This window comes from Nuphar pumila, chromosome 11, assembly GCF_984573655.1.
Source record: "Nuphar pumila chromosome 11, dmNupPumi1.hap1.1, whole genome shotgun sequence".
Taxonomy (NCBI): domain Eukaryota; kingdom Viridiplantae; phylum Streptophyta; class Magnoliopsida; order Nymphaeales; family Nymphaeaceae; genus Nuphar; species Nuphar pumila.
Genome location: NC_143259.1, coordinates 14,116,399 through 14,188,487, shown reverse-complemented (window position 1 = coordinate 14,188,487; position 72,089 = coordinate 14,116,399). Strand labels below are relative to the sequence as shown.

Sequence of the window (72,089 nt, the reverse complement as noted above, 5' to 3'; positions counted from 1 at the left end):
CTACTCTAGAATGTTTAATACCTATGATTTTTCATCAATTATTAAATCATTATTTATATATTATATTGATGAAATTAAGAATTTATTTGATTTTCAATTTGAGATTGAAGTTATAAATTGAATTGAGTCAGTAATTGAAATGAGAATTTAATTATACATAGGAATTTAATATGGATTTAGACCTTAAATTAGGTAGTGGATTTTACTAATGGTATTTGAATGTAACCCAATTAGGTTGGATATAATCCATAATATTTGGATCTAATTATGGATGGATTAGATTAGATATAACTCAAGATTTTTTTATCAAATCTCATTGGATTGAACCCATAGGGTCAGACGCTCTGAACAACATCATTATTGTTTCAACATAAATTTTGGCCGATCATTGGCTCAACTATTAGATCAGAGTTGACCTTGGCGTTCCTCATTTCAAGGGCATCAAAATCGACTATCTGCATACCCAAATTAGTGTTGATTTAAGTTTTTTATCATCGACCGAAGTTCATGCCTAATTATAAGTCGACAATTAACATTTTTGGGTATCGACTAAATTTTCTTGTCGATCTATATGCATACGATTAAATCTAAGACCACTACGATGATTTATGTTTTGAGGGCTATCAAATTAACTATTTAAACGTTGAATTTTATTGAGTCTTTGGGTCTATAGGCCTCCCAAAATGTTACCATGTTACTAGAGCCCAAGCTAGGATAAGATGACCTTACCTTTCTTATCTAGCTTAATCAATTTTGAAATTTAATAAGTTATGACCCATAAATTATTTACTTATTTTATTAATAAAAAAATTAATAGATATTAACTTCTTATATTATAGATGAGACTCTTGCCTAAGCTCATCTATAAATAGATGCCCTCATGATAGGGATGTGCACTTCTTCTTCCTCACATCTCCTTCTTCCTTCAAGTAATTAGGAAAGTCCAAACCTTCATTAAAAATATGCAACCACCTTAGTGAAGGTCTAATCCAGCCCAGAACGAGGAGCAAGTAGAGGAGAAAACAATGGTGTTGTTGCGAGAAATGCATTTTCGGTAGATAGGAAATCTCTACTTTTATGATGTTCAGTTTCGAGATGCATTAGCAAATCTTCTTCTTGATCAAGAGCTTGGATCTTCATGTAATCTATGCCTAGAACATCTATGGCTATTAGATTTATATGAATTTTTTTTTTGAAAACCCAAAACGGTATTTTGAAAAATCAGTTTTGAGAAAACAATTTGAAAAATGCTAGTTTCGAAATCCTAAAAAGCAAAAATCGTGTGAATAGATAGATCTATATTTTATTTGATTATTCAGCATGAATAATGAATATAGAAGCATGTTTTTGAGTATTCTTCTATGGATTTTGATGCTATGAATATGTCTCTTACATAGATCTTGGTTAAAAAATATGCAAAAATTGTTTTGAAGAAGGTTTTGCCAAAAATATTTTATGGTTTTGATGTTTTATGATCAAAATCATAAAATATTAATATGATCATATATGTTAGATTAGGACATGTATAGCATGATTAAAATTATGTTATTGCATAAATAATACATGATTCTATGTTATTTTTATGTCTCTTGTGATTCTTGCATAGATGAAATCGTATTTGAGATATTTCATGAAGGTTTTGTGTTTTTTGGATTATCTCGTTGGATGGTTTTACAACTGTCCATTCAATCTATGCAAAAATGAAAGACATTGAGGGCCGATAAGAGCGTAGGCAGTGCAACACCTGCAGACTTGCAATATTAGCAGCATTGGTATCAGCCTTAAAGGTTTCGGATGACAGCTCGTCATTCGATTTGAGCTTGTAACTTGTATTTTCATACTGTAATCATTGAGATCACATAAATAATCAAACTGAATTTTTGCCTTTCTTTTCAAAACAAAATTTCTTGGCTCGTCTAAGTTTACGGTTTAAAGCAAAGATTGCTCGAGTCTGTGCAGCAACCATGAGTAAATAACCTGGTTGGCCTTCAGCACCTTGTGTTACTTATGGATTGCAAAGTTCCCATAAGTTCCTTATCAAATTCTGTTAATATACTTTGCCTCGTGGAAGCGACTTTAAAACTGTGTTTTGGGTAAAGATCTTCGGTTGCAAAACCAAGATATGGATGTGCACAAATGTTATGATAAAATTGGAATTCTCACAACTTAAAGTTGATAAAGAGCTGACATGCTTGATTGAATTACTCTCTCTCTCTCTCTCTCTCTCTCTCTCTCTCTCTCTCTCTCTCTCGTCACATGAAGATTTTTGAAGACAGTCTTGTGAATTTTGGTAACACCTAAAGATAGTTGAAGAGCTGCAATTTAAAGTATATCGGTCAAGTTTCATAATAAATGGTGGTTGTGGTCCAGACTCTAAAGAAAAGTTGAATTGAGTGCATTCTGTGAAAAACCTACGCTTTTCCTCTTTCTTGGCATTGAACAGGGAAAAACTAACTGTTCTTGACAGTAACAAGAGAAAACAATTGATACAAGAAATCACTATGGAGGTTAAGAGTTTGAGACGGGGCGGGAATCGCCCCCGCCCCGATCCACTGCCATCCCTAGCTGAGCTCGGTGTGCCAAAAATTGCCTTGAAAACAAAGAAATTGAGAGGCAAGTAACAAGTGCCGCATAAAATCTTCTTCAAAGAAAGAAGCAGACTCATAAATATCCAGCCTTCAATTGTGGGGGGTCTTGTATCATACGTTGTTTGTTTTGTAGTTCTCCTTCCCCAAAGAAGATCACGAGATTGTTGGACAGGAAAAATTTTCATTGTGTTCATTCTTTTCTACAAAAGAAAGAAAGTTGGTATTTTGATTTTAGATGCCTGCTTAGCTAGGAGTGTCAACGGGTCGGGTTTGGTTTGGACCCAAGTGAAACCAGACATGGATTAGATTTTTTGGTATAGTGTCGGGTCTGAATCAGGGTTTAATCGGGTCCACTATAAGAAAAACCATACCCGGACCCGATGAAAACTACATGAACCAATCCTGGACCATACCCTGTAAAACTATATTTTTTTATGCATTGAAAATTTGTGGGTCTTAATTGGAACTCGGGTCAGGTCTGAGTATGGTATAAAATTTCACAAACTATACTCGGATCTTAATCAGGTCTTCTTATTTATCACTATACCCGGAGGATATAGGGTTTGGTTGGACTGGGTAAACCAGGCCCGTTGACACCCTTATGCTTATCACAAACCTAAGTGAATTATCCTATGTCACAAAGATACGGGTACCACTAGGCTTCTTGATTTTTTTTTGAATAATAAAGACATCATGATATGGATTTTTTTGTTTTTTAATCGAATAAAATTATTTTTGATATTTTAATATGTTTATTGAAAGTTTTTTTTTTTTTTTTGCAAAATTATTAAAAGTACTAAAATAACACTTTCAGGTTGTGCCAATGTCTCTTGAGCGCGTCCAATTCGTGTCCCCATAGACACGGGCATTAAGTAGTGTGTCACCGTGACATAACTAGTGTCCATTTTCCGATTGACAACTACCAAATCTGGATCCAATTAGCTTAAAGCTCTTAACCTAACCCGGTTCTAATTATTAATCAGATGCCATATTCTTTGCTGAATCCAATTGAACGGATTTGAATCCATTAGATATCTGACCCAAATTCGAATCGTTGACATCCATGATATTCCAAAGGTAGTAAGGAACTCCTCTGTGCAACTTTGTATCTAAACCTGTATCCATTCATGTAGAATTAAGGGTGTAAATGGGTCAGGTTTGACCCGGACCCGACCCGTACCAACCCTATAGGTCAGGGTTTGATTATAAATAAGAAGGCCTAATTAGAATCCGGGTTGAACCCAAAAGATCCGATTAATATATGAAGTTTGTGAAATTTCATACCAGACCCGGGCCCTACTGAGTTTCGATTAAGATCTATAATTTTTTATTGAAAAATGATAAAAATTATTATTTTATCGAGTATAGTCCAGGTCTGGTTCATGTAATTTTTATAGGATCCGGATACGGTTTATCTTATGACGGATCCGATTAGCCTCGGTTCCTGACCTGATACCATCATTTCAAATCAGGTTTGGGTCTAGTTTTAGACCAGTTCAAACCAAACCCGACCCGTTGACACCCCTATGTAAAATGGGTAACATAAATCCGAAACCGAATCCGAACGGTTTATAGCAGCAAAAAAACTTGGCTATACTAGAAGAAAATCCTGTAGAATCGAGAAGGTTCCAACCACGTTTCCCAAAAGACCCCTCAGATACCGAAAATCTTGGCAGACAGTATTGGTCATTTCATTAAAATAAAAGGGGTATAAGAGACTAGTGAAGGTACTCTCCTTGTGATATATAAATCTTCCCTCTGAGGCATCATAGCCTCCGTTCCCGTTTGGCTCGCGCACCATTTTCCCGATTTTCGTGACAAAAAATGGCGGTGCTTTCTTCCACGGCTTCTCTGTTCCTACGAAGCCCTAGAAATCCCCGGCAGTTCTCGCCTTCTCCCTTTCTCTCTTTCCCCCGAACCTCCTCCCGATCGCCGCTGCTCCGCCTCGTTTCGGCCCTCGACGGCGGCGAGACGCCGGCCGTGGGGCCACTTTCCGGCGGAGCCTCCCGTCACCCGGAGGAATCCATCGCATCGGCCGGAAGGGCCGTCGACGAGTGGGGGGAGAGTGCGGCGGTGGGCGAGGATGCGGCCGATAGCGTTAGGGTTCCCGGGGCCGACCCTTCGAAGAACGAGGATGAGTGGGGAGGAGGCGATGGAGATGGCGATTACGCGTCCGGAAATGGGAGCGTGGCGGCGCCGGATGCGCTCCGGGAGTTGAAGCAGAGCCTCGTGGACACGGTGGAGGGGACGGAGTTCGGGTTGCGGGCGTCGGCGGAAGTCCGGGCGGAGCTCGTGGAGCTGGTTAACCAGTTGGAGGCAGCGAACCCGACCCCAGATCCGGTGGAGGCTCCTGAACTCAACGGGAATTGGATTCTTGTGTAAGTTGTTCTGTTTCGTGTTTAGTGATAGTTTGATCCCCGGTTGATTTTTTTCTTTGTTTTCGATGATTAATTGGAAGGAAGCGTGAACTTCGATTTTGTGTGCGATTTTTTAATTGTTTTAGCGTTGGTTATTCATCAGATAGTTGGAATATTTTATTTATATTCTTTTTCTCCTATTTTTGCTTGAATGTTTGATATATAAGATAATTGTGGTGAAAGGAATTACAGTTTACTTTGGAAATTTTGAGCGGTTGTTTCACATATGATGGGGAGATTTCATCGCAGGAAGAGGGATTGAATGCAGTTTCAGATATCTATTTTAATTATTGATATTTTGGTTTTGAGAGATACATAGGGATGCTTGTTCAGGAATCAGGAGATAATAATTCGACTGAAAAGGGACGCTTAATGTTTGTGGACTGTTACTTTCTTTAGTTGAGAAATTGTAGACTAGGTTGCACATGGTATTTGTTGTGGCCTCAGATTTGGAGACCATTGCAACTAGGGACTGAAGATGCATGCTTTTGTGGTGAGCTAATACACACGGTTGTTGGACCAAGGCATTTGGTGCCAGCTTGTCTTTCATTACGGTTTTCTTCCCAATTGTATTTTCCTTCTATTTTTTGCGAAAATTTGTATATTTTAAATTTTTTATTTTGTTTGACAGCCAAGGGTTAAGAGAATGATGTGAGAATTTAGAAAATCCTTTCCTTTTTATGTGTTTAAATCAATCTATAGGCGCTGAATTTTAATGCTAACTGATAAGTAATTGTGGGGCTCAAAGAGACAAATGTTGATCATCGCTTAAAAGAACTTTGGAAGCTCACTATGGTGGTTTACGACAATGCGATCATTTGGAAATGACTTTTTTCATGTTAAACAACCATGGCAACTTTATGAAAGGTTTGACATAATGGACCTTGGGAACCCTCTTCTGTATCAGCGTGGCATAATTCAAATGCGTGTTTCTATCCTAGACATAATTGCATTGTTGCTATCCTACCTTTCTCTTGCTACTCGTTTAACAACAGAGAGAATTATAGAACGAGATGTGTATAGAAAGTCTTAGATAAGTATGCTCTCTGCATCTCTCGTTCATCATCTTTCTTCCGTTTCAATCCTCTATTTCCTTGTTCTTTGCCACATTGCCAAATCAACTACTAGATTAACTGCAGGTTTGGGTTGCCATAGGAGCACCTGATTAACATAGTACTTGCGTGGGGACATTTTGAGCTGGAAGGGGAAGAGGCGGCGAGCGATCTGCACCATTGAGGTGAAACATAACAAAGCAAAAACTGTGTTAGAAACATGATGTCTTTGCTAAAGGTCACATTAATATGGCTTTGGATATGGGGGTTACAGCCATTTTCATGGAGTTTGTCCATTGCAAATACTATAGAAGGGGGTGTGGTAAGGGAGAGAAAAGGAGTATCCATGTGATGTAAATGTCAATGACCCTACTGTTGGGTGTTGGTGCATGTGATGTTGGCTTTTTATTACTGAATACAACTAATGTGCCCTACATCCCTAAAACGAGGGTCACTACCCCACAGAGAGAGAGACCATAATGAAAAAGGATTTTTATTTCAATTTTGAAAGTTTTATATAGAAAATCAAATCTGCATCAAACTAACCCCACCTCAAGTGTTAGATATGGATATCATATATTCAATGTTATATTGCATGCATCAGTTGAAGTCTAGCTCATCCCGAGAATTCACCGATCAATGAGGATGATGTAACCAATCTGCAGGCCCCAAAAGAGAAAAGGGAAATTACCAATGTCTTTTTCTTTTTTAATTTCAATCAATTCAAAGTTAAGCCCATGTATTATTCTAATAGTAGGAACAAAATTACCAACAGGGTCTCGGCTTGTATGGCAGGAGCAGTTAGTGCACGTCACCTTGTGTTGTGACGTTGCAATTTTGAATCCCAATGGTACATGGTTGTATAACTGGTAGGGTCTGCCTAATCCCTGCTCTCTGTCGAAAAAAACCAGTAGGATCAAAATTCCAATGAAAGAAACCCAAAGATCATACTCTTCTTCTGATCTTCTCCAGTTTGAGACTCTCTCTCTCTCTCTCTCTCTCTCTCTCTCTCTCTCTCTCTCTCTCTCTCTCTCTCTCTCCACACAATTTCTGGAGCATGCATGCATGCCTGTCTCCATGTCATATGGCCTCCATGTTTGATGGAATATCCTAAGCTAATGCACATAGTTCTTAGGAAGACCATAGATATTATGTGGCTGGGAATCAGCAGGTCTTTTAAGAACCTTCCTTTTATGTAGAAATGCAAAGATGAATGAATTTGTCCACCATTTTGGTGAAATCTTAGATTTTGGAATTTCTCTTCTGGATTACAAGGCATAGAACATACAAGAGCTGCTATGCAGTTGCCTTTTTTTTTTTTTTTGATAAACTCCTTGGTTGAATTATTAAAAACCTTTTTATTTGTTCATCTGTGAATGCCATTATCCTGATTAGTCTTGTTGGAATTCTCTCATTTTGAGATTTGGAGAGAGGATCAGGTCAGGGGGCCCTCGTATGCCGTCTTAAAAATAAACACCACCCATCAAACCGTGAATAAACTACATCAGGAAAAAAAATGAGGCTCATCCAAGTGATGAGCATCGTATTCTACATATTTGGATGTAGTTCATCTTGAGATCACGGCACCCAAAGGTGCTCTGCCGCTATTTGTGATATTTCTGTTTTAGTAGTTCCTAACTTGATTATTTATGTTGTCTTTTCAAAAGGTACACTGCCTTCTCAGAGCTGCTACCCCTTATAGCAGTTGGTTCCACTTCTTTATTGAAACTCAAAAGGATATCCCAGACAATCGATACCAGCAGTCTTAACATCCTAAATACTGCAACGTACTCAAGCCCTCTTGCCACATTTTCCTTCAGCGCCTCTGCATCTTTTGAGGTTCGAAGCCCGTCAAGAATACAGGTTCTCTCTCTCTCTCTCTCTCTCTCTCTCTCTCTCTCTCTCTCTCTGCATTTTGGTTGTAAATGTTATTTGAGGGGTTTATTGCTGGGGAATAGCCTGTCAACTTGATTATTCATTTACTGTAATGAGCTTGTTATACTTATCTTTTTTTCGTGAATAAACAGATGTTGATCAATTTATTTCTCCTGTTAGATATCATCAAAATCTGATTCTTTAACAATAGCAGGTAAAATTCGTGGAAGGAATATTCCAGCCACCTGAGCTAACATCAACTCTTGATCTACCGCCAAGTTTGGATGCCTTCGGCCAGAAAGTGGACTTGTCACCTTTGCAGCAGTCACTCAATCCCGTTCAGGAAGCGGTGGCAAACATTTCACGTGTAATCTCTGGCCAGCCACCACTTAAAGTTCCAATTCCTGGTGAGAGATCACAGTCGTGGCTGGTGACAACATACCTTGACAAAGATTTGCGAATTTCTAGGGGTGATGGAGGGCTATTCGTCCTTGTCAAGGAAGGCAGCCCTATTTTGAATCAGCGGTAATGGGGGGTATGCAGGTTTGTCAAGGGTGCCCTGCCTTGTATTTATGTAATTTTTTATGTATCGAGAGTATGTGGAGATACATATTATATTCTTGATAATCTGCCTCATTGTATAAATTATAATGTGCGTTTGTTTGGCAATTTCTAGAACATAAGTTGCAGCTTACATTGTGAATTTTGACTCAAAATAACTCGTAGAAACAAATTTCTTTTACTTTATTATATTGAGGCCAGCAAAATTTTAGTCAGTAGTTCTCCTTTGCTTGCAGCAATGTGGTAAAAATCTTGCTGATGGTACACATGTACAGGTTGTTTATTCCAAAAAAAAATAGAGACTATTTTCGAAAAAAAAATCAATTATACCAAGTTATATTATAGAAAAGGTTGATGAAAGTCGTTCCGAGCCCCACTTTGTGGCCCAAGAATGGTTCATGCCATCATATGTTTTTTGTTTTCTTGAAGGAAAGAAAACTTATATTAAAAAAAGCAAAATCTAAATTAATACAAGCTCTAATGATTCTCACTCATCCCATTGGGAAAGAGCTAACAAGGGAGATTACAATTTTAGATTAAGTATGTCGTGAGGGCCTTCTCATTCGACACTAGTCATATTACTTGGAGTTCACATTTAGCATTTTAATTTGTCCTTTCAGCCTACGCACTTTTTTAGCGCTCTTGAGAATTAACTTGATAAGGGGCATGCAAGAAGCGGTTGTGCAACTAGCATCCCAAAGTGTCTGTGCAAAGGTTTGGAGAGTCCCCTTAATCGATGATCTGAAGATCATGTTTGTAGGTAATGAAGCAAGATCAGGGCCAAAATGGAATTGAAGTATTGGGAAGAGATGGATGAGAGGCCAATAAAGAAGTGGGGGGGGGGGGGGGGGGGGCAGACACAGTGATTGTGGGCATGTAAGTGATTTGATGGATAGGGACGCTTGAGAAGGGTGTGCCATTAGCAGAAGCATGCAGGGTTTGGTTGGTTGGTGTCTGATTGGGATTAATAGACGCCTTGATAACCACCAGTGCCAACCAAGGGGATCGATGCACCCACCAAAACAAGACTCTGAAGTGAAATCTTTCCACCTCGTGGAGGTTCCACAACAATACTCATACGGGATGCAATCTCTAAATGCATATGCTGAAATCCCAACCAACGCCTCATTTATGGCATCATATGTTAGCTGTGCTTATGCTATTTTCATGAATCAAATGACAGCTACCATCCAAGAACTATCTTCCTCCCCCATCCAGCTTGCCGTCATCTTCATCTCACTTCTTACTGTTCTCAGACAGAACACTCAACCTTTTGATATTGATCGTAGGATGATGTGTCCAACTGCAGGCAATTGTTCATATTCTAATTTAATGCACGCACGATGCAACGATCTGCCTCAAATATTAAGGCTGGTAAATGAGCTGAACGTAACGATATAAAATAATTCTAGAACGTTTTATTACTGCTTCACAAGCTTGTACTAGCCCAGCCGAGAACCTACAGTTCATTATGAGCTTATAAGCTCAATCACCCAATATGCAATGGCCCTTTATACATCTATATGCATCCTGGTTGCTCGTGAATTAAATTTTGGGAATGGTGCATGCCAATCATGGTAACACCAAGCACAGCAACATGGAGATATGAATCGTTGAGCTGGCATCCTATGCTCAAAGAGTTTTGTGCACAAAGAAGGAACCTCCCGGCCCCACCACCTAATGATTTTACTTGCGTGGTTAGGTGATCGGGCTCTAGTATTTTACAAAGTACTCGGGCAATACAAAACGCAGAAAAAATGCTACCTCATGAAGTGATTTTCTGTGTAAAATACAAAATCATAGAAAATCCCTTTCCCATAACGATTTTTTGTGTCAACCACAAAACACACACACAAAAAAAAAAAAACTCTATATGCACTGCGATTTTGTGTCTTTGTGTGGTTCATGTATTTTGTTAAGTACTCGGGCCCTGGATCTGCTCCGGTCGATGAGAACATGCTACAACCATAAGCATTCGAAGAACTCATGTTGAAAATCAGATAGAAACGAAACACCCATGGGTTAATATTTGGTGTTAAAGACACAGAAATTTTGTTTTGAAAGGCAAGCTGGGGTTAGGCAGACCCCCTACCAGATAACTCTTAAGTCCCAATGCGGCAGAGGGATTCTAACCTGGGCCTTCAGACTGGCACAGGACCCTGCTTACCACATCGGTGAATTATATGAAACTATTGAGCTGAAAATGGTTCAAGCTTTATCCATTCTGACCACATGGATATGTCCAGGATGGTTTGTTTGCTAAGGATCAAGCCTTAAATCATGTTAAAAATTTTGTGCATAAAAAATTAGATTACGTGTTGCAATCATACTATTTAAAACTTATTTTTCACTAAATAATACTCACCTCCATAGGATTTAATCTATAAAAGAAATCTAAGACCTATGATTTTCAACTCAATTGTTGCATATAATTCGGTGCCTTCCATACCACTAAATATATTAACTTACAAGGTCAAAGCAAGCAATATTTTCTCAGCCGTTCATTTTGTAAACCTTAGATGCCGTTCATCTAAGGCATCAACGGCTCTGATAAAAAATGTAAGACCCATTTAGTAGGCGGAGAATCCATTCATGGTATTTGGGATGCCGTTCATTTCATGGATGAACGGCATCACTCAGTGCTTGCTCTGACCTGATACGCACTCATTAACCCACGACTATCACCCTTTTTTATAAAACAAAAACTAAGAACGCCCCTCGAAAAGAGAGGGGAATCTGTTGAACTTCAATCGGCAGAGAAGAGCTGGTCATGAAAATAAAGAAAAGACAAAAAAATGTAAAAGAAAAGAAGAACCTGGTTTCTACTTCTTCGTGGGTATACAGGCAGCGGGCGAGAGAGAAGAGAAGTAGCAAAAAAAAGAACAAATCACGATCACGTCCACGAGTTATCGAAGGCGGCGGAGGTGATGGCCCTGGCGAACTCCGGGAAGCTGATCCGGCCGTCTCCGTCGGTGTCGGCCTCCTTGATCATGCCGGTGAGCTCCTCCACGGTGAGGGCGTGGCCGAGGTGGGCCATGGAGTGGGCGAGCTCGGCGGCGGTGATGAAGCCGTTGCCGTCGCGGTCGAAGAGGCGGAAGAGGGAGCGGAGTTGCTCCTCTGTGTAGGGAGACTTGGTGGCGAGGAGCTCCGGGGAGACGAGGGCGACGAACTCTGAGAACTCCACGAGGCCGTTGCTGTTGGTGTCCGCCCTCTGGATGAGGGCGTCGAGCTGCTCCTCGCTCGGCTTGAGCCCGAGCGACCGCAGCAGCGAACCGAGCTCGAGCTGCGTCAGGCTGCCGTCTTTGTTCCGGTCGAACGACCGGAATATCTCCCGGAGCTCCGCCAGTTGCTCGTCGTCCAGCTTCAGCGGCTCCTCCTTGGTCATCGATCCCCGATCTCCACCCTTGTCTAACGGACGAGCCCCCAGTTTCTTGGATTAGGGTTTCTTCTCGTCGGAATCCCCTCAATCTCGCTCTTTCCCGGACGGTCCTTCGCCGGATTTCTAAGGTTTCTTGCACTGGGCGCCCGATCCTTTTACTTCAAGCCTTGTTTGGAGAATTTCCTAAGATTTGCTCTATGGATCGTTCTCTACCTATTGATCTCGAGCTTGCGATGATCCCTCTCTCGATCTCTGATCACTCCTTAACCGAAAAAGGGTGGGAGGAATTAGTCTTTTCCTTTTCGCTCGTTCTGATTGAGCGACGCTTCTCTTATTTTCCGATCGAATTCCCTTCTGAGCAACCGATACTTCTTCCCGATTGCGCCTCTCACTTTTCGTACTTCCTCTCTATACTTCGCATCAATTTCTCCCTTTTTTCTGACGTATCTTCTTCCTTGAACTAACAATCCTCTCTCGCTTTCACGATCTGGACGGTTGAATCCTTTCGCCTCCGGTCTTGAGAAGATAGCTTCCTCCCGTGATCTGAAAAAAACGGCGGTCAGGTTGCCTCCAACTGCCGCCTCACTCCCCCAATCAATCTCTTCTTTCTCACTACTCACTTTTCTCCGTCATCTCTGCTCCTCCTTGTTTTCGTCTCCTTCCCGTGGGGATTTCGGTGGATAAGACTCTCCCCCCGTAACTCCGTCGTTCCACGGAGATCCTTCGGACTCGGATCTCTCTCTCTCTCTGAGACGCGTCTTTGGGTTTGTGATTAGGTTTTTCTCTGGATGGTGGTGGCATTTCCAGAGAGAGAGAGAGAGAGGGCGGGCGATCCGGGAGGAACTGGGACGCGGACGGATGAACACGTCACTTCCTTCCACAACGACTCCGTCAACTTCCAATTGTTTTGGGGCCCTTAATTTATTATTCGGGGGATCCACATCACTTGGAAAGTAGAACACCTCGGTGTGTCTGATTTCGGGTCTGGCCTTTGGCTGACTTTGGGTTAGGGGTGTCAATGGGTCGGGTTGACCCGAACCCAACCCGTACCAAACCCTGTAGGATCAGGGTAGGACTGTCAATGGGTCGGATCAAGGTTGACCAGGACCCACACATATAACTAATAATCAGGTTCGGGTTTTGTCAGGTCACATAAATAGAAACCCAAACTCGAACCCATGTCATTTTAGAAATTTATTTTTATTAAAAATACATATTAAATACTTAGGTTAGGTCGGGTACGCGGTAAAAATCATGACCCAAATCTGGCCGGCATATTGCTTGGTTTGGGTTTGGGTCGGCCCGAATACTATTCAGGTTAGCACTTTTTATGCTCATACCAGGAAGTCAGTTTGGGTTGGGTCCTGCCAGATACAAACTAGACCTGTTGATAAAACTAGGTCAAGGTTTGATGATAAACACGGAGGTCAGATTAAAATCCGGGTCAGACTCAAAAGAGTTCGATTAATATATGGAGTCGAGTATCATTTGTGAATTTCATACTAAACTCGAGTTTGATTCGAATTTCAACTAAGATTCATAATTTTTCAATAAAAAAGGATAAAATATATTATTTTGACAAGTATGATTTGGGTCTGATTCATGTAATCCTTACAAGATTCAGGTATGGTTTTTCTTATAGTGGGTCTGATTGAACTCGAGTCTAACCTGATACCAACATCTCAAATCAGATATGGGTTTGGTCTCATTTGGGGTTTGAGTCAAACCCAACTCGCCTTACTGTTGGAGAAAGAGATATTATGGTTCACACCATAGTTTAAAATGCGCCGGGTCAGTCCAGTGAGTCAGTTGACTCAGCGTGAATCACTCGATCAATGGGTCAAAAAATTGGTTCAACTCGGTTTTTATAAAACTCGGGGCCGAGTCATGGGCAAGTCCGAAGAGTCATGCATATATATTAATATACATATATAATATACTTTATATATATATATATAATCTAATATAAATATTATATATATAAATATAATTATATATATATATTAATAAAATTATACATTAAATTTATTATAAAAAGATCATATAATATATATTATATATAATATATTGATAAAATATTATAAAATATAAAGTTAACATGACCCGAACGAGTTACGAGTTGACTCAGCCCAGACACTAATCACTCAAGGATGAGCCATGAGTCACTGGGTTTTAAACCCAGTGTTCACACGTCACATATCCACTTTTTGTGACGTTACAATCATATGATTTTTTTATATATATAATATTAGAAACCATGTGATTTTAAATTGGCTTTTCCACTAGATAAACTACTCAAGTGTTCTGGGCTTTAGATAGTAAGTAACATTTTACCCTCTTTAACTCAATGTTGTCAGTATTAGTATCGGCCCTGAATCGTTTGGCCACCGATTCAGCTGTATGGTCGATACCGATACTCAAGTGAATCGTTTTGTATTAGCCAATAATAATAAAAAATTATTATATGCCAACCATAACATGACATGTGTTATAATCATTAAAATAATATTAAATTTTAATTTCTAGTATTTTTACATTCATTAAAAAATAGCCAATTCAACAACAACCTAAACATTTTGTGCTTTACAATACTCAGATTGAAGCAAGTTATATGTCCCCCCTGGAACACGCAGGTGCGTGTTCTCGGGTCTGAATGAGTGCCACATATGTAATCACGTGGGGCTCATTTCTTCGTGTGTGTCGGCATCACTTAGCATCGGAGTCTGGTGCGTTTGCAAAGACTTAAGTACCCTTCCTGCTATTACCGTCATAAAACGATATTTTGAGGAAATGACAAAAACGTCCTTCTGCCAAAAAGGGTTAAAATCATCATCGTTTTCACCCTAAGGAGTAAACTACTCTGCTTTAACAGGAGCTCCTCGCAATATGTCACCTTAAACGTTTTGGATCACCCTTTGATGATGCACCATCTGTTGTAACAGGAGCTTCGATTGACGATGCACCATTTGTTGTCGTCTGCTGTCGCTGGAGCACCCTTTGTCGTTTTATGTTGCCATCGGAGCACTCTTTGTCGTCGTCTGCTACCGTCGGAGCACCCTTTGTCGTCATCACCATTCATTATCGTCGGAGCACCCTTTGTCGTTGTCTGTTCGTGAAAAATTGTTGAACTACCAGAAAAAACAACATTATGTCTATTGTTCATCATGATACCAGGGTGCAAGCGAAGAACTGAGTAGACAAAGAATAATGATTTACAACAAAGATAATGGTGGCAACGTCAAACTGAGTAAAGTAACAATTTATAATAGAAATCAGATAAGAGAATAGCGATTTACAATAGAAATCAGATAAGCGAGTAGCGATTTACAATATAAATCAAATAAGAGAGTAGCGATTTACAGTAGAAATCAATTCAGAGAGTAACGATTTTCAATAAAAATCAGATAAGAGAGTAGCGTTTTACAGTAGAAATTAGATAAAAAAGTAGCGATTTACAATAGAAATCAAATCAGAGAGTAGCGATTCACAGTAAAAATCAGATAAGAGAGTAGCAATTTACAATAAAAATCAAATCAGAGAGTAGCGATTTACAGTAGAAATCATATCAGAGAGTAACGATTTACAATAAAAATCAAATTAGAAAGTAGCGATTTACAGTACAAATCAGATTTCTACTGTAAATCGCTGCTCTTTAATCTGATTTCTATTGTAAATCGCTACTCTCTGATTTGATTTCTACTTTAAATCGTTACTCTTTTATCTTATTTCTACTATAAATCGCTACTCCCTTATTTGATTTTCACTGTAAATCGCTACTCTCTTATCTGATTTTTATTGTAAATCGTTACTCTCTTATTTGATTTCCATTGTAAATTGCTACTCTTTTATCTGATTTTTACTGTAAATCGCTACTTTCTGATCTAATTTCTACTGTAAATCGTTACTCTCTTATCTAATTTCTACTGTAAATCGTCACTCTTTAATTTGATTTCTACTGTAAATCGCTACTCTCTGATTTGATTTCTACTGTAAATTGCTCTTTTCAACAGAGAGAATACACTCATAGATAAATCTTATTGCTCTTTTCAACAGTTACAAGAGAGAAAGAAAAGAAAGAATTTATACAAGGCAAGGGCGATAACCCTAAACCTAAACAAGTTGGGTCTGATCAATAAGAAACCAAGTCTCAAACATAAGCCAAAAAAAATTCTTCCGGGGGGCGCTGCCCTCCCACAACCCCGCGTAGGAGGAACCCCCGGACCCCCCTTTCTGTAAGAGAAAAAACTATGAATTAGGCTCCACAACTCATCAGGCAGGAACGAGAAGGCGGCCATGTGTTGTAACACAAGCTAAAAACAGAGGCGAAACATGCAAATCTATTTACGGGGTGTGGGAGGACATTTTCATCCAATGCATATCTATCTTACGGGAGGATATTTCTGTCAAAAGCATATCTACCTTTTTTATATGTTATTTTATTATAAAGTCATCGTGGACAACATTGGCATATGAATTATTATGGGTTCCAAGATATTCCTCCGTACACACAAAAACACGCGAATTTGTGTTGCGGGGAAAACACACATGACCCTCTCTACTAAGATGGATTAAGCAATCCAGGAAATCGGCTAAGCCAAAGATATGATAAGAAATAAAGAGAATAGCAGTAGCACCTAGGGCTCCCATCAATGAAATACTTCCTAATCCACGACTGTGATGCACATGCTAGCACGCCAATCTAATCAGTGTTAGCGGCACAGTTATGTCGAGCACGTTGCTATGTTCAACCAAGATTTGGACCATCGTGAGACAGTGCCAACTTTCCCCTCCATGTAAACACAAACATATGCACAATCGATCATGCAATAAATATTACACTTATACACTTATGATAAGGTTGAATTTTAACAAACTCCTAATCCTTAATTTGCAACTCGTGATTCCACAAATTACTCTTCCTAATCTCTTCTTTTGTAGAACAACTACTACATTCACACCCCGGACATCAAGATGAAGGACAGTCACATGGCGATCAATCTCTATTTTGTATCGTTTTGATCTTAATTTCATAACTCCTCAGTCGTTCACACGAAACTTTAGGCTAGTACAACAACAACAAACGCCACAATCACACTAGGTACAGAACAATACACCAAGATCCAACCTTTACGCCATAATCTAATTCGATTCCCCATAATTTGCAACAAAACTTACAAGCCATGATCAAATCATCCCCCAAATTCCACAAAGAAGTCTAGCCCTCATCTCAACGCTAATATTCCAAGATTTAAGATCATCCACACATATATCCAACAAATTCAATATTGAAACTTTCAATTTCAACAACAATATGTTGGATCGAGATAGAAGGAGTCAACAGACTGATTGAGATAGCTTTGATGTTTATGGCCTTCTTTAAGAGAGTTTTTTCTCACTTCGATGTGTATTTGGTGAATAAGCACTCTCATCTATTTATAATAAAAGAGAGAGTTATCTGCTGGAAGGTTTACCTTCCCTTGGGTTGTTGTTTACCCCAGCAAGGTTGTTACGCAGTTTCACTTAGAGCTTATCCAGAACGAAGAGCTTCATTCTGGATAAGGCTCTCAACCTGGATGGTTTCACTTGTTAGAGTGAGAGTGGGTCCACATCTCTCTTTAACGGGTGAGTTCCTCCGTGAAACATGGCTACGACAATCTCTAATGGATCAACATTTTCTACTTGGTCATATGAAACAAAAACCGGATGCAGGATTTATCCTCCCATTATTGGAGTATTTTTCTTGCATCAACATTCCTAGAATGAGTTATATTTTCAATTTCTTATCCAGACATATGTCTTTGTTAGACATATCTTAATCTCATACAGGATACATGTTTTGAGAACAGTTCCTCTGATATGCTCTTTATTAAAGGATTAGCAATCATATCAATTGTAGGTAAATAGTTGACTTTGATTTCATTCATTTCAATTATATCATGAATATAATGATACTTTACCATTATATGTTTACTTTTTGAATTATTAGCTACACTCTTCATAAGAGAGATGGCAGTCTGGTTATCACAATCAATCTGGACTGGCACGTTGATTATTTCTTCCTTCAAATCATTAATGAAGCAGCTTATCTAAACAATAAACGTTGCAGCTGCATTACATGCAATATATTCAACTTCCTGATTATACTGAGCTACGCAACCTTATTTTTTGCAAGACCAGGAAATTGCTCCTCCTCCCAAGAGGAAAACATATCCAAAGGTGGATTTACTATAATCTCTACAGCCTGCAAAGTTAGCATAAGAATATCCAGTTAATTCTAAAGAATCAGCTTGAAAACATACTTTCAAGTTTATTGTCTCTTTTAAATATCAAAATATTATTTTTACTCCTTGTCAGTATAGCCAACCAGGATTACTCTGGTAGGGACTAACGAGGCCAATAGCGAAGCTGATATTAAGGCTTGTACATAGCATAACATATATCATGCTTTCAACAGCTTGAGTACAAGGGACATTTAATCTTTCTTGTCCATCACTTGGACTATCATTCTTACTCAACTTGACACCTTTTATCATAGGTTTTCTAACAAGCTTACAATCACTCATTTTAAATTTCTTGAATATATGATTCAGATGCCTTTCTTTACTCAGGCTTAATAGTCTAAAATTTTTATTTCGAGTGATTTTAATTCCAAGAACATAGGATGTTTCTCACATGTCTTTCATTTCGAACTGAAAATTTAACCATGACTTGGTTTTGATAATCATATCATTATCGTTTTTAGTCAGAAGAATGCCATCCACGTATAGTGAGAGAATGACAAATTTACTCTCACTTTTTCATACGTAAACACCACAGCCAAATTTATGTGCCACAAAGCCTAATAATGTGATAGCCTTAAAAAATTATAAGTATCACTGACATGGTAATTGTTTGAGTCCGTATAGGGATTTTTTAACCTATATACTTTATCTTTTTTGTCTTTAATTACGTACCCTTTAGGTTGTACCATAAATATTATTTTAATTAGCTTACCATTAAGAAAAGTAGTTTTAACATCCATTTGATGTAGATCTAAGCCGTAGTGAGCTACAATAGCAAGAATTATCCTTATCGAGCTAAATTTTGTAATAGGTGAATATGTGTCAACATAATCTAATCCTTCTTTTTAAGAAAAACCCTTAGCCACTAGTTTTGCTTTAAATTTGTTAATGCAACCATCAAACTTGAATTTTTTCTTTAATATTCATTTACATACAATGGCTTTCTTTTTCTTAGGTAACTCAGTCAATTTCTAGACCTGTTTTTTCTCAATGGACTCAATTTCTTTGTCCATAGTTTTTACTTAGTCTGTTGACTAACGTGAGCTTATTGCATCATCATATAACAGGTTATCTATCATGTCATCTATGTCTAAAGTATAACAAAGTTCCTCCAATAGGTAGATGTAATAGTCATCTAAGTAAGACAGAGGAGCTCTAAACCTTTTATGTCTAACCAGAGACTGTTAAAAATGAGAGGATGAAGAGATTTTAGAAGGTTCGTCGTTACTTATAGGTTCTTGCATGTCATCAGAATCATACTGCAGATCAAGATGATCATCTCCATTTATTTCTGGAATGACTTCTTCCATGTTTTGATTTTTGGTGTTCCCTTCTTTTGAAATTAAAAATAAGAAGGGCTGACCTCTTTTGTCGTTGTGTCCCTTTGATGCTGAGTTCAATTGTCGACTGTTGATGGCGCTGCGGAGGAGCCTTTGTTTGCAACAATCAGGCTCTGATATCATTGTTGGATCGAGATAGGAGTCGACTGACTTATCAATATAGCTTTGATGTTTACGGCCTTTTTCAAAGGGGTTTTTTCTCACTTCGATGTGTATTTGATGAGTAAGCCCTATCTTCTATTTATAGTAGAAGAGAAAATTATTTATTGGAAGGTTTACCTTCCCTTGGGTAGCCATTTACCTGAGCAAGGTTGTTACGCAGTTTCACTTAGAGCTTATCAAGAATGAAGAGCTTCATTCTGAATAAAGCCCTCAACCTGAGCAGTTTTACCCGTTAAAAAGAGTGGGCCCACATTTCTTTTTAACGGGTGCGATCCTCCGTAAAACATGCTCACGACAATCTCTAATAGATCAATAGAATAACTATTAAAATTACTTAAAGAAAAGCAAAAAAACAACATAAAATTATCACAGATTCGAAGAGAAACCACTCACCGACATTGAGCCTGAGCTTTCCTACTCCCTTGATATCAAAGAGAGAGAGAGAGAGAGAGAGAGAGAGAGTTAACAAAGGGTTGGAAATTGAAACCCTAAAATAGGAAATGGAAGAGATGAGAAGGGTCTTCTGTGGGGCCCGTTTGAAGGGTAGAGATTAAGAGGATTTTCCCATTTGTTTAATCTTTTTTTAACTCTATTAACCTAATTAATTAAACAATACCGATGATGGTTGGTTTAACCGGACCAATAAAAAAAATAACCAAAATACCCTTGAACACGATGCTTATGCAAGAAGCAAATGCAATTGCAGTCCTCACGCTGAGTTACTGTTTCTCGAGGCTTAATGACAGAAAACAACTCTAGTCTTTTTATAAAATTCCAATGCACTTTTCTGACGACTACGAGTGCGTATGGAGTAGGCAATGCAGTCGACACGTTTCATGCTTTTCATCTTACGATGATAACAAAAACAACCCTTGCCTTTTATCTAAATTACGTTTTTCTTTTTTGGTTTTGGTATTATTTATGTACATACGCCATACATTAGTCTACTTAATTAAGGGACAAGCATTTGGTACCGTCGTGGGTAAGGAACCCCTTAGTTAGAACTTATAAGAAAATGTTGTTACGACCAAATTTGATCTCATGGATGTGTTCAACATCAAAATATTAGAAGTGAACCCTTGGATCATAGCTTTTTCAGGTAAGGATATGTTTTTTTTGAAGTTTGAAAATTTGGTGCATTATAATGTACGTCTAAAATCTAAGTGAGAAAAACATGATTCAAAGGTCAGTTTTTACAATGTAGATCACATCTAAAACAACAACAAAAATTAAAAACATTTCACTGTTTCTCTAGGAAGTTTCTTACCCACAAGTAGGGGTGCCAATGCGCCTGCTTTTACCCGGACCCGACCTGAACCAAACCCTAGAGGGGCTGGGTATGGTGATAAATAATAGGACTCGATTTAGACCTGGGTCCGGACCCGAAGGTCCGATTAATACATGGACCCAGGTATAGTTTATGAAATTTTATACCAGACCCGAGTTTTGATTATGACCCATAATTTTTTAATGTAAAAATGATAAAAATTATTATTTTACGGGGTCTGATTCTTGTAGTTCTGATTGAATCTGGGTATGGTTTCGCTTATAGTAGACCCGATTAGACATGGGTCCAAACCCGATACCATACCCAAAAAACTAATCCAAGTCTGGTTCCACCTGGGTCCGAACCAAACCTGAGCCATTGACACCCCTACCTGACCCTAACAGATCCAGTACAGGTCGAAACAGGGTAGGATGCAAACTGATCAAATGTGGATCGTGGTAGGATTCAGTATGACTCACTTTTTTAAGAAACAAGTGTTAATCCAAATCCATATTCAAGCTAGACCTGATTGAGAGGGTGAATTGAGATGAATGAGGCCATAATTAAGTTTTCTTTTCAACGTGACTATATTTTGAAAGCATTATGTGATTTTAACTTCTAAAATCTAAACTGATTTTGAAGATTTTAACTTGGGTTATATATTTAATACAGTTGATTTAAGTACAATTTGGTTAGAATCTCACTATGCAATTGGTTTTGGCTCAATCTAATCTTATAGATGTGTTAGGCTTGATCAATGCAATGGAAAATGACCATTGAGTTATGCTTAAAACATGTTTCTTCAAGGTAAAAAAAAAAACAGTGCATTTATAACCATTGATTTTTGCATCACAAAAAAAAAAAACTGTACACAATTAGGATTTTGGTTCCCACTAATAATCGCATGTAGATCACATCCATGAGATCATTTGGACTAAAACAAAAATGAGTTTGCTAAGTCATTTTTATATATAATCAACTTTAACAGTTTTCACTATTATGAGGTAACAGATAAACCATCACAGGTAGAACTGGTAAAACGAGCCGAGCTTGAGTTGTTTGGGCTCCACTCGTTACTACTAGACCTTGCTCGTTCTCGGCTCATGAGCTGGGAAACTTTACAAGCTGATCACAAGTTGTCTCGTTTTCGCAACATTTTTTAAGTGTTTTAAAGCATGTTCGTGCTCGGCTCATTTACCTAAATGAGTCGGCTTGGAGCCAGCTCGCTGAGCTCATTTTTTTTAACTAAGAGGCTCATCTTGTTTTGCAGCCCTACTAATAGGTATTCAAACACTGTGTTTCTGATTCATATAAGATGTATATTCATAATTAAATATAGTAATATAACTAAAGTAATAAATTTCTCATAGATTTGAACGTGTTTTGTGAGGGGACTAAGTAGAGTGTGTCAGCTGTTAAGGCTTTTTGTAGTGTCTAAGTAATTAATCTGTGAGCCTTATAATACAAAACCAAGTCTGGAGCCAATCTTTGGGTCATAATTAGGGGCGTCAACGGGCCTGGTTTATACCCAGACCCAACCCGAACCAAACCCTATATGGTCCGGGTATGGTGATAAGTATGAAGACCCGAAGGTCCGATTAATACATGGACCCGAGTATAGTTTGTGAAATTTTATACCAGACCCGAACCCAACCTGAGTTTCGATTAAGATCCATACTTTTTTAATGTAAAAATGATAAAGAATATGGTTTTATCAGGTATGGTCTGGGTTTGGTTCATGTAGTTCTTATCGGGTCCGAGTATGATTTTTCTTATAGTAGACTTGATTAAACTTGGGTCTAGACTCGCTACCATACCTGAAAATCCTAACCAAGTTTGGTTTTACCTAGGTCGAAACCAAACCCGAGTTTTCCTTTTCAAGATTGTCCCACCTCACATTGCCTCTCAGTGAATCTACATGTCACCTTTGTAAGTGTCATGCTTGGCCAACTTATAAATACAAGTTGAATTCTTAGACACCGTGCCGTCGCCCCTTTCGATTGCTTGCTCAGTGTTTTGTTGTGCTGCTTGTGTTGCTTATAGATTGTTCGTATCGCTCACCTTTGTGGCTTCGCGTGTGGTTGTCCCTTCTGGGTTATTGCTTGCCCACGAGCCTTTAATTTCATTAGGCCTCACAAGTGCTGAGAGCACCGTCCGCTCTTATGCGGTGGCTTTCGATAGTTGCATTACATGCGTCACTTATATTCTTCGATGTCTTGTCTTGAAGCATCGCCTTGCGTTGCTCCCGGGTTGCTCCAGTGTGTTGCTTTCGCCCTGGAGGCTTGCCTAGTCCACATCCTAAGCACCACACAGTCCTCAGCAAAAAAGACATGACAATTGACACCCTTAGTAGTCATAATACTTTGATTTGGGGAGATCTACATGAGGCAACCACTTCTTTTGAGCTCAAAGGGCTTCGCACAGCCTAGCTAGTTAAGTTGTTTTAAGACATTCAAGCTGAAGGATGTCAAGAGATCAATACTTATGGTGCATGTCCATGCAGCAAATTCCATTCATCAAACTCTTGACATGCTTCAACTTAACAGCTTATGCGAACCCACCTAGCAAGGTGTGCATAACTCGCATATGTGACTGGCAAATAGTTGGATATGGCTATGAGCAAGCCAGGATCAGGTGCCATGGCTGCCCTCCATCTGCTGCTGACAGTCTGTCAGTTGTGGGGCCCAAAAGAAGTCAGGTGCAGAGGCATACTCAAAGTGTGCCATGTGATGGCACCTGATTCTGGCTCGCTCTGAACAGTGTTTAGATTCTTAAACAGATATATCCCATGCTTATAAGATGTTCAACAAAAGGAATTAGATGAATATCCATGGATAGTGTTTAGCTTGCACAAATGAAGATAACAAAACAGGACAATTTTTTTTTATAGGCAAATTCAGACTAGTCCGACCCCAACCAGTTCTACAATAACACCTTTGGGATTTGAGTTCGGATCAGGTGCAATATGACTGCACAAAAATTTGTGTATTAAGCACCCCCATCACCCTCCATGCATCAGGTCTTGGGTCCCACACCTGACAGGCCCTGTCCCCAAGATCTGTGATCAGGTGCTTAATGCACAAATATTTGTGCAATCATATTGCACCTATTCTTTTCACTTGGGATTTGAACTTCAACCTCTCAACAAGTGGTGATGAGCACTAACTGCTCCTACCCTACAAGCGGAGCCTTTATCGGTAAAATGGCAAGATCCATGGTAGCCTGGAAAACACAAGAAACAGACACTTGGAAACAAGTTTGACCATCCAATGTAACTCCAGTAATTTATTTATGGACATGGGGATCTTTTTATATATATATATATATATATATATATATATATATATATATATATATATTTACACCAGTATGACAAATATCGTGAGATTTATGAAAATCTGGCGATAATATCGCGAGAAATTGACTCAAAGTCTAAAACAACAATTTCTCGCGAGATTTACAAAATATCGCGAGGTTTATAAAAAAAACATAAATACCATGATTTAAATGCGATATTTACGTTTTAAACGGCTATTTATCATGAAAAAACCTGTGTATTTTTATTTTTTAATATTTTTTATTAATATTTTCTTATAAAATTTTTTTATATTTTTTAATTACTTTTTTTATTACCGAGATTTTGCCAAAAAAATGCAAGATTTTATGATTTTTTTTCAATTTCTTGCGAGTTTTTGAAAAATGAGAAATTACCGATAAAAACGTTTGTCACTATGATTTACACCAAGAAACCACCCCCATGTTTAGAGACCTAGTCACTTTAACTCAGTGAGCTTACCCCTTGCTCTTAGAAATTCACCATGCTCCGGCTTGTACAAGGGGGCAATGACATAATGATCCTCGTATTCATGAAAAATCTTTAGGTTGTGTTTGAATGCATCAATTCTCAAATTGGATGGGTTTATTCGCGATATTTCGATTCGAAACCCAAAGATCCACGCCCGACCTTGGATCAAGGAACCATGTTTTTCAGAGTAAAATCTATATCTTAGATCATATTCAAGGATCTTAGCTACGAGGCAATCAAATGTACCCTAAATATAAAACACATCTATTGCCTTGGACACAAGTGTTCAAGACATGTCTTAAAACAAATTACTTAATTTGATAATCTTTTAATTTGATCAAACCTATCTTAAATATATAAGTGAGACACAATGCTTCCATATGCAAATACAAAAGAAATACCCAAATAAAAAAATCAATATATTAAATGGATCTGAATGGACTCTTTTAGATCTGGTTCACTTTGTTTTGCTCCTGCATCATTCTCCTTGTTACCAAGGCAATATGGCAAACATATTGGAATTGGGATTAGTTGGATATGGATGAAGACAACATTTATTGAACTTGGATCTAATTAACCATTTATCCTTTTCAAATGCACATTCCCATGTAAATGGAGTAAAATCTAATCATACCCAGCATAAAAAAACCAACCAGACATGGGTTTCATCTGGGCGGGTCCAGCCCATGGCCTCCCCTTTGAAAAGGGCAGGCCGCCTGCGGCCAAGCCCAAACGGGCTGGACCCGAACCAAGCCGCGTTCTGTTGCTGAGGTGGACCAGACAGTTTCACACTTCTATAATCAAACCAAATCTTGTGCTCAAGACTGACCTATTCTATTATGGATACCAATTGGATACCTGGCATGATATCCAACACATATGAACAAGGATCAAATGGGTAAAAGCTCTGAGCAAATCTGCATACATGTGCACTTTGGTTCAAAGTTCAAACAAATGACCAGCCAAGATCATCAAAATTAGTTGGGTCAGAAGTTGAGTGTCATAGTCAGAGTGATTATGTACAACATTATTTTGAAAATAACTCCTTATAGGGTGTCACTTTAACTCCATTAAGGCTGCAGTTGACTGCCATGATTCATTGGATCCTAAGCTCCAATCCGTGATTTCGAAACTCAGCAGTTGCACTTTCAATAATGTGATTCAAAGTCACAATAATAGGTCACTGTTTCATTTTCTTGCGTTTGCTTCAACATAAACGTTGGGCATGTTTGCAACACCTGTGAATTTGTAATTTTGGCAGGTTTCTTGTGATTCTAAATCACATTTTAGAACTTTCACAAGGACTGCAAACATGCAAAACTGCAACCCGTGAATGTGATTCTCGCCTGTGAATGTTGAACCCTCAAAGCTTTGAAAGCTGTATAAATTTTTCACAAGCATTAATGCTTTGCTGAGAATGTGTTAAAGTAATGACATGACATGACGCATTCATTTTCACACAAGTCAGATTCACAACCTAAAGCAAAAATAAGAAAATTAATGCTTGAGAATGTAAATCACATAAATCACTTTGACAAGGACAAAACTTTTACAGCTACAGTAACCGGTGATCAAAACAAACATGCCCAAAAAAAATGAGGCAAATTTGAACATTCTCACTTTGTGATGCATGAAGAGGTTCCAAAAGTGTCTTAACCAATTCACTCCCCCAACCGTGATAACCACCTAATACAAAAAGTTGTAGGTGTTTTTTTATATGAGCTAGTTTATCATTGTTTAGTTGCAAAGAAACATGATTTCATCTAATTAGTCTATACAAAACTTGATTTTTAAATCATGAAGTTAGTGGATATGAGATTTTTTTCTCTCTCTCTAAACACAAAAAATACCAATGTAGTGCATGGTTTCCAAATAATCTATGAAAATACATTTGCAAGCTCCAATTAAGCAAACACATTTGAAACTGGTTCGAATCGAGATTAAATCACAAGTGTTTGGTAAGTGATAACCAGTTTATCCTCTTAAGTATCTAAACCAGTTTTTAAAAACAGTCGCAAATTTTTTTTCTTTGGTGTTTAGATGGGTTCTTAGATATATCTAAAGGTCAATAATGCCTAATTTTAAGGATAAGAGAGCATTAAACATAGCCTACCTTAGATTAACGTTATTTTACCTGCGTTAAAACGTAAAAAATCCGAAAGATCGTAACTTTTTACCCCTTTTTATTTGGCGCGCGAGTTCAGTGATGGATATTTTTGTAATTTTCTGAAACGGGACCTCTCTCTCTGCCATCCCTTCCTTCTTGGTTAAAGGGTTGTTAGCGTGTGGGTGACAAAGAATCTCTGGCCCCTTTTTTCCCCATCGCTTTTCTGTTTTCTTGACGTTCAACGGTCTCTCTCTCTCCCCGGCGACGACCCACCGCCTCCTGCAGGAGTGTCGACGGCGACGACTCGGCTGAGCCTCCTCATTCCTCGTCGTCTGATCCGGCGATACAGCCGACCCAGCCGAGCTCGCCCCCTCCTCTTCATCAGATCGGGCGGCAACCACCTGAGCAGAGCCTCCTCCCTTCTGGCAGCACCCACCCAGCTGAGCTCTCCTTCCCTTGTGTCCGATCCGGAGACCCATCCTCTCCCTCAGCTTCACCCCACGCCATTGGCTCAGAAGAAAATAAGGGTCCTGGTAAGCAATCGGGAAATTACCTATTTGTCTAAAAGAGCAAATTCGTATACCTCAGCCCGCTGTCGACGAGGGGGCAGAACCACCTGCGCCGCAGCCCTCTCCCTCTCGTCGCCTTTCCCGACCCGCCGCCGCCGGCGACAGCACCACCGCCCCCGACCAGCCCTTCCCCCCCCCCCCCTGTTCCACCTTCTTTCTCCTCCCCTGCTCACCTCTCTCCGACCTCGCTCTCCGGCAGCCCGCAGGCCGACAGCCTCCGTTTCCCGGCAACCCCGACTGCCGCTCGCCTCCTTCCCTCGTCTTCTTCTGTTCGCCGGAGCCCCCCCCCCCCCCCCCCCCCACCAGCCCCCCCACCCCCCCCACACACACACACACATCGGCACCCTCACCAGACGCCTGCCGACACCCCTTTCTCCGGCCACCTCTCCTCCTGCGGGCGACCCCCGAACCCTCTCCCTGTCCCACGACGCCACCACTGACCCACCTGTTGCCTGAATCAGTCGGCTTCACCCCGACCGGATCCTCACTCCAGACCCCCAGCCCCGACCCTCTTTTTGCCTCTCTTCTCGACACCGGCGACACACTGCCAGCATCCACCCCGCCTCAGTGGAGGTCACCTGACGCCAGAACCCCCGTGCGCCATCTTCCGCCTTAGATACCCTCCGCTTCCGGCCCTCGCAGAGCAGGGACGCAACGACTACTACCGGATACTCTCTCTCTTTGGGTCGCCGGAGGCAGACTAAGCTCGTCGGTGCCTTCCCCCAACCCTCAAACCCGATTAACTTCTCTCTCTCTCTCTCTCGTGCAGGAAAATCGTCTGAACCTGAGTCGCCTGAGGTAGACGAAGCTCCCACCCCACATCTATCTCCTTCTCTCTCTCAGCCAGTGAGGGGGTTTTCACGCTTTGGGAGATCCGACACGGGCGACGGAGGAAGCCCCCCTCGACAAGCGACGATTCAAGGTATTTTTTATATACTTCTGCCAAATTCTCCTTTTGTTGGCGTTTTCATGTCGTTTCTTTTCAAAAAAAAAACTTGCTTTTTATACATTTTTAGGCCATGTTTTTTTATCCTGTGCATAATTGTTTAGTTATACACTGTCTGTCCCAAGCCCGGATAACGGAGGAGGGTTGCGGTAGGCCAGTGACAACTACCGTAAAAACGTAGTCACATCCTGTGAATATGAACCAATATGCGAATTTCGTTGGGGCGTTCCCTACTAAGCGACATTCTATACTCTATAGGCCCGGAGGCAGTGATAAGTGGGCAAGGGTAGCTAGGACATTGCCCAGAAGCGACGCGTCAAACCGGTGCCCGGGGGTGGGGTTAAATAGGCAAGGGTTCCCACACTTTGTTGGACGGGTGAGGGTAAAAAAGATAGTTTAAGACCATACAATTAGGTTAGCCACTTGGAACATAGGGTCTTTAACTGGTAAGTTGATAAAGTTAGTAAATGTTATGTGTAGGAGAAAGATTGATATTTTATGTTTACAAGTGACCAAATGGGTAGGTGAGAAAGCAAAAGTGATACAACCTTGGGGATATAAGATTTGGTATACAGGAATACATAGGAATAGGAATGGAGTTGAGATTGTTATTAGGCGTGAGTTTATAGATAATGTAGTTGAGGTCCGTAGGAAGGGGGATAGGATTATACTTATTAGATTAGTAGTAGGTACAAATATTATTAATTATATTAGTGTTTATGCACCTCAAGTCGGTTTAGACGATTCCATTAAGCGGCAATTTTGGGAAGATTTAGACGGAGTAGTACAAGGGATATCTCATGGAGAAAAGATTTTCACCGGCGGAGACCTTAATGGACATGTAGGCATTAGTAGGGATGGATTTGAGAGTATCCATGGAGGCTATGGTATAGGAGAAAGAAACGAAAGTGGAGAAAAGATTTTAGATTTTGGTTTGTCCTATGATTTGATCTTAGCGAACACGTGGTTTAGGAAAAGGGAGTCTCACCTAGTAACATTTAAAAGTGGGGTTAATAAGAGTCATATAGATTTTTTCCTACTCAGAAAGAGAGATAGGGGTTGTTGCATCGATTGTAAGGTTATACCGGGAGAAAGTGTAGCTACACAACATAGAGTCTTAATTTTAGATCTTAAAATTAGAAAATGCTACAAAATGGATAGACATAGGATAGATCCTAGAATTAAGTGGTGGGCACTAAAATGAGCTAAACAAGGAATGTTTGTAGAACATGTAGCTAAGGAAGCTAATTGGTGTCTCAAGGAGGATGTAGAATCAATGTGGAATAAGATAGCGGGTTGCATGCGAAAGGTGACGAAGGAGGTTTTGGGTGAGTCTAAAGGCGGTGCACCGCTAGGTAGGGATACATCATGGTGGAACGAAAATGTCAAATTAACTATTCAGGTTAAAAGAGAGTGTTATAAAAATCTAAGAGTCGGGATAATGAGAATTTGGAGAAGTATCTGGTAGCAAAGAAGGAAGGTAAAAAAGTAGTTCGACACGCGAGGGATAATGTATATAAGGAGGTCTATGACAAGTTGGATACCAAGGAGGGTGAAAAGAATATTTATAGGCTTGCAAAGATGAGAGATATGAAATCGAGAGATCTGGGTATGGTTAGATGTATCAAAGATGAAACACAAAGGGTTTTAGTTAAAGATGAGGAGATTAAGGAGAGATGAAAAGATTATTTTGATAAACTATTTAATGGAAGTCATGCCCAGGATCTTAGAGACTTCTCCATTCCTTTTTATGGGATGAATCGTGACTTTGTGCGCAAGATTCAAAAGAAAAAAATTGCAGAGGCTTTGAAGAATATGAAATCCAGAAAGGCAGTTGGCCCAGATGGTATACCTATCGAGGCTTGGAAATGCTTGGGTGAGAAAGGTTTAGTATGGTTGGCAAATCTTTTTAACAAGATCTGGCAGATAAATAAGATGCTTAATGAGTGGAGGAAGAGTACTTTGGTGCCTCTCTATAAGAATAAGGGTGATATACAAGATTGCACAAACTATCGTGGTATAAAACTCATGAGTCATACTATGAAACTTTGGGAGAGGGTGATTGAGTATAGGTTGAGGAAGGTTGCCATGATATCGGAGAATCAATTTGGTTTTATGCCTGGAAGATCAATTATGGAAGCTATACATCTTCTTAGACAACTTATTGAGAGATGTAGAGAGGCGAACAAAGATTTACATATGGTTTTTATTAATTTAGAGAAGGCATACGATAGAGTACCTAGGGATGTTCTCTGGTAGACAGTGATGAAGAAAGGTATTTCTCTCAAGTACATTAGTATAATTAAAGATATCTACGAAGGAGTAGTAACCAATGTCCGGACTTGTGGAGGGGTGACAAACAATCTTCCTATAACGGTTGGGTTACATCAAGGATCTGCATTAAGCCCTTTCCTTTTTGCTATAGTGATAGATGAACTTACGAGATCAATTCAAGAGAATGTTCCGTGGTGTATGTTGTTTGCTGATGATATTGTTTTGATTGATGAGTCTAGAGCTGAGGTTAATGCTAAGTTAGAATTATGGAGACAGACTTTGGAAGCAAGAGGTTTTACGTTGAGTAAGAGTAAGACAAAATATATGAAATGTCAGTTTAGTAAGCAACGAAGTAGTTATGAGAGTGTAGTGAAGATTGGTGAGCAAGAAATAGCGGTGGATGACTGTTTCAAATATTTGGGATCTATCATTCAAAAGAATGAAAAAATTGATGGAGATGTAAATCATAGGATTAAGGTTGGGTAGATGAAATGTAAAAGTGCAACCGGAGTGTTGTGCGATCGTAGAATGCGATTGTGATTGAAGGGAAAGTTTTATAGGATGACAATTAGACCCGCTTTACTATATGGTACGAAATGTTGGGCTGCCAAGAGACATCATTTTCAAAAAATGAGTGTAACTGAGATGCGTATGCTTCAATAGATGTGTGGAAATACACTAAAAGATAAGATTCAGAACGAGAAAATACGTAAGAAGGTAGGCGTTGCATCCATTGAAAATAAGATGAGTGAGAATCGTTTACGATGGTTTGGGCATATTCGGCGAAGGCCTAATGATGCTTCGGTTAGAAGGATGGAGAAATGGAAAAATATATTAGCTAAAAGAGGTCAGGGTAGGCCTAAGAAGACTTGGATGGAGATGATAAGAAAGGATATGAATGCTTTGAACATCACCGAGGACATGCCATTGGATAGAAATGATTGGAGGAGAAGGATTCATGTGGAGGACCCAGAATGATTTTCTTTTTGGTTCATATCGTCGACCCCAATTGTTTGGGATGAAGGCGTTGTTGTTGCTTTTCTGTTTTCTTGCTTTGCTTACTTCTGCTGCTTGTCATTCAGACATTCCTTTCGGGTACTCTCTCTCTCTACAGAAGCCGCCAGGTACCCACCTTCTTTTTCTGACGACCAACCTCTTTTCTCGTTGGAATCTGGCTGCCTGACGTATTTTCCGGCGGTTTGCCCACAACCCCATTGTGGGTTCAAAACTTGTCTATTTCCCCCTACCATCTTCCATCCATCCATCCTTGCTCTCTCTCTCTTTCTCGAACCCTTACTCTACCGCCTCTCTTGTCCGCCCCACTCCCTCCCCTTCTCCCCCCCCTCTTATTGACAGAGACGGTCGACCGAACTCCTCCTCAGAGTAGAGCGACATCTCCCTCTCTTCTCCCGCAGCAAAGCACATTGGCGCCCTCCTTACTGACGGAGCTCGTCGCCCTCCATCTCCCCAACAACGAGAAGAGCAAGGCAAGGGAGTAGGGCCAGATCAATACTCTTTCTCCCTCTCTCACCAGCCCAAATCTCTGCAACTCAGGAGGCAGAGCAAGGCAGGAGAGCTGGTTTGGATCAACACACAGGGAGGAGCGCTCGGGGCGTTCTACCGCAAAGCCGCCAGGTACCCACCTTCTTTTTCTGACGACCAACCTCTTTTCTCGCCGAAATCTGGCTGCTTGACGCATTTTCCGGCGGTTCGATCGGTGCCCACAACCCCATTGTGGGTTCTCTTCCATTGAGGTCTCTCTATTTTGAGTTTTTCAGAGGACCTCATCTTATTTATGTTACGGAGATCGAGAGTCATGGCTTCAAGTTCCATAGAGAACAAGTTTTGGAATGGTGAAAATGCCCCTCCAGTTGGTAGTTCAGATCAGTTACCGAAGCTTCTTAGGCTGAAGACATTGTTTAGTGAGTAGAATTTTGCATCGGTATGACCCTCTCCATCACCAGCTCATCCTACCCTGGCCTCCACCATCTCTTCCTGAGTCGCGATCATCTTCTTCGACTTCACCTCCATTCTGCAACACCTCTCTCTCTCTCTATATATATATATGTATATATATATATGTATGTATATATATATGTATGTATATATATATATATGTGTGTGTGTGTGTGTGTGTGTGCATGCGCGCGCCCCCCCTGGCGGCCCGTTTCTAGGGCCTTGCTCCAGATCGCTTGTTGGGCTCGAACCAGGGAGCCCTTCATTTCATCCAGGTTGCTATCAATGACTGGGGGCTTGCCTTTGCTCTCCGCCGGTGGGGTGGGGTATCGACGTTGTCCTCCCTTTCAGGCTCAAATATAGGTTTTTCTCTTTGCTTTCGGCATCGCTGTGCTCCTGCCTTGCCGTGGGCTCGCTTCTCATCTCGGACGTTCAGCATTTCCTGTGTGGGGTAAGGTTGGAGCCTCTCACCGTGTGCTCTACTCAGGCAACGCTGGTTCCACCATTCTTCTTCCGTGTGCCATCGGTTTGGGCGGCGGATAAGTCGTGGCAGCAGGTTCCCTCTTCCTGGCAGTGTTCCTTCCATGCCCTTTGCTCTAGATCTCAATTAAGCCTTGCCAAACCGGGGGATTAGTGGTGTGCTGCTTGTTTCTCCATGAATTTTCATAAGCGCCTTCACTGCCACAAGTGTGATTCCTCCTTTTTCTCTCGGTGTCACCCGGTTTGGATGCGCAGGCGTTCTGCCTTCTCTCCTCCGCTCTCGGTGGGGCCGTCTGTTCCATCCCAAGCTCCTGCTGGGTTGAGGCATTTTTATGCTCGTCGAAGTAATCCTCGGCCAATTAGACATCTATCTTTCTTGCCGTGGGTGCAAATCGGTGATCTTCAGCAACCGACGGATTCCTTCCTCGCGGTCAAGATTGGGTCTATCTGGGTCTCGGTCTGGCCGTCGCCCAGTGCTAAGGTTTCTCAGTCCTTGTCTGTGGCTTTCCCTGCCTTTTTTTCGGTGAAGGATATCCTTGTTTCGGCCTGGCTCTTTAATGCGCGTGTCTCCTAGTCATTGGCTATTCCGCGTGGGTCTGTTTTTTTTGGCGCCCTTTCCCGATTATCTTTGGTGGCTCCTCCAAGTATGCTTGAATGCAGTGGGGAATCAGACCTTCATCATTCAACGTCGTCGCTCATGCTGCCTGGTATGGGCTCGCATGCCTATGCCCAGGTCTGCATTGATTTCTCTGATGCAGCTCATACGATCAATTTGTCTCCTTCTTGGGACTTGACACCTTTTTCATCCCTTTCCAGAACGTCGATTGTTCCACATGGGAAGGACCCATGCAGTCTGTCCCTTATAATGATTTTTCTTCTTGGGACTTGGAGCTTTTTTCTCCTTCTGGGCGGGGCTCTCAGTTTGCTTATTCTTGCGCGCCTTCCCAAGTCTCGTTGGTGACACCTTCAAGTTTGCTTGCTCGAGGTGGGCTTGTGGTGCTTCTGCCTTCTCCTTCGCAGCTCGTGCCGCCAAGTTTGGGCTCACAGTCCCATGCCAATGCCTGCTCTCTTTTCCATTCTCCAGAACAGTCGGTCATTTCTTCGCATCCTTGGGACTCAACGTTTTCTTCGACCTCCCTTTTCAGCTGCGGCTTGGTGGCGTGGGTCGACAGTCTTGCTCATGGTGGCCTTAGTTCAATCTCTTCCTTCATTCTCTTTCTATCTCAGAATTATGTTTACCCTGTTATCCATATTATGACAATTCATGCTATCTCCAACCAGGCCAACAGTTGCATGGTGATTGGCTTCTCGGTTCCTCATCCTCGCCCCTTTTCCTCTCGTGCTCCCGAGGTTATCTCATATTCTCCGCTTTCAGTTTTTTCTTCTATCATTGCCCCCGACAACGGTCTGTTGGGGGGCGTGTCGACCCACTTGCCTTCCTCTTAGCTTCATCTGCATCCCAGTTTGCACCTCCTGGGTATTGAGATCGGCGACACTGCTTGGTTGCTGGATATCTCTCTCTGCATCTCAGTTGCTAGCTCTATCGGTTGTCATGGATTCAACTATTTCTGGTCTCCATTATGTTTTCGGGGATATCCTTTGCCCCCTCCCTTCTGTTTCGTTCAGTTCTTCGCAGGATGACTCTCCTGCCGGGAATGTTCAACATTCCCTCATTGGTAATCGTAGACGGAGGAGGGCTGTCTTTTCAGATTCGGTTTCTCCTGGATGGTCTCCTCGTAGATCACCCATATTGCGGCAGCCACGTGTCTTTTCAGATTTTGTGCCATGAAGCTCGTTTGTTGGAATATTAGGGGCCTCAATTCTGCCCCCAAGCGCTTGTTTTTGGCGAGTTGGATTAGACAAGCTAATCCTGACCTGTTTGCCATTTGTGAAATTAAAATGGATGACATCTCGCTTGCGGTCGCTTCTTCCATTTGGCGGGGTGCGGATTTTTTTTAAGCCAGCGGTCAACCATGTCGGTGGTATTCTTCTCTTCAATAAGAAGTCTTTAAATTTATCGCAGCTGGACGTGGGTCTTTATTCTTTGTCTGTTGCCTTCAGCTTACAGTTGGCTGGTCGGAGAGCAGTGGTGTCCATAATTTATGGACCCAACCTCGCTAACAGGAGGCCTGTGTTTTGGGATGACCTTGATAGGGTGGTTACTTCTAATGATCAATGTCACCTTCTTATGGGTGATTTTAATTGTTTGCTTTCTCCTCATGATTTCAATTCTATCGTCTTTCCTAATCCCTCTATTCGAGGCTTCCAAGACTTTGTTCACCGGCATCTTCTTTATCCTCTTCCTCTTACCAACGAGCGCTTCTCTTGGTCGAATAGGTGGTCGCGCCCATGCTGTTGGGTTCTGGATAGGGTATTTGTCACCCCTTCTTTATTGGACCTCATCCCTGACGTTAAATGTGTCTTGCTTGCGCTCTCTATCTCTGACCATGGTCAGTTCATCACTCTTTGGGGGGATGACTTCTCCTTCACTAGGCACTTTGTTTTTTAGCAATGGTGGCTTTAGGAGTCGGATTTCAATTCGGTTATTTCGGCCTCTTGGTCTAAACCTTCCGCCAAGCACTAGATTGCTCTTCGGCTTATCAACAAGCTTTCACGTCTTGCTAAAGATATCAGGGCCTGAATCCAGAATTGCAACGTTGTGAAATTTTAGCATTTGGATGCCTGGGAGCGTGAGCTTTCTAAATTGTATCAGTCTATGTCTTTCCCTGACGCTTTTTCTGAACCTCAACTTTTGAGTTTCCAGGCCAGGTCCATTGAGCTATTTATGTTGTTGAATAACTGGAGAGTCAGGGATGAAATCCGTTGGAAGCAGCGATCCAGGGTGAATTGGCTCAAAGCCGGTGATGGCAATACTAAATTTTTTCACTCCTATGCGTCCTATCGCCACCGGAGGAAGACCATCTCTTCTATCTCCATTGAGGGCGTCTCTTTCTCTGATCAGCTTGTCAATCGGGCCGTCACGCGCTATTTCAAGTCTATTTATGCCTCTTCAGTGGTTGCAGAGGGAAATATTGGGTCTGTCATGATACGTGCGATCTCCCATGACCAAGGTTGTGCTTTACAAAGAAGATTCTCGGATGTTGAGATCCTTTGTGCTATCAAGGATCTGTTTGGTTCGAAAGCACCCGACTTTGATGGATTTCGTGTTGACTTTTTCAGGATTTTCTAGGATTCTGTCAAACCGGACGTGGTTAGCCTCTTCAATGAGTTTTATCGCAATTTTAGGTTGCCCTACCCTTTTCATTTAGCCATTATTTCGCTTATTTCTAAAGACGTTAATGCTTCGGATATCTCTCGGTTCTGCCCAATTTCGGTGGCGAGTGCTCCTTACTGTATGATTGCCAAGGTTTTGGCAAACAAGCTGAAATTGGTGGCTCAGTAGATCTTCTCCGACTCTCAGTTCGCTTTCATCCATAATAAGATGGTTCATCATTCTTTTATCATGGCAACCGAGGTTGTGCATTCTTTGTATCTTTGCAGTCAGCCTTCTTTCGTTCTTAAATTAGATTTTCATAAGGCTTTTGATTCTGTGCAATGGCCCTTCTTATTTCAAATGTTATCGAACTTCGGGTTTGGTCATCGGTTCTTTGGTTGGGTTAGGGAACTAGTCTCGAATGCTCAGGCTATGCTGAATATCAATGTCACTTTTGGGGAACGGTTCAAGCTGGACCGAGGTTTGCGTCAAGGTTGCCTTCTTTCGCCTTTATTGTTCAATGCGGTCATCGAGGCTCTTGTTGTGCTGCTAAGCAGGCCGCTGCCTGCAGTTTCATTGATCCCTTACCGGTCCAGGACTTCCATGCTCATGCTCTTATTTATGCTAATGATATGATCATTTTCGGTCGCGCTAGTGTTCAACAAATGCTTCGGTTCAAGCTTATTCTTCAAAATTTTATCTCTTTCCGGCCTTTCTCTCAATGGGCAAAAGTGTTCCCTTTCTATGTTCCACATTCAGCCCTCTATGTTAGTTGCTCGGATGAAGATTTTTAACTGTATTATTTCTGAGTTGTCGATGTTGTACTTGGGTTTGCCGTTACAAGTTAAGCGCCTTTCCTCTGTGGCCTGGGCTTCAACGCTTCTTAAAGTTAAGCGCAAATTACTCTCGTGGCAAGCTTTTTATCTCTCGTACACTGACCACCTAACTTCAGTGAATCACGTTCTCTTAACCATTTCAGAATTCTTTATGTCCATGTTTCTGATGCCTGTGGGTGTGGAGAAGCAGCTGACGCGTCTGCTGGCAGGCTTCCTTTGGTCTGGGTGTCATCTCAAGGGTAAGCGTCATCTGGTTGGCTGGCGTTCGGTGGTCTTGCCGCGTTCTATGATCGATTTAGGTGTTCCTGTGCCCAGACTCAGGAGTATTGTCTGGTCTCTAAGCAATGCTGACTTGCTCATCAACCGGATAATCATTGCGCTACTTTTCTTCTCTCTAAGTATGGGCCTCCTCTCCTTTCGGTTTTCCTCCGCTTACGGTGTGGAGCGTTTTCTCATCTGCGTAAGTCATGGTTGTCAGCTTTAGCTTTCTTCAGCGACAATTTTGATGATCTTGTCGATATTGGTAACTGGGTGTATTGGGCTATTGCTCCTACTGGGAGGTTCCTGACCAACAAAGTCTATAGATCGCTGCTTCCCGCGGGGGTGGCCTGGTTGCCTGAATCTGTGCTCTGGGCGAAGGGCTCTTCACCCCGTTCTTCAGTCCTGGCTTGGTTAATCTTGCCCGATAAGGTCCAAACTCACTCTACCTTAAAGAGGTGGGGCTTTTAGCTTCCGAGCTAGTGTGTGCTTTGTCATGCTGCTGAAGAATCCTCGTTCTGCCTCTTCTGGTCTTGCCCTACCTTTGTGGAGATCTTTCGTAGGACTTGAAGGCACCCGAAGGTCCTGGTTATGGATGAGTCCTTTGCGCTAGACCTCATCTTGGGTCTGGTCGGCCTTCGGCGCATTAAGCGGTGACGGTTAATCTGGAGGTCGTGGTTGTTTACCACTTGGTGGTTCGTTTGGATGGCACACAATGATGCCCTTTTTCGGAAATCTTCGGTCGACATTAATCATCTTGCACAAAAAATTCTAGTGGGCGTTTACGCGATTCTGCGTATTCATCTTCCCGATCTAACGTCTCCTTCTGCTATTGCTCTGCTCCCTCCAGACCTTATTGGTTTTGTGGCTCCTGCGTGAGTGGCTTGTTTTTCGTTTGTTTGCTCATACTTGTTTCTGTTTTGTTTTTGTTTTTTTGCTTTTGTTCTCTTTGTGTTCAACTCTGTTGACCCTTTCCGTGGCTATGTTGAAATCCTGTTTCAGCTCTCTCTCTCTCTCTCTGAAACGCCAGGAGAGAGGAGACGAGTTTGGCAAAATCTAATAAAAAAATTTGATTTTGTGATTTCCGATCTCCTGGTAGATAGGTGGGTTTCAATCCTTTAAAGGTTTTTCTAGATCATGGGTTGCTTTTCCTCTTGTTTCAATTGGAGGAATTCTGCGTGAGATTTCTCAATGCATCATTTGTTTTTGTTGTCGTGGCTTGGGCCCCATTTGGATGACGCCAAAATTTGGCTACAAGCCCGGTTTTCGGCGACAAACCCAGTTTCTGCTGTGAAGGAAACCGCGTTTTGTGTTTGTTTGGAGAACGCCCAGAACTCGGCTTCACGAAATCGGGCATTTTGTAAACCAGGTCTAACCCAATGTCGAAAAATCTGGAACTTGGGGTATTTTGTTTCTCTAAATCTCCAAACACAATCTCTTCTTCTTTTTCACCTCGTCTATTTTTCGTTTTGACCTGTTTGTGTGTACTGTGATGCTATCGTGGGACTCCTAAAATTTTGTTAAGGCACTATTTTAGGTTAGTTTTCGGTGGCGAAATGCGTGCTTCAGAGTATGTTTCTCCCATCACATTATCAAATATTCGTGACTAATCTGTCTCTATTTCAGACTCACATCTTCGAATTCGAAATCCGAGATGTTCCACCAAGTGGAGAACTGAGGATTTGGTGAGGCACTAAACGGGGGCCGCGGGCTACGAGGTTCTCACGATGGCAATGTGAGTTGGTTTACCTTATTATGCATTTGCTTGTTAGTTTATGCATCCGTGATCGCTTTTATGTTTGTTGGTGGTTGCCAAAGCTCTACATTTTCTGATGATGCTTAATTAATTAAGATTACGACATCATGCTTCACTTTTATAGTGATATGTTGGAATTTGGTTTGCCATTTTAGCTGGTTTTCTTGGCCAGAACTGCTCAGTGTAGTGCATCCACCGAGTTTTCCCTTGATACACAATGCAAACGCACACAAACTTTTTTTCCCTGTTGTGGGGAGCTTTACAAACTCACTAGTGACGCAATGATCAATCAAATCTATCTAAAACATGGTGGTTGATCCATATTGGCCGTCTTCCGCCAGATGGGAGGTGTAAATTTTGATGTATTAGTTCAAACTGGTAGTGTAACATTCCTTGTTTCTATCATGCTGATGATATAATATGTTTCGTAAATTTCGTCTTCGCTGTCTATATGATTTAGATTGCTTTTTTAACAACCCTTTTTTAATGAAAATTTTGCCTCCTCTCCCCCTTATGAATCTTGACATCTTGTTTGCTTTTTAATCATAAATTGGTGTTTCTTCTCTTGTACGTTAGAGTAGCATCCGCCCCAGGGAAGGTGTTGATAACAGGTGGATACCTTCTTCTGGAGAGACCAAATCCTGGGATGGTGTTGAGCACGACATCACGTTTCTATGCGATTGTCAAACCTCTGTATGAAGAAATTAAAGCTGAGAGCTGGGCCTGGGTAGGTATCTGACATCTTTGTTACGTGATATTTCAGAGATGTCTCTTTTGTTTATGCTACACTTGTTAGTAAGTAGTTATTCTGATAAACAAATATTATGTGGTTCTGAGATTGCTGTCTGAACTGATTGTTGTTCTTCTCTATAATCAAAAGATTATGTATACTCTTGAGGATGGTGCACATAGATCGGTTATTTGTTAGAACCAGGATGTTTTGCTTCACTGTGCTCCTTTTCACATTTATGATATGGAGAGTTTGTTATTGCTGTTATAGAATTTTTGGTAGATTATCTTAAATAAGTGTATGTTGGGTTAAATTCTGATACATGGTGTTCAGTAATGATTTTCAGATGATGGGATTATATGGACATGAGTGCTGACTAAAAGCGCATTTGTGTCAATTGAAGCACTACATGCGAAAAGGAGCACAGAGAGTGTTCCTTCAGAGACAATGTTGGCATGCAGTGAGCGTGTGGGCTGCACAGAAAAGGTGCCTTTTCCTGTGGAAAAGGCAACATTTTTGTGTCCTGAAATGCAGACTAAGATTCTATTACTTAATAGAGAGAAAAAGTGGGGAACAAGATCAACTGAAGAGCATAACACAAATATGTAAATGTCAAATAAACAGCATATTGCTTGATAAACAAAGCTTTAATAGTTTCTTTTTGCTCAGTAATTCAAAAAGAGAAGGTTATGTTGATGTGCAGTTTTGTGACATCTGGCAGCATATCCACGTTAGTGTGATAAATTTTGTCATAGGACTTGGGGGACATTTGAATACTTTGGTTCTCAAATCCGTGTATTGATTTTGGCATGGGGCCTATGCTGAGGTCTGAGGTATTCAAAACCCGACTCTGAATCCACCCCAAACAGGGATTTCATGTTCAAGTTTGAAGAGGCGGGGGAGCACGTATCTTTGATCCTTGGATCTCAAATTCATGTCCGAGATCTGAGCAATCAAACACCCCCTTATTGAATATCTATACAGTTTCACACATGGAACACATACACACACAATATTCATATATGTCTGTATGTATACATGCATGTATCTACAGTACAAAGCTGATGGGTTAATAATTTCAATTGAGAATAGTAAAATGGAATAACAGTTTCAGTTGAATTAATAAGGTTGTTAGTAGTTTATCGGTGACTTTTCTTACTTTGCATTTAATGTTGAGTCGTTGACATTACTTAGTAATATGGCCCCACAGATCTTCTATGATCATTGGCACTATTGGAAAAAACAAAACTGGAGAAATTGCTTCCATTTTAAGTTCAACAAATAGTGTATGTCACATAGATATGACTGCATGTCTGGAATGCAGCCCTTTCTTATGGAGTTTTCCATTATATGAAGAGATTGTACTAGAGTAAAATCAGAGTGTCAATGCTACGTAGAAAAGTAGTTACCAATATGCATTGGTAAGGGAGGACACTTTTTTCATATTGGTTTTTACACTAGGCTTCCATATTTCTTTGACTTGCGTAAAATGTTGATTTGTAATTTCTAGGGATGTTGGAGTTCTCCATTATGAATAGCATATAAGGAGATATAGTACTAGAGTAAACTTGGAGTTTCCACCTAAACAGTTAATCAATATGCATTTGTAAGGGAGGAAACATTTTTTTATTGATTTGTATGCTATCAATGGGCTTGCTTCCATGCTTCTTTCACGTGAGGAGTAAGTTAATAATTTGTAATGTCTGGCGATGTTACTAGTTGATTTTTTCTTGAACTTATTTGGTTGCTTCATCTATAAGGTGTGGATTGACGTAAAGATAACATCACCTCAACTGTCTAGAGAGGCAACATATAAGTTATCCCTAAAGAACTTGGTCCTTCAGATCAATTCTTCAAGGCAAGTGTGTGTGTGTGTGTGTGTGTGTGTTTAATTATAATAATAGAACATTTGATGGTATCCATGATACTCTGTTGCTTTAATACATTTGTATTAAATGATTTATTGTACTTACAGGTTGAACACTTCTAAGTTTTGCTCATTGTATAACAACAATCTTCAAATAAATCTGATCAATTGCTACTTATCGTTTCTACCTGGTTCTTTGTATCAATATGAGTATCCAAGTACAGAAATAGAGCTTCAACACTTGAATTTTTCTTAAAGTTCCCCCTTCGATTGCAGTTGTATGGATGGACTATTTTATGAAATGTAAATGAGCATTATTGACAAGAAAATGTTCACACAACATGTGTTAACAGTATCTTTTCTGAATTGTATATTTTGAATTTATTATGTAATGCATGTCTTAGACATTGTTATCATCATGTTTTCCTTCTGTTATAAACTGATAAGAACATATGCTACACTTGATCTTAGTGAAAAGGCCGAGAAAGGTATTCCCTTCTGTTATTCTAATTGGTGTTAGTTTGCTTTACTACTAATATTGGGGATTTAACCATATTGCAAGTTTTTGTATGCATGACAGTATCAAGCTTATGCAGCTGCATAAACTAATTATGGCAAAGATTCTCCTTGTTACTGTACTGAAGTGTGCAGAAAATTTTCAAAATCAACATGAAATTAAACACACAAAGAAAGACTTCAAACAGTGTCATAAATGGCTGATTTAGTCAAATTATAAATGCATTAACTGAATATTGAAATATACTCAAACCAACTACATGAACTATTCACGATAGTAGTTTAAAGTTTTTGGAGCCTATAATCCTATTCCTGTATCAAACTTTCGTGTCTAAACCGAGTAACAAAAGAAAAAATCTCATAATTCAACTTATAAAGAGTGTGAAGACACCTTTGAAAGGAAATGTGAAATTTATAAAAACTAAAGAATACTTCTTCATTCATAAGAAAGCAATTTACATGCCAAAACTGCCCCTTCCTTTCTTCATCTCAATGATATATTTCCTTCTACTTTATTGCCTTTCTTCCTTTCACTCTTTTTCTAGAGTTTCACATTTTCATGTTTTTGCAAGCACTCTTTTATACTATACCTGATTAGATTCACAACAGAGGTGCAAGAAATCTTAATAATTCATGACTGACTGATATGTCAATTACTTCTTGCAATAGTCATTTAGGCCCCTTATGAAAGCTTTCTCATGGGAAGGCCGAGTGGCAGGATTTTTTAGAAATCCGTGCCCATTCCCATGAAAGCCTTTCCTTTACATGGGAATGAAACAAACTAAGCCTCAATGTCAAGTTTATTATTCAAAAGTATGTGTACGTTTCATACTTATGAGTATATTAATCATTTTCTGTAGCACTCTGACTTGTACTAGTCTTAATTATGAGTATGCATTTGGAAGTTTTTCAGTCTGGTTTTCTTTCATATAATTAATGTAATGCTATGTCACACCTTTCCTAGGGCAATGATACTGATGAGTTTTAGATTTCCAGGGAAAATAGCAACCCTTTTGTGGAATTTGCAATCACTTATGCAGTTGCTGCTGCTAAAGCAGCATTTAGCGATGAGCCTGAAAAAGAAAGGTTGAGAAGGCTACTTCTGAAGGGTAAAACTTTGAACTAAATCTACTCCTTCTCACCCTCGCCTGCATCTAGTCAGTTCCTGCAACGAAAAAAAAAACATAGTAAAAGTTTCTAGAATTTTAATATGACATTGACCATTCATGCAGGTCTTGATATCACAATATTAGGTTGTAACGATTTCTACTCATATAGAAATCAGGTATTTTATCACTTATGCTTAATTTTTAACCTTTTAACTCTCTCTCTTATCTATCTACGCGCACGCACACGCACACGCACACGCACACGCACACACACACACACACACATATATATATATATATATATAAAATCTGTGTGCATGTTTTTACGTATTGTAGGCTTAACCATTGTACCCTAAAGGGTACCATACTCTCTTGTAGCTCTATTGATTTTATCAGTTCCATCGAACGGATTGTGAATTTGACCATGCTGATGTGGCATTATAATTTTCTTAGTGGAGAATGTTCATTAAACTAAGGGCCTGTTTGCTTCACGGAATACGCCGCCTTTCCTGCAGGAAAGGGCCACTTTTCCACAGGGCATGGAACATATGGTTTGAGTAAGTGAGTGAGTTATTCAGCCATTGAGCTTTTTGGCCATCCAAAAGATGGTCTCTTTGATAAAGTGGCCATGGATGATTGATATTTTTCATGTTCACCTTAGGTTTTCTTTGCCTTAGGGTATCTAGTTATTTTGAATCCTGTCACCTATTGTTTCTGGCACTTTTCAGATTGTGGCATATGGACTGCCCTTGACACCAGAGACCTTGGTGTCTCTTCCACCTTTCTCACCAATTACCTTCAACATGGGGCTAACCAGTGGAAAATCATCTGAAGAAAACACATGCAAGCCAGAAGTTGCAAAAACTGGTCTAGGATCTTCTGCAGCAATGACTACAGCAGTGGTTGCATCAGTCCTGCATCATCTTGGGGTTGTTAATCTCTCATTTTCATGTAAATCTGTTGAAGAGAAAAAGTTCAATGCTGATTTAGATGTTGTACATGCTGTGGCCCAAGCTGCTCATTGTGTAGCACAAGGGAAGGTTGGCAGTGGTTTTGATGTCAGTGCTGCAGTCTATGGTAGCCAGCACTATGTTCGGTTTTCCCCAGGAGTTCTTTCTGCTACTCAGGTCTCTCTCTCTCTCTCTCTGTGTGTGTGTGTGTGTTAATGTGCATTAACTTGGAATATCCATGTCTATCACAATATATAAAATAAATATCATTCTCTTCTTATTTTTTAACTTCAGATATTTTCAAGTTAGTTATTCTGTGCAGTATCTGCTTGAATCATATTCATCTCTTTTATTTTTTTAATGTATATTTTAAAATAAGAGGTGCTTAAGCATAACACAGGCGATCCACCATCCTCTGGAAATGTTAATGATCATTTGATTGCTGAAATACAGGATATTGTCAATGAGAAAGCATTGCAAGAGGTCATTGATGCGATCCTGAAGAGCAACTGGGACCATGAAAAAACCCAATTTTCATTGCCTCCATTGATGACACTTGTGAGTTTCAAGCCCTCATCAATGAGCACAGTCTGGCTGAAGCACAGTCCGGATGAACCTCAATATCTCAACATCCTTGAGGCTTTGAAGAGGCCTTCACTGGGGACCCTAAATATATAACACAGCTTTTATTTCTGGAACAGACTAGTGTTTTTTCTTTCTTGGTTGGTCCCCTAAATTTTACTCTTTCAGTGGTGTCATCTTGGCAGATACTAGGTGAACCTGGAAGTGGAGGATCATCTACTCCATCCATGGTTGGCGCAGTGAACAAATGGAAGCAATCCGATCCACAAAAATCACTACAATTATGGAAAAAACTGGCAGAGGCAAATTCAGGGCTTGAAGTGCAGCTTAAAATCTTAAGTAGATTTGCTGAAGAACAATGGGAGACATACAACATCGTTCTGAGCAAGTGCAGCACATATTCATCTGATAAGGTGATCCGTGGCAAACCTCTGATTGCTTCTGTGTTGCTGTATTTCACAACTTGATAATATCATGGCATAAGGGCCTAAGTAGGCCCTCTCATCATTTTTCATGATGATCTGCTTTTGTTACCTGTGTAAAAAGGACTTACTGGAGTTCTACAATTGTTTATGTGAGAATATATCAGTTTATTGCACATTTTGTATATATATTTGCATGCGTTACTTTATTAACTGCCAGACATGCTACAAGAGCGGTTGCTGCCGTCATGCCCTTGCACCTTCCTTTTCGGGCATTGAGGTTCAGACTGCTTTCTATTGTTAGCAATAAATCAAATGAACTGTATCATGCAGCTATATTTTACAAGTAAACTGATGTTACTTATTAAGGTCAAAATTTCACTGTTGTGGGTGGAGGTGTAGCCTGTTCAAACTGAGCTTGCAATGTCCAGTTAAGAGCTTAAGCTTGCGCTGAGCTCTTGGAACATTGTTTGAATTTTATTAGCACACTTGTCCAAGCTCAAGCCTTGTATTAGTCTCTAAGTATTTTCCTTCTAGTTGGCTGTAAACTGGATGTAGGAATTTGAACGAACTCTTTCAAAATTAATTAAACTAGAACAAGGCTGTGCCAATAAGTGATTGTGTGTATCTGCCACCGGCATATATCCGTGTGTGCATGTGCAGGGTATAATAAATAGATTATTGCACAATGGTGTATGATACCATCGGGTATAGGGAAAATAATTTAGAAAATAAGGAATTAAACCAAAAAGTTCAAAATCTTTGTACAAAATTTGAAAAATTTTGCCCAAACAATAAAGTATACACAAGCCAGAAAACAAAAAAGAAAACCAAATTCACACCTAACTATGGAAATTTCTTCTTAGTGTCTGCCTGCCCAATGTCTATACAATGCATTATTTGGGCAAATATTGAACCTGTAGTAATATCACCTTTGTGTGTACTCTTTGCTTCCTTATCCATACCTAGCTATTATTATGGTACACAACTTTTGTTTTTTAAATTTGTGGATTTCTTCTAGTTAGGCTGCTGCACATGCTGCCTTTTTTTTCGGTAAAATCTTGTCTATCGCTTTTTTACAATGCTTACATTGTATAACCAAGCAGTTGTTCATGTGTTCTTGGATACTGTGCTCTTAAACGTAATCTCTAAAGTCTCTTTTTGTGATAATTGTTTCGTATATGAAAAAAAATCATTTGCACATCATGGTGACCTGATCAAATCTTAACCCACACACACACACACACACACACACACACACATATATATATATATATATATGTCACCAATATTTTGAAAATATCCCAATAATATCATCAATTCAAGGTCAGCTGATATTAAAGTCGATATATTGCAATATCTTCAAAATATCACGAATACTTAAAATATCATGATAATATCACAATATTTTAAGGAAAAAACTCATTTTAGTATTTTAATAATATATTTTCTATTTTTATTTTTATTTTAGATTTTAAAACCTTCTAAAACTTATTCCTTTATATGTTTGAAAGAGAAATCACACAAGACTATTATTTTTTTGTTATTTATATTTTTTTTCAATAATTTTAAACTCTCGAGATTTTTCAACTTTTGATAATCTCTTCGAGAAATTGCCTACTTTGATCCATGCCTACTGCAGCCTAATGGGCTTTTGAAGTTTTTTTGTTAATGTTTTTCTCAAATCTGACAGTACAGATGCGTTCTACGTGTTTCTTTTATAAGAATTGACTCTTGGATCATCCGATTTTGATGTGCCGGTAGGTTTTTATAAGGTTTGAAAATCGATGGTCTAAAATTTTCATAAATATCCAAGGCTTAAAAAGTCACATTTTTTCATCTGAAAAACATGATCCAAGTGTTGTTTCCTAGCAAATTGACCATGTCAAACATATTTGTGGGGTCAGATTTGTGAAAACAACCTGGAAACCCTGATCACTCGCTGTAGGCAGTTGACCCCTGTTGTGTGTATATATATATATATATGGTAAATATTGGTTACTAATGAAGGAAATGAACTAATGAGTAGAAATCACTTTTTTCTTCAAAAATTTCCAATTTTTTGTAGATCAAATGTTACAGACGTGATCTTATTGGTTTGTTTAGTAGGAAACTTGTTTTGAATCATGTGATTATGACAAATAATTATGTTTTTAAAAGGGTTAAAAAATCAACGACCCACAATGTGCCAAAATTTCATAACTCAAAAGATCACATTTTTACATCAGAAAAACATGATCAGTTTCTACTAAAAAACATGATCCAAAGGTCGCTTTCTACTAAACTTAATATGTAGATCACATCTGGAGGGTAAGATGTTTAAAGAAACTGAAAAAAATGAAAATATTACATTTTTTCACTCGGGGGTTCTTTACCCACCAGGGTAGCATATTATATACACAACAAAAACAACAATTACGCCTTCATCCCAAAACAATTGGGGTCGGCGATATGAACCAAAAAAGAAAATGATTCTGTGTCTTCCACATGAATCCTTCTCCTCTAATCATTTCTATCCCGACTTCTTTTAATTAATATATTTTCCCATTTCTTCGCCCTTCTAACTGGAGCATTATTAGGCCTTCGCCGAATATGTCCAAACCACCGTAAACGATTCTCTCTCATCTTATTTTCAATGGACGCAACACCTACCTTCTTACGTATCTCCTCGTTTCGAATCTTATCTTTTGTTGTATTTCCACACATCCATCTAAGCATACACATCTCAGCTACACTCATTTTTTGAATATGATGTCTCTTGGCAGCCCAACATTCTGTACCATATAGTAAAGCGGGCCTAATTGTCGTCCTATAAAACTTTCTCTTCAACCGCAATGGCATTCTACGATCGCACAACACTCCAGTTGCACTTTTCCATTTCATCCACCCAACCTTTATCCTATGATTTACATCTCCATCAATTCCTCTATACTTTTGAATGATAGATCCCAAATATTTGAAACAGTCATCCAGCGGTATTTCTTGCTCACCAAGCTTCACTACACTCCCATCACTACTTCGTTGCTTACTAAACCGACATTCCATATATTCTGTCTTACTCTTTACTTAAAACATCTTGCTTCCAATGTCTGTCTCCATAATTCTAACTTAGCATTAACCCCAGCTCTAAACTCATCAATCAAAACGATCAGCAAACAACATACACCACAACACATTTTCTTGAATTGATCTCGTAAGCTCATCCATCACTATAGCAAATAGGAAAGGGCTTAATGCAGAACCTTGATGTAACCCAACCGTTATAGGAAAATTGGTTGTCACCCCTCCACAAGTGCAGACATTGGTTACTACTACTTCGTACATATCTTTAATTATACTAATGTACTTGAGAGAAACACCTTTCTTCATCATTGTCCACCAGAGAACATCCCTAGGTACTCTATCGTATGCCTTCTCCAAATCAATAAAAATCATATGCTATATATATATATATATCCCAAATGGTGTGATCTAGGAAAATATAAAAAATGGCTAATATGTACGGTAATGCGGCAGAACTCATAGCACTCAACTTTCACACCCATAAGTCGCAATGTTGACATAAGTATGTGGGCATTTTGAAGAAACCATATTGCATGGGCCAACTGTCTAAAATGATTTATGTTTGAACCTTGTTAGATTTAGGATTTTTGAGGTTCCTTCAAAGAGAAAGAAGACAAGAGAAAGGTCTAGGCTGAACTATTTATAATGAAATAAGCAAAAATAAACACAATGTCTTAGAATGGACATTCACAAGCAAGATGCAAAGAACAAGTCTGCAATGGACAAACACAAGGCCTAGAATGGCTTGCTAAAAGGAAAAATCTTATAAAGCAAGAAATGAGCTTGTAAAAACCACACTTTACAAAGGGGTTTACCTCACTATTTATAAGCAAAAGAGTGAGAGAGAGTGGAAAAAAAGAAAGTGGGCATTGGGAGGCCCAACAAGGAGTCGTTGGGCCCCCAACAGTCGGGGGTCCGACTCTTAGTTGGGACCCCAATGCATTATGCATTTAATGCATATACAATAAAAAAAGAAAAAAGAAAAAGAACAGGAAGAAAAGAAAATAAAAGAAAAAGACTAAAATGCCCCTATTGGGCAGAGTAAGAGAAATACCTTTTATCGGGTATGATGTGATATCATATATATATATGAATACATATATATTTTAACACCCTCCCTTAAGTTTTACGGGGACATGGCCGAAAGCTTGTTGAGAAGGAACATAAAGCGAGGAGCAGCAAGAGCTTTGGTGAAGAATCCGCCAACTGGTACTCGGATGTAACGTACGACAATGCTATGGTCCCTCTTAGATATTCATCACGAACATAGTGGTAATCCATCTTAATGTGTTTAGTACGCTCATGGAAGGTGTGGTTGCTTGCAATATAAATTGCGTTTTTATTGTCACAACACATCTTTGAAGGTTTAGAGATGATGATGCCCATATCAGTGAGGAGACTTGTAAGTCATACAAGCTCTATGGTTGTAGTGGCCATTGTACAATATTCAGCTTCCGTTTAGGACAATGAAACTTTGTGTTGCTTCTTGCATCTCCAGGAAATCATAGTCACCTAAGAATTCACAGAAACCAATAGTTGAGACTCTATCATTGAGATTTCCTCCCCAATTAGCATCAGTATAAGCAATTAAGTCAAGTGATTAAGAAGAGGAAAGAAAAAATCCCTTGGTTGTAGTATTTTTAATGTATCTGATGATTCTTAAGACTGCACTCATATACACGGTAGTAGGTGCATATTGAAACTGACTGACTGAGTGAATTGCATGAGTTGTGTCTGGCCGAATGATGGATAAGTATGTCAGAGAACCAACAAGTTGGCGGTAGGGAGTGGGATCTTCAAGAAGATTTCCATCTTCCAACCTCAAATTTGCATTGATAACTTTAGGAGTGTTCGTCTTCTTATCATCTGTGATGCCAGACTTTAAACAAATGTAGGCTGCAAGTTTCATCTGAGAGAGAAGGTACCCCCGTGGAGAGTACGCTATTTTAATACCTAAAAAATATCTTAAGAAACCAAGATCAAAATATGTCAAAATTTTCTTTCAGAACTTTCTTAATATCATTAATTCCCTGTTCATCACTTCCAGTGATGATCATATCATCAACATAAAGCAAGAGAATAACTACTGAAGACCCTGCACTTTTCACAAATAAAGCAATATCAGTATAGCAAGAGCAAAAATTCAAACTTGTCATGATTACGTTACTAAATTTATCATGCCATGCCTTTGGAACTTGTTTTAATCCATATAAGGCTTTGTTAAGTTTAAGAATTTTATCATTACCAATACACACTCCTGGCAGAGGGTTCGTGTAAATCTCTTCATTTAGTTCTCCATTTAAGAATACATTATTAACATCTAATTGATAGATAGGCCATTTTTTAACAAAAGCAACAACAATAAGAGTCCTAACACTGGTCATCCTAGCTACGGGAGCGAAAGTTTTATGATAGTCAATACCGTATTCTTGAGCATATTCTTTTGCTACTAGTCGAGCTTTGTAGCGTTTTAATGACCCATCGCTCTTAGTTTTGACTTTATAGACCCATCTGCATCCAATCGATTTTTTTCCAGTGGGCAATGAGATTATTTTCCAAGTTTTTGCCTTTTCAAGAGCACTAAGTTCCAAGTTCATGGCTTCGACCCACTGAGGAATATTTTTTGCTTCATTATAATGAGATGGTTCATGGAATGAGTGTGGCACAATTAGGCATGACCTATATTTTGGTGTTAGAGATTCATAGGAGACAAACCTATTGGGAGGATTGGAGACTCGGTCGGATCTTCTCAAAGAGGTTTCTTCTACGTTAGACCCTTGGGAGTATTTTTCTAAAGCGTTTATGGGAACTTGTTGACCACATCGAACATAGGTTTGAATTGGTCTACTATCAATGACATAATTTTCGTTTTCAACATTGTTAAGAGGAATTTCCTCGTTTATTCAACATATTATCATTAGAAATCACTTCTTCTTGAAGATTTACTTCTTCTTGAGGAAGAAGATCAAACAAGAAAGCATATTCGCTTTCCTCAATCTCTTTAGTTTTCTCAAACCCATTTTCATTTTCTAAAAAAGTTACATCTTTAGAAACATACAATTTGTTACTTTTAGGGTTGAAGCATCTAAATCCTTTTTTATTTTCTCCATATCCTAAAAATACACATTCAATAGCTTTTGGAGATAATTTATCTCTTTTATGTGAAAGAACAAAACATTTGCACCAAAAAAATCTCAATTTATTAAAATCGGGAGTTCTTTCAAATAGTTTTTCATATGGAGAAGTATTTTCTAAGGATGAAGATATCATTCTATTTATCAAGTAGGTTGATGTTAACGAGGCTTCGACCCAATAGCTTTTTGGAATTTCTTTAGAAATAAGAAGTGTTCTAGTGGTTTTCACAATTTGTCTATGTTTTCTTTTGACTAAACCATTTTGTTGAGGAGTTCTAGGACAAGACCTTTGATGGCAAATTCCATTTGTTTTTAAATAATTTTGAAATTCATTTGATAGGTACTCACCACTCGAGTCGGATCTAAGAATATAGATATTACTTAAAAATTGATTTTTGACCATCATATGAAATTTCTTAAAAAAGGCGAAGACATCGGATTTTATGTTAAGAAAATAAATCCATACATATTTAGTAAAGTCATCAATGAAGGTAACATAATAGGAGTATCCACCTTTTGATACGGAGAAGGGCCCCAAACATCCGAATGAACTAACTCAAATGATCATTTAGTAAAAAACGTTCTATTTAGAAAAGGAATAGATTTCATCTTTCCAAAAATACAATTCTTGCAAACAAACTGTTTCTCGTTACAAAATTTCTTTCCAAAAGGAAAAGAATACATTTTTTAGAAGCTTGGATGTTCAAGTCTTTGATGCCAAGTTTCAATATTTTTATCTTGCACATAGTTACAAAAAGAGTTGGTAGGAAGTTTCAAGTTGCTCATGTAATAGAGATCTCCCCTCCTATGGCCTTGCTCAATCTGCTTCCCGGATCAGAGATCCTGTATAAAGCAACCCTTAGTTGAGAAGGAGGTTTCACATCCATGATCACATATTTGAAAAACATAAAGAAGGTTTAAATTGAGTTGATGTACCACCCTCACATTTGGCAGAAGGAAATTTTTGGAAAAACTTAAAGTTCCAAAACTTTTGATTTGTAAAGACGTGCCATCGGCGATTGAAACATAAGAGGTTTTTGAATTTGGACATAAGTCGGATAACCCATTCTCATGAGGTGTCATATGAAATGATGCTCTAGAGTCAAGAATCTAAGAGGAGATACCTAGAGGAGAGGAGGAGGCAATGACGACATCCGATGTAGATGAAGATGAAGATTTGAGTAGCAATTGAAGTGCCTTGGATAGTTGAGCAAGAGAAAATGAATCCCTTCCTTTTGTAGAATCTTCCTTCCTTGGTGTGCTTTCTTCAATGGAAGCAACTCTTGGCTTCAGAGCTTCATTTATCTTTGGACAATTTGGCCTTATGTGCCCCGGTTCTTGACAATGATGACATATGGCTTTCTTATAGTTGTCATTATAGTTATTTTGTCTTCCAAAATGAGGAGGCTTATACGTCTTAACATGATTTTTGGGTTTGGAAACGGCTAAGACTTTGTCTCCCCCTTTTACCATGCCAGGACGGGTTTCTTCTTGGCATATTTCGGCAACGACATCTTCTAGGAGAAGAGGCTTAGATCTATGGAGGAGAGAAGATCTAACTTGCTCATACTCCGATCTAAGCCCCATGCGAAAATTGGAAAAAGTGTTCTTTTTCATTTGTTGCCTTCTAAGTTCAACATCCTTACTATCTACCCATTTGGGTTCTAGAAGGGATAACTCATCCTACAAGGGACTAAGAGAGCTAAAGTAATCACGGACACTCATGTCCCCTTGTTTAATGGTGCAAATCTTTTTTTGAGGAAAAATTACCTAGCGAGATCTTTTTGAGTGTACATATCATGAAGAACCATGCCTCGTTAGCTTTGCAAAATTTGGCAATGTTTACACAAAATTTTAGCTTCACGCTATTCATAAACCATTCAAGTATTTTTGCATGCTTACTTTCTCAATCTTCAATCAACAATTGGTGTTCTTTAATGGCTTTAATTCGTGCTCCTCCTTCTAAAGCTTTCTCTTGTCCTCCTTCCATTTTGGTAAGTTAAAGTTGAGGTTCCGGAATGATACCCATCACGTAACCCCAAAGTTTTTTGCCTTTGAGGTTGTTTTCCATAGCGGACGCCCATACCAAGTAGTTGGTACCATTTAACTTGAAGGTGAGGTCAATCTTGTGTTCTCCTTTCATGATGAAATAGAGAAGGAAGAAGCAAGAAAATATATGCTACCTTACAAGGAAACTCAAGTGAAAAAGAGATTTGACAACAAGAGCACAACCTTGCTTTGATACCATGTAATGAAATAAGCGAAAATAAACACAATGTCCTAGAATGGACATTCACAAGCAAGATGCAAAGAACAAGTCCACAATAGACAAACACAAGGCCTAGAATGGCTTGCTAAAAGGAAAAATCTTATAAAGCAAGAAATGGGCTTGTAAAAGCCACACTTTATAAAGGGGTTTACCCCACTATTTATAAGCAAAAGAGAGAGAGAGTGGAAAAAGAGAAGAGAGAATGGGCATTGGGAGGGTCAACAAGGAGTCGTTGGGTCACATTTGTGACCGTTGGGGGTCCAACGACTCTTAATAGGGACCCCAATACATTATGCATTTAATGCATATACAATAATAAAATAAAAAAGAAAAAGAACAGGAAGAAATAAAATAAAAAGACTAAAATGCCTCTATTGGGCAGAATTACAGAAATACCCTTTATCGGGTATGATGTGATATATATATATATATATGAATACATATATATTTCAACACTCTTACCATTCCCAATATGGGGAAATCCTGCCTCATTGTGACTATTTATATTCACTTTACACTAAAATACATTTTTACTAAAACATCCTTATTAACACAAAATACAAGACTAATAAAGGGTATTTTAGGAACACAATATATAATAAAATACAATAAAAATCTAAGAGACGTGATCAGTAACGTTGTGAATAGTGACATGAACAGGAATGTCGTGAACAACGACGTGAGTTATATTATCTAGATCCGACCACTTCAAACCTTATGCTCTAATAGCCTCCCTCAAGTTGTGCATGGTTAACAACCATGGACAACTTGCTTCTTAAATACCAAAGCATGTTCTTTGTGAGGCTTTTAGTGAACAAGTCAGCCACTTGGTCTTCAGTCCGGACATAGCTGGTCTCAATCTCCTGATCCTCCACTTTTTAACGAATAAAATGTTGATCAATTTCAATGTGTTTTGTCTTTCCATGTTGAATGAGATTTACTGAAATCTTGATAACTCTTTGATTATCACACAACAAGAGTGACTTGGGGATGAGTTCTCCTAAATCATACATGTGTCTAATCCATGTCATTTGAGTTGTAACTGCAGTCATGAAACGATATTCAGCCTTTGTATTGAACCTCGCAACAACCTGTTATTTCTTACTACATGAGACCAAATTTTTTTCAAGGAAAGCACAAGATCCAGAAAGAGACCTCTTATCAAGATCTCCTACCCAGTCGACATCTGAATAAGTCGTAACCATTAACATATCTTCATGTGGTGCCTTATTTCTGTAGAGCAAGCCATCTCCAACAGTGCCCTTTAAATATCTCAAAATTCTTTTCAAACTCTCCATATGTGATGTTCTAGGCTGAAGCATGAATTGTGACACCTGATTAACAACAAAAACTATATCTGGACGAGTGAAAGTGAGATAAGCATTCCAACTATGCTTCTGAATTGTATTGGGTCATGAAACAATTCTCCATCATTTGCACACATTCTGTGATGAATGGAAACTAAGGTTGCAGCAGGTTTACAATCTTTCGTGCCTGTTTTATTTAGGAGATCCATCATGTATTTGTGTTGAGTTAAAATAAGGGAATCAACTTGCCGATCTACCTCTATCCCAAGAAAATACCGTAACGGATCAAGATCTTTCATCTTAAATTTTTTGTGCAAGAACCTCTTCACTTCTTCAATATGTTTACTACAATTGCTAGTAACAATTATATCAACATAAATCAGGAACACAATGATAAAATTGTTACCTTTATAAATGAAAAGTGAATGATCTAATGGGAACCGAGTAAAACCATAGCCTTGATGAATTGCAACCGAAAAAGTCTCAAATCAAAATCTTGAAGCTTGCTTCAGTCCATAAATGGCTCTTTTTAACATGCAAACATGAGTTTTTGGATCATTTTCAGTATACCCTAATGGCTTTTTCGTATAAACTTCCTCTTTAAGATGCCCATGTAAGAACGCATTATTTACATCCAACTGACTTAGTTGCTACTCATGATCAACTGCTAGAGAAAGGATGATCTGTATTATGCCTATTTTGACAACAGGACTGAAGGTCTTATCATAATCATCCTCATACTCTTGAGCGATCATTTTTCTACTAAGTGAGCTTTATATCTCTCGACTGTTCTATTGGGTTTATATTTTATTTTATACACTCATTTCAAACAAATTACATTTTTATCATGCGGTCTTTTCAGTCTTTTATGTCTGGCATTCATACAAGTCCTGCATTTCCTCATCTATAGCTTCTATCCACCTATTTGACTGCACTGCATGCTGAAATGTTTTGGGTTTTTGCTACTGTCATATTTGAGTAAGGAAACACTGAAAATCTATGTTGAAATTTTCATAACTCACCCATTTTTCAATTGGATGTCTCACCCTGTTTGATCTTCATATTGACTGAAGTTGTCTCTTTTGATTTGACGATTGTTGTTGTTCTTGCATAATTGACTTACTTTGATTACGCCTTTTATAAATGCATCCCTGTTTAAATCTTCTTGATGTGGTTTCTACATTGCTTGAATCGGTTTCTGTGTCACAATTCAATTCGGTTGGTAGATCTTGTAAGACATCTTGGCTTTGATAAGGAAAAAGATTTGGTTGTTGTACCCTATCATTCGTAGCTGAAAATAGGCTATTATCTAGCCAAGGCTGATATACTTCAATATTATTCTTGTCGTGCAAAACATAATGGCTGCACTGATCATTAGAAAAGTTGCACTCATCAAACACATTTCTAGATATTTTAATTATGCCTGACTTGGAATGATAACATCTTGTAATAATCAACATATCCAACAAAACGATTATCAGCTGGCTGTCTACATGAACATAACACACACATCCAATTGCCTTTAACTCATTATAATTTGGGTGCTTCTTGTATAACATAAAATAGGGAGAAAATGCCTCAGTCCATAACTTTATGAGAACTTTACTCTCATGAATCATGGACCTCACACTCTCCACAATATAGTGACGCTTTCTTTCAACAATATCATTTTGTTGAGGTGTCTGAGGGCATGAAACTCTTCGACCAATTCCATTATTTTGTAAAAATTCAACAAATTCCTTTGGCAAGTATTCACCACCACCATCACACTGGAGATTTAGAATATTTGATGAAAATTGAGTATGAATATAAGCCCAAAAGATTTTAAACACACAAAAAACATCGGACATACTTTAAGAATTGTCATTAATAAATGATACATAATATTTGCTACCAGGAGAAGTGGAGATGGTCTCCAGACTAGAGTTACCGGAAGCGCCTAGGTAAAAGGGGAAGCGCGCTTTGAAAGCGCAAAACGTCGCGCTTCCGAAGCGTGCGGGGAAGCGCCACTTTTAAATGGGAAGCGCTTCCCTTCCCATCACGCTTCCCCCGCACTTCTCTAATTTTTTTCAATTTTTTGTATTTTTTATTTTTATTTTTTCGCTTCCTAGGTCGCTTATGGTTCGCTTCCTAGGTCGCTTTCGAGACGATTCCCGACTCGCTCCTAAGTGGTCCCCCGCTTCCCGTTTCTTAAAATTTTGAAAGTGCCTCGCTTCTCGCTCCCGCTTCCCGTATCGCTTCTCGCTCCCGCTTCCTCAACTAGCAACCATGCTCCAGACATCATAGTGAATAATATGAAAAAGGTCTCAAAGCTCTTTTATTATATGAATTAAATGGCAAAACATGACTTTTACAAACTTGACGACTAGGACATAGACTATCACAAGACTCTTCACTCAAGACAGATTTGGGTAACAATTTATTTGAAACTAGTCTTTCAAGAAAAACTTTACCACAATGACCCAACTTACTTTGCCAAACATTTGAAATACTAAAAACACACACAGAGGACTCAGGCTTCGAGTCACTATTTAATGTAGCTTGAGAGGCAAAGGATCTTCTTTGAAGACGTATATGTTGCCACATCTTTCTCCCTTAGCAAGCGTCTTCCTCGTTTGAAGATCTTTGACATACACAGAAGATGGAGTAAATTCAACATATGAATCGTTATCATCAATAAGCTTAGAAACAACGACTATATTCTTTTTTATATTAGGGGAACACAATACATCAGACAACTTGACAAAATGTCATTTAAACAAAGGAAGGACAATATCTCCAGAGTGTATAATGGGGGTGGCGTCTACCATATCCAGTAACAATGTTATTTTTACCAGAATAAGGAATCTGTTTGGAGAATTTACCTGCGTTACCTATGACATGGCTGGCAGCTCCTGAATCTATGTACTAAATACCCTGATCGTTTTGCTTGAACCTGAGTCCAGAAAGGGCAGCCAACAAAAGCTCCTTATGAGGGCCAATTTGCCCCTTGTTTTGCCCTTGATCCTTAGGTAAATATTTGCCTTTAGCTTCAGGATTGTACCTCAGATTATCTTTGAACAAACACTTTGCTTTTACGTGTCCTTTCTTCTTGCAAATGTAACATGTAGGAATGTTATTATTGAATGCACATCTTCCTTCTAGAGAGATGTTGAGAGTAGGAAGAATTCATCGACCTCCCCGATTGTAACATCTACCTCTATCACGTCCACAGCCTGAAAAGAATCCCATAAACAACACATCATGGGAATCTGCTTCAGTCTTCTTTGTATTTAACATTCCCTTCAACGACATCTCATAATTGAGGAGTTTGGCTTTCAGGTCGTTTAAAATACAAACGGTCCCAATATACTGTAAAGTAGTGGACAACACATGGAATTCGGGTCCCAAGCCAACTAGAGCTTGCTGAATTTTGTCCATCTCTAACACTTGACATCCGATTAATGCTAGCCGATTTGTAATAGACTTTATCTTGTTGAAATATTCCATAGACATTTATGCCTTCTTCTTCAACATCTGAAATTTTCTTTTCAAATAAATGATCTTGGCCTCTAAAATCTGTGAGCACGTCTGCTGTAATGGATTCCATAACGTCATCGCAGTACAATCATCTAAAATTCTCACCTATACCTCCTGAGATAAGGTTGAAGTGATGTAGGTCATTAAGGCTTGATCCTTCTTCATCTAGTTGACAAAATCTGGATTCCAAATGGTCCTCATTGCAGCTACAACCTCTTTGTCATCTTTATCTTCTTACATAAGAAACTCAGATAAAGTAGCAACTGATCCATCGAGGTGACCATCAAGATCCTGACTCTTAATAAAAGGAATAATTTGTCTTTTCCAGGTAAGATAGTTGAAGATATTCAGTTTTTTCAGAAATTAATTGGCTAAGAAAGTTAGCAGAGATGGATCCTGAAGAGGAACTTGAATCCATGACAAGTGAATAAAGAAAATGAACAAAATGTAGCAGTAAATAATTAAAGAAGAAAATGAGATAATCAATAACCAAGATGCAAAAAATTAACGACAGTAATTAGCGGCAATAACAATCATGCTATCTTTTTTTTGTTTAGAAAGGAACATGAATAGTAAATCAGATATGCATCTGCAAGTAGAATATCTTAATGAAATCACGTGTGTCAACTTGGAATGCCTTTTTTTTGTTAAATGACGCAAAATAAGAATGCTGGCCTTAGGTGACACCAATCTGTTTTTCAAATCTAATATATTTTTCAGATCTGATAAATTTGGTTCAGCCAGAAAGATGCGATCCAAAACACAAACAAGCCGAAATTTATAAGAGAGATTTCAAATCCAAGATCTTAGGGAGAAAAGAAAGAGTCAAGAAATACACTGATCTTATTCGAAGGAGAAGAAATAACGAGAAAACGAGGATAAAGAGATATTAAGGAATCAAGAAATACTCTGATATGATTTAAGAATCAAGAACCAAGAGAAGAGACACATATTTGAGAAAAAAGAGAGGAAGAAAGAAAGAAAATAGAAGATTCAACTGTTACCTGGAGAAAGAAAGATCAAATCTTGAAGGTCACCAAGATATTTTAGCCCCGCTCCAGATCATGGCTCTGATACCATGTTAGATTTAGGTTTTTGAGGTTCATACAAAGAAAAAGAAGACGAGAAAGGTTTGGGCCGAACTCTCAGAATTTTCAATATGGGAAAATCGTGCCTCATTGTGATTATTTATATTCACTTCACACTAAAATACTTTACTAAAACACCCTTATTAACACAAAATATAAGAAGACAAATAAAGGGTATTTTAGGAACATAATACATAATAAAATACAATAGGAAACTAGGAGACTTGAACAGTAACGTCGTAAACATTGACGCGAGTGATATTCAGATCGGGCTACCTCAAACCTTTAAACCTTGCCCCAAATATTTGGATTTTACAAGCACTGATCAAGATTTCCTAACAAGTTTTGTGAGGTCTCACTGAATTAGGACATGGATTGAGCTTCCCTGAGATATTTCAGACATTTTTTAGGTTGAACTAGGGGAGAAAATTGTGGTGGTAAGATACTTTTGGAAAGAGGGAAAGGTGTGGATGCAACCCTGTTTCTACCTAAAAAATTGACCAACATGATTGGAGAATTAAAGAATGATTCACAAAAAAGAAAAGCTTGGTTTCTGGGGAGTCATTGAATCATACAGTATGCTCTGGAATATGTATGACTTAATGCGGTTGCAAGAAAGGGGGGTGGGGTATTGGGTGGGATCAGGGGTTTTGTGGGGACGGGCTGTTGCACACTCACTCACTCAGACTTACATGCATGCATTTACAACAAATCATACAAATCATTGTATACTCTCACATGTATAGATGTATGTATGTATAGCTTATGAGTTCCAAATAACAACAGAACTTTATAACTAGTAATCTCGTAATGTAACTTACTACCTCTTTTAACCATTTTACTGTCATCAAATTCAATCATCATCACCAAGTCCTATCACCAGATTAGGTTACCAAATTCCAATACTCTTTGTATATAACTCTCAGGTATTCTGGGGGCATCTTTTACCATCATATGTGAAAAAATCTTGGTGCAAAAAAAGCAGATGAACGATATTCTGTGGTATATATATAGCTCTCATGAGCCTGTTTTTCGAGCTCCAATGAGCCTGTAAAGGAGCTGAGAAATCTTGTCAGCAGTTTCTATTTCCATAATCCACCCTAATTGTGGGAAAATGCTATCACCAGATTAGGTTACCAAATTCAAATACTCTTTGTATATAACTGGCAGGTATTCTGGGGCAATCTTTTACCATCATATGTGAAAAAATCTTGGTGCAAAAAAAGCAGATGAACGATATTCTATGGTATATATATATATAGCTCTCATGAGCCTGTTTTTGGAGCTCCAATGAGCCTGTAAAGGAGCTGAGAAATCTTGTCAGCAGTTTCTATTTCCATAATCCACCCTAATTGTGGGAAAATGTTTTGACATTGTAAAGTGCTTTATCTCATAACATATTTGACCAGTGGACAATTGCTACTAAAAATGCAGCCTCTAGGAGCGAGTTTTGTTCCACTTTAAGTATGGATCTGCCTTGAGCTTGAACGTGAAATCAGTTAATAGTTTATGTTTTACTGTTTTATGGATTCATGCATCCATTATTTTGTTTACTGTTTGTCCGTTTCTTACCCAGTACTGATGTGTGTGTTGCTTTATTGAAATGCTTTTCTTGGTTTACTATTAGTGGATGGAACAAGCTGCTGGCTTCTCTCAAGAAGCAGTCATAAAAGGGTTGCTAGGAGCACGAGATACCATGCTTGAAATAAGATCACTTATGCAGGAGATGGGAAAAGCAGCAGGTGTACCGGTCAGTTGTTGAGTTGAATTTGATTCATTTATTTCTGTATATTGCTAGTATGTATGCGGGGTGCCATCCAGTTAGAGATAATCTGGATGTTACATGGTGATACAGTTGTAACAACAGAGTGCATTTTGCCTGCCATCCAGTTAGAGATCATCTGGATGTTACATGGTGATACAGTCGTAACAATGTAGTGCATTGTGTGTGTGTGTGTGTGTGTGTGTGTGTGTGAGAGAGAGAGAGAGAGAGAGAGAGAGAGAGAGAGAGAGAGAGAGAGAGAGAGAGAGAGAGAGACGAATTTGAAGGTTGTATGTTTGTTTTGGTCACAGGTGGGAATGAACAATCACAACTGAGAAAGTAGAAGCTGTGATTGTTCACAAGGTCAATCTTTGTGACCAAATTTCACAAGATTCAAGGTGGAAACAATCACAGCTGGCAATTACAATCACTTGTACTTTTCTCATATTTCACTAACCTTGAGAAAGTGTTGTGATTGTGATTTAAAGTCACAAGATCTTGAGAAAATTCAAGAATCACAGGGCATTGCAAACATGCCCAAATAAGCATATTCTTGTTAAAAGAGAGAAAACTGGTCAATGTCACTTGCTATTCATATCATCACAAACTTCTGCAAAGATGCATATATATCACTAGGGCTGCACAAGCTTGGCTTGGTGCATCCTGACCAAGCTCAAGCTTGAACCGAGCTTGCTGTCAAGTTCAAGCTTGGCTCGAGCTCAGCTTGACCATTTTCAAGCTGGATCTTTAATAAATAATAAATTTTCAAATAGTTTATTAGAGCAGAAGGGACAAGATTTATACTTGTCACCTCTCATTTAAGAGGAGAATGACTTATTGTGACAACTTTTTTCTCATTATATATGCTATATAGTAATGAAATACATAACTATATATTCGAAAAGGGGGAAAAGGATCATGGATTCATGATCGACTCATCACCTCTCAATTAGGAGGAGAATGACTCAAAACATTGCAACACAACTTTGTTCATATATGGTATATAACAATGAACTGTGAAACCTATGTTCGAAAGGGAAAGAACGAGAGCATGATCCAGCTCTTTATGAACAAGCTCGGGATAAGGCAATGAGCTCTGAAATTGAGCTCAACTTGCTAAACAGGCAGGACCTAACTGAGCTTCTTGTGTGAATCTAGGTTCGGTTCCTACACCATTCATAATTCTTTGTGCCAAATCATGAAGAGATGCACACATACACATAATTAACAATAGGAATCCTACTGATAAAAGAGCATACTGAACTGTGGGGTGTTCTTCATGGTATGTTGGCATCTGATATTACCAGAGACTTAATGGCATGGTGATTTAACTTTTGGATGGATAGCACTATTATATCTCAAACAACTTCAAACTTATCTCCAGGTAGAACATATAACTTGACAACTCTAAACCTCGCCATGCATGGATGGAACATGAGAAACTGTTTTTTAATAGGCTTATCTTTGCTTTGTGCAGATTGAGCCTGAATCACAGGCTACCCTTTTGGATGCTACCATGAAAATGGAAGGAGTTCTCTTAGCAGGCGTTCCTGGAGCTGGGGGATTCGATGCGATATTTGCCGTCACCTTAGGGGAGTCAGCTAGATCAAATGTTGCGCAAGCTTGGACTTCGCTTGGTATTTTGCCCATGCTGGTGAGGGAAGATCCCCAAGGTGTTAAGCTGGAAAGCGGCGATCCTCGAGAAAAAGATCTCTCTTCAGCTATCTCATCAGTTCAATTGGAATAACCATGTTTGATGTAACCTAAACAGATAAAGAAGAAAGAAAAGATAATCCTCAAACGAGGTGTCTGTTTATTTGTAGTGATTTATTTAGACAAGGCAAAAATTGACCAAAAAACTATATAATTTATTTTTAGAAGTAAAAACCTATATAATTTTCTATGTACAATTTAATGAAATTCTTTGTAGCTGGTTCTTTTTCATTTATATATTGAATAGTCATCTGCTTTCAAAAAATCCAGATTCAATGACTTCCATAGAAGAATTGTACAAATGAATAGTTACTCTACGTGTATGCTTAGGGGAGATGGAGTTATATCCAAAGTTGCCACTCCTCAGTTCTGTGTCAAGAGACTATGATACACGATGGTCTGAACTAAAAGGAGTGCCAGAAATGTTAAGACAGTTTCTTTCTGCCGAGCACCACTCTTGTTTACCAATAATTCCTACAAGAGCACACCCCTTCTTTAAAGTGATGAAAACGGTTGCGATCTCTGACAATGATTTCTCTCTTGAAAATCTTGGAAATCAGTTCTGTAGTTACATGGCAGTCGCTACACATTCGGAGGTTTTTCGTGATTCTGATTGGTGAGCCTGGACTTGTGTGAATAAGCGCAAAAGCTATGGCAAGCTTTTGGCTGTGGCCAGCCAGTAATCTCTGCTTCTCCTCCTCATCTACATCAAACAATACCTCACATGTGTCTGGCCTGTAACCTTCAAATCTTAATTGCCAGCCTATCTGATACAACATTTCATAGATTTCCTCACTTTGGGAGTGTGACTTGTCCTGCGAGACGAACTTGTGCAATGTCCTATTCACCTTTACAATACTGAATCCTGGCACTTGGATCAACTTCTTCTGCACCATCATTTTCCGCACCGCAGCCATGTCATCCCATCTCTGAGCTTGTGCATATATGTTTGATAGAAGCACGTAATCACCAACACATTGTTGGTCCAATTCGAAAAGCTTTTTGCTTGCCAGTTCTCCTAATGCAGTGTTGTGGTGAACTCGACCAGCACTGAGCAAGCATCGCCACACAACATTGTTTGGTTCCATCGGCATTTTTTCGATGACTTCATGTGCTTCATCAAGCATCCCGGAGCGTCCAAGGAGATCAACCAGGCACACATAATGCTGCATTGTGGGAACAATTTTGTGTTCCACTCTCATCTTATCAAAACAGTGAAGGCCTTCATCCACAAGTCCTGAATGACTGCAGGCACTCAGCACACTTGTGTAGACTGTTTCATCTGGCTCCACTCCATCTCCTAGCATATCAAAGAAGACATCTAATGCTTCTTTGCCATGACCATGAATGGCAAGGCCAGAGATCATGACACTATAAGTGTGCAAATTCTTTCTTTTGGGCATCTTGTTGAACAGAGAGAGTCCCTTCTCCAAACAACCACATTTGACATACATATCAATCAAGGATGTGTAGGTTATAACATTGAACTCAACTAAGTTCCTAACTGCAGCACCATGTATGCACCTCCCCAAATCAAGCTTATTCAAATGGGCACATATGGATAACACACTGACCAGTGTACTCGCATCAGCCTTCCATCCACCCATCTGCATTTCTTCAAACAGCATAAGCCCCTCATTATAGAGACCCAACTTACTGTAGACTGAAATAACAGCACTCCAAGATGCAACAGTTTTTTGAGGCATAAGATCAAATGTTTGACGACATGACTTGACCTCCCCACATCTGCCATACATACTGATCAAGCTGTTCTGTATAAAAACATCAGAACCAAAGTCTAGTTTTAGAACTAACCCATGAATCTGAACGCCTTCCCCCAGAGCTGACAAATGAGCACAACCCTTGAGAACAAATGGAAAAGTGAATCCGTCTACCCTTACATCTGCTTCAACCATCTCCCTGTACAGCAGAAAGGCCTCCTCTGGCTCACCCTTCTCCACATAGCCTCTGATCATGGTGTTCCAAATAAATGGATTTGGATCCTCAATTCTGTCAAAGATTGAGCGTGCATAGTCCATGCTACCCCAAACAGAGAGAGCACAGGCTGCAACAAGGTCACCTGCCCTGTGAACGCCCTGATCAAGCCCAAGCTTGATACTTTGAGCATGCAACTGCTTGAACTCATCAATGGTACTGCAGTTTCTCAACTGTGAAAAACAATCCAGCTCCTTCGCTTTGAGTTCTGTGATCAATCCTTGGCCTTCTAGGGGATTACAGAGATGGGTCTGGCTCAAAACTAGTGACTCCATGATACAAATCAACTGCAACTAGGCATCCTCACTTGGTCACTGCTACCACCATCATCATCATCATCACCAAAATGCCAGAAACCAGCATCACCACCATCACCATTGTAGCACTAAGCTTTATGACGATGATTGATTGGTATAAGAGTACTAGAAATACCCTCTTTTCTGTTCTTTTTTTTATGACAACCGAATGAGTGAGGTGGTGAGAAGGGGGCTGGCATCAAACCATGGTTGGTCGCTCTGGGAATCTAGAGCGGTTGCTGTCTTTGGATAGCCATAAATTATTGGAGACATAGCATCCATGAAAAATATAAACTATGAAAAGGATGGGATATTGGATGGATAGGATGATGGCTAGGAAATCTATCTATCTATCTATCTAATTGGTCACTGCCACGTCTTCCAAAATCTGGTTGAAATGACAAAATACCCCTCAATTTTTTTATAAAAAATTATGTTAGCGATTTAGTGGCCGAAGCAGCTACCACGTGGAAATGTTTAACTGCGTTCCTACTAAAACGTCCTACATCATTTAAGTAACTCCTAAAAGATCATCCGCTCTGGACATATCTTTGCAGCAGATAAATTGGTGGCTTGAGTTTCAATTCACAAAAAAAAAATGCTCCACTTTTTTTTTTTTACTTGGAGAAACCGCCCTAGGGCGCAGACCTAGCCGCGCTGGCTCAGCCTGCTGTACTTAGGGTCGCTGTTCTGTCAGCGTAAAACTTCAAAGGCTTACCCCTCTACCTCAGAGAGTCGCCAAGCTACCGCTTATGCATGGGTTGACGTCCATGGGATTTGAACCTAGACTGCCCATCAAACGATCTAGGCCCCATCCCATCCCACTATGTCAAAACCGGCCACTTATTGCCAACTACCCTTTGTTTATATTAGAGTTGCAAACGGTTGGAACAGCCAAAAATTGTGAAACCTCCATCTTAGATCAGACTAGTTTGCATCCCTAGTTTATATGCAAGTGACAGCATAGTGTGATAATTTTTTTTTTTAATACCAGGACGAAATCACCAGTTTGGTTTGAATGTCATGTTAGAGCTGAGAGATGCAGTCCAATTTCTATGTTCGTGGTGTAAAACTTTATGAGTAATCCCCTATCAATCAGGACAGTTTCCTATTGACTTTGGCCTTGCAGCAAGGATGAACACCCCAAAGTATTGACTTAGGCCTTGCCATAACATAACTTAAGCACTTCAAGCTCACTCATCTAGCCAGCCATGTTACAAGGTTACTCCAATTCGCTCTCATGTTGCTCTTATATAGTATTCTTAGCTGTAAAATCCTCAAAAATGTTGTGTCTCATATCCTTTCTGTCGTGTCCCTGTGACATAGCTTGCTAGGTACATAAGAACATTTTTTCCCTTTTTTTGATAACCACTAAGATGAGCCGTAATGGACCCCATCTTATAGTGGTAAAACCTCGAGAGAGTGGACCGGCACCACAAGAGGGCATCATGTGCAATCACATTGTACACTTTGAGTTTGCCTCTGCACCTTACTGCCCTCCATCTATGAGGTACATAGTCCCTGAGCTGTGGGGCCCAACAGAAGATGTAAGGCAGACAAAGTGCAGTGCCACACCAAAGTGTACAATGAGATTGCACCTGAAAACAATTGGTTTTTTTCATTTCAATATATCATGTGTAGGGGTGTCAATGGGTCTGGTTTACCTGGACCCAACCCAGACCAAACCCTATAGGGTCCACTGATAAATAAAAAGACTCAATTAAGACCCGAGTCCAGACCCGAAGGTCTGATTAATACATAGATCCGGGTATAGTTTGTGAAATTTTATACTAGACTCAAACCCGACCCAAGTTCCAATTAAGACCTGCAATTTTTTCAGTGCAAAAATGATAAAAATTATTATTTTATTGGGTATAATCCGGGTCTGATTCATATAGTTCTTATCAGATCTGGGTATGGTTTCTCTTGTAGTGGACCCGATACTATACCCAAAACTTGGGTCCAAGTCTAGTTCCACTGGGTCCGAACCAAACCCAACCCGTCGACACCCTAATAATGTGAAACACATTTTGACGAAAAAAAAAACCTATAGCTGCCTGTTGCCATTAAGGGATCACCCTAAAGTTTTATGTTTGACAAATGTGAGTGTATTTAGTAAAAAGAGGTTTGAATATTTTGGAACATTCGCAAACATAATTTGTAAATGTTTTACTATATTTGCAAACCTCCTTTAACTAAATACTCTTACATTAGCGAGAATGTGCTATTGTCTATGTCTTTTATGCGATTTTAGGAAAAGGTGGTTCTCATATTTTGAAGATATTAACATGATTTGCAAAAGTTGCACTATATTTGTAAACATTCTTTAACTAAATACTTTCACATTTGTGAATGTTTCAACCTTCCCATGCAAATGTCCTCACACATTTGTGAATGTTTTCATGCATGTTCCTCTTATGCAATTTTTGTAAAGTAAGGTTTGCTCATTTTGAGGACATTCACAAACATAATTTGCAAAAGTCGTATTACAATTGTAAACTTCTTTTAACTAAATACTCTCATATTTGCAAAATATTTTGACCTTTGCATGAGAATGTCATCACACATTTGCAAATGTCCTTATTCTTGTATCCCTTATGCAATTTTAGTAAAATAAGGTTCACACATTTTGAGAACATTCATAAATATGATTTGCAAATGTCTTACTATATTTGTAAATCGCCTTTAACTAAATACTCTCACATTTTTCTAATGCTTTGACCTTCGCATGTGAATGTCCTCCTTCTTGTGCCCCTTATGCAATTTTAGTATAAGGAAGTATGCACATTTTGGAGACATTTGCAATAATGATTTGCAAAATGAGAAAAATGACTTAAAAAGTCTATAATAAAATTTTTGAACATGAGAGAATTTCAGTAAATTATGAGATATTTTGGAAAACATGCTATTTTACAAAGACAATATGGTCATTTCCCATTAAAAGAATCCCTCTATTCATAACCTATGAGAATTGTTTTCACTGGATGCACAATTCCGTTGTTTCAGCCAAGTGGAAAACAAAAATAACATAACAAGTCACGTAGCTTTTCTTTTTTCAAAGAATCTCCATCACCACCTACACCAGTGGCGTAGCTAGGATTCATGTGAGGGGGGGGGGGGGTGCAAACAGGGGTGTAGAAAAAAAAATGGTGTGATAGTTGGGGGTTCGGGGGCAGCGCCCCCGATTTTTTTTTTGTTGAGATAAAATAAAAAATGGCTACAATTATTAATAAAAATCTATTTCATATGGACAAATCAAACTATTTGCTGCAGTCAGGGCTGGGATAGGACTGGGCTTTAAAAAAAAAAATTAACAGTTTCAGGAGGCAGGACTGGGCTACAGCCCAGTCCAGCCCCCCCTAGCTCCGCCTCTGACCTACACAGGTAACTTCCAAGATAGAATGATCATGTGCTATCCGTTCAATTTTCTAGTCAACCACCTACACATACACAAGTTAATATTCGGGACCATTGAAGGGACGAAACCATTGAGTCTAAATCATCTTTTTTTTTCATATTTGTTAGATTTTTTTGCATATCAAACTTCATGGACATGATCTACAAGGTTTGTTTAGTAGAAAATGAGTTATAAATCATGTGATTGTGAAATATAAGGTTTTTTAAGAGCTTCAAAATCAACAACCCAAACTACTAACACAATCCAAGGTTTGAGCCTTAGCAAACAAATCATGTTGTGGTCAGATTGAATAGATAAAGCTTGAAACTATGATTTTAAGCTCAATAGTCCTGTGCCTTCAATAGCACCAAATATTGATCCTAGATACACTTATATATATATACTATAGGGCACAAAAAACAAAATTTCATTGCACTCCCAAGAACACTTAAGTGTTTTTGCTATGGAACCCATTGTCACAGGTCCAGGGGAGGTCAGGGACAGCAGCCAGCAAGCAGGGTTTGGCTAAGCCTCCATTTTAAACGGCTTAATGCACAGGCTTGCGAACACGGCTAAACCTGGTGTGCCTATGGGCTTGAGCATGCACTTTGCACCAGTGTTGTCAGCATTGAATCAGCTAATTCAAATAGAAACGGCTCTTTGCGGATTTTCTAGAAAAATAGATTGAATCGGTTTTAGCTTTATTTTTTAGTTGTTATGAATATGATAGTTGTGATATTTACTGGTTGTTTGATTGTTTAGGCATTAAATTCATATTTTAGAATTTGATTGGACCATACAAGTCATCATTCATTTTATTTCTGTATTTTCATAAATTTCTTTGATATGTTTTTTTAGAATTTTTTTAAAACGAATCAAAATTTTGAAAATGGCCATTCCAAATGATACGGTTCAAGCCTAAAGATTTGGTTAAAAAACTGATTTTGACAACATTGCTTTGGGTATATCTGAAAGAACTACGAACACAGCAAAATAATGATAATACTTGAATAATATGATCTAGCTATTCAACTATGAATATTTATAGTTTGGTTGTAGACGGTTTTTACAATAGACAGGAATACAATGGTTACAATACATTGAGTTATCTAATTCAACTATAACTCATGTCATTTGGCTTATATTGAGGAGTCCACAGAGCTATTCATCATATTATTTGGCTTATCTTGAGAAGTCCACACAGCCAAGAGAGTTTGTAGCCAAGAGAGTTTGTAGATCCTACTCTTGGTTATTATCCTTAATACGCCCCTGCAAGCTCAGACACACGTTGAGCTTGTCACAGAATTCATGAAATTTTGAGGTGGGCAGCGGCTTGGTGAGGCCATCGGCAAGCTGATCTCCGGAAGAAATGAACTGAATGTGAAGATTGCCAGAATGTACGTGATCCCAAACAAAGTGAAAATTAATCTCAACGTGCTTCGTGCGAGCATGAAACACACGGAGTTTGTAGCTAAAAATAATGCGCCAAGATTATCACACCAAAAAACTGACGGTTTGAACAGGGACACGCCGAGTTTCGTAAGGACTTTAGCCAGAGCAGGTTGGAGGCAACACAAGCAAGCGACTTATACTCAGCTTCAGTGTTGGATCCGGCAACAATGCATTGTTTGCGAGAAGACCACGAGATAATATTGTTGCCTAAGAAGACAACAAAGCCATCGGTAGACTTGCAATCATCCGGACAGCATGCTCAGTCGACATCATATAAGGCACTTAAAACAAAAGATGAAGTTGGGCGAAGGAGAAGGCCATATTCAACGGTGTCTTTCAAGTAGCGAAGTATGTGTTTAACTGCAGACAAATGTTCATCAAGAGGCTGGTGCATATACTGACAGACTTTGTTAACAACAAATGCAATGTCTGGCCAAGTAAGTGATAAGTATTGCAAGCCACCCATGATGCTACGATATATCGTAGGATTAAAAAATAATGCAGTCCCAACTTTGGTGAGCTTAAGGGAAGAGATCATTGGTGTAGTAACCGGCTTAGCTTCGGTCATGGAGGCTTTTTTGAGAAGATTAATAGTATACAGTCGTTGAGAGAGATGTACACAATTATGAAGATAATTAACTTCAATACCCAAAAAATAACTTAACCAGCCAAGATCTTTGATAGAGAATGTGGTGTTGAGATTTGCAATCATGCGAGTGATGGCCTCGAAGAAGTTACATGTGATGATAATGTCATCTACATAGACAAGCAAGAACATGATGAGATGATGATCTTTGTAGATGAAGAGAGAGGCATCAGACTGAGACATGATGAAGCCGTGTGACAATAAGTACGAGCTCATGCGTTGGTATTATGCCCTGGAAGCTTGTTTAAGCCCATAGATGGTACGATCCAATTTGCAAACATGGTTAGGGAACTTAGCATCTTCGAAGCCAGGCGGCTGGCTCATGTACGCATCTTCATCGAGATTGCCACTGAAGAAGGCATTGTTGAAGTCAAGTTGACGGATGATCCATTTGGAAGAGACGACAAGAGAGAGAGAACAACCCGAATAGTGGTGGGCTTGATGACAGGGTTGAAGGTCTTAAAGAAATCAAGTCCTTCCTGATGGAACCCTTTGGCCACAAGGCATGCCTTGTACTGAGCAATGGTACCATCAGAGTGGCATTTGATACGGTAGACCCACTTGCAACCGATGATATTGAGATGTGACCACGGAGGTATGAGATGTCACGTCTGATTACTCATAAGCGCATTATATTCTTGTTGCATCGTCAATTGTCCCTGAGGAAGTTGAGAGGCTTGTTTAAAGGTAGTGGGTTCTGATTCAAGGAACGAGGCATGGAGACCGGTAAGGACAAGTGGGCAAAGAGAAGTCACAAAAATTTTGGGTTTTAGGGAGTCAGTCATGGATCAGGTGACCATTGGATAGGAGTGATCCGGTGGACGATTAACAACTGGTCTGGGTAGAGGTGGGGGAGAGATGGGAGGTGGAGTTGGAAGGGAAGTAGGAGACAGTGGGGCATCTAAAGATGAATCTGAAGCAGGAGAGGAAGCCGGTTGAGGCAATGACTCATGCACGGTATTTTCAGCAGTAGGTGGGTAAGAGAAGGGCACAAGAGAAGAAGTGGTAGAGTATAGATTGAAAGGTACGACAGGTGGAGCAGACAGAGAAAGACTCCACTAAGACACAACCGAGGAAGGGAGGGAAGACGAGTTGGATAAAACAGGGATATTGGGAGAAGTCTTGTCAAAATATATATGACGAGAGATG

At 39.3% G+C, this 72,089-nt stretch overlaps 4 protein-coding genes and 1 pseudogene across 10 annotated transcripts; 2 read left to right on the top strand and 3 right to left on the bottom strand.

The window, feature by feature from the left end:
* Positions 1-4,358: 4,358 nt before the first annotated feature.
* Positions 4,359-8,665, top strand: LOC149822061 (plastoglobulin-1, chloroplastic-like). Of its 2 annotated transcripts, none has more exons than XM_089981526.1 (3): positions 4,359-4,966; positions 7,725-7,920; positions 8,147-8,665. In XM_089981526.1, exons 1-3 carry the CDS (start codon positions 4,413-4,415, stop codon positions 8,459-8,461), a joined length of 1,065 nt encoding a protein of 354 aa, XP_089837652.1. In that variant the 5' UTR covers positions 4,359-4,412; the 3' UTR covers positions 8,462-8,665. The 2 variants fall into 2 exon arrangements, with proteins under 2 accessions (XP_089837652.1, XP_089837651.1); XM_089981525.1 differs by having other exon boundaries at positions 4,366-4,966; positions 8,144-8,665.
* A 2,529-nt stretch (positions 8,666-11,194) lies between these two features.
* Positions 11,195-12,672, bottom strand: LOC149822060 (putative calcium-binding protein CML11). The gene has a single exon (XM_089980637.1). The coding sequence runs from the start codon at positions 11,876-11,878 to the stop codon at positions 11,387-11,389; it is 492 nt and encodes a 163-aa protein (XP_089836763.1). The 5' UTR covers positions 11,879-12,672; the 3' UTR covers positions 11,195-11,386.
* A 14,354-nt stretch (positions 12,673-27,026) lies between these two features.
* On the top strand, positions 27,027-63,384 carry LOC149822058 (GHMP kinase family protein). 6 transcript variants are annotated; one of them, XM_089981521.1, is made up of 12 exons: positions 27,043-27,367; positions 28,173-28,325; positions 38,994-39,102; positions 39,705-39,850; positions 41,614-41,711; positions 43,233-43,345; positions 43,469-43,521; positions 44,074-44,472; positions 44,749-44,853; positions 45,063-45,290; positions 61,307-61,429; positions 62,919-63,384. In XM_089981521.1, exons 4-12 carry the CDS (start codon positions 39,770-39,772, stop codon positions 63,186-63,188), a joined length of 1,470 nt encoding a protein of 489 aa, XP_089837647.1. In that variant the 5' UTR covers positions 27,043-27,367; positions 28,173-28,325; positions 38,994-39,102; positions 39,705-39,769; the 3' UTR covers positions 63,189-63,384. The 6 variants fall into 6 exon arrangements, with proteins under 6 accessions (XP_089837648.1, XP_089837645.1, XP_089837647.1 ...); XM_089981520.1 differs by having other exon boundaries at positions 39,700-39,850; XM_089981524.1 differs by having other exon boundaries at positions 39,700-39,850; positions 61,307-61,421; positions 62,919-63,034.
* Positions 42,089-42,212, bottom strand: LOC149822059 (U2 spliceosomal RNA; annotated as a pseudogene).
* A 29-nt stretch (positions 63,385-63,413) lies between the features above and the next one.
* Positions 63,414-65,599, bottom strand: LOC149822057 (Tetratricopeptide repeat (TPR)-like superfamily protein). Its single transcript, XM_089981518.1, has one exon. The coding sequence runs from the start codon at positions 65,422-65,424 to the stop codon at positions 63,616-63,618; it is 1,809 nt and encodes a 602-aa protein (XP_089837644.1). The 5' UTR covers positions 65,425-65,599; the 3' UTR covers positions 63,414-63,615.
* Between the last annotated feature and the right edge of the window lie 6,490 nt (positions 65,600-72,089).

Excerpts from the sequence above, each read along its gene's own strand:
- LOC149822060 (XM_089980637.1), bottom strand. The coding sequence starts at position 11,878 with ATGACCAAGGAGGAGCCGCTGAAGCTGGACGACGAGCAACTGGCGGAG.
- LOC149822061 (XM_089981525.1), top strand. The coding sequence starts at position 4,413 with ATGGCGGTGCTTTCTTCCACGGCTTCTCTGTTCCTACGAAGCCCTAGA. Across the intron at positions 4,967-7,724 it reads AACGGGAATTGGATTCTTGT|GTACACTGCCTTCTCAGAGC; the intron begins GTAAGTTGTTCT and ends TCTTTTCAAAAG. Across the intron at positions 7,921-8,143 it reads GAAGCCCGTCAAGAATACAG|CAGGTAAAATTCGTGGAAGG; the intron begins GTTCTCTCTCTC and ends CTTTAACAATAG.
- LOC149822058 (XM_089981519.1), top strand. Across the intron at positions 39,851-41,613 it reads AAGCTGAGAGCTGGGCCTGG|GTGTGGATTGACGTAAAGAT; the intron begins GTAGGTATCTGA and ends TTCATCTATAAG. Across the intron at positions 44,473-44,748 it reads GAGTTCTTTCTGCTACTCAG|GATATTGTCAATGAGAAAGC; the intron begins GTCTCTCTCTCT and ends GCTGAAATACAG.
- LOC149822057 (XM_089981518.1), bottom strand. The coding sequence starts at position 65,424 with ATGGAGTCACTAGTTTTGAGCCAGACCCATCTCTGTAATCCCCTAGAA.